We start from the raw sequence: 64,814 nt of genomic DNA, 5'->3' as shown, positions 1-64,814 counted from the left end.
ACATGACTTAGCGACTGAACAAGGAGAAGAAATGAACAAACTTCTAGGAAAAGATAGCCTTCCAAGACTGAGTCTAGAAGAAATAGACAAGTTGAACAGACCAATCACTAGAAGTGGAATTGAATTTGTAATAAAAACTCCCAGAAAACAGAAGTCCAGGTCTGGACAGCTTCACAGTGGATATTACCAGACATATAAAGAACAACTTTTATCTATCTTCTCAAACTATTCCAAAAAATCTGTAGAGGGAGAACACTCCCAGATTCATTCTGAGGCCACCATTACCCTGATACCATACAAAGACACTACAAAAAAGAAAACTACAGGCCAATAGCTCAGATGAATAAGGATGAACAAATCTTCAACAAAATATCAGTAAACCTAATTCAACAATAGGGTCATACACCATGATCAAGTTGGATTTATTCCAGTGTCACAAGGGATGATTCAACAAACTCAAATCCTATATATATATATGAAGCTCAAGCTTCTGTATATATATATATAGATGAAGCCCAAGCTGGAATGAAGATTGCCAGGAGAAATATAATAACCTCAGATATGCAGATGTCACCACCCTTATGGCAGAAAGCAAAAAAGAACTAAAGAGCCTCTTGATGAAAATGAAAGAGGAGAGTGAAAAAGTTGGCTTAACACTCAACATTCAAAAAACTAAGATAATGGCATCTGGTCCCATCACTTCATGGCAAATAGATGGGGAAACAATGAAAACAATGAGAAACTTTATTTTCTTGGGCTCCCAAATCACTGCAAATGGAGACTACAGCCATGAAATTAAAAGGCACTTGCTCCTTGGAAGAAAAGTTATGCCCAACCTAGATAGCATATTAAAAAGCAGAGACATTACTTTGCCAAAAAAGGTCCATCTAGTCAAAGCTATAGTTTTTCCAGTAGTCATGTATGGATGTGAGAGTTGGACTATAAAGAAAGCTGAGCACTGAAGAATTGATGCTTTTGAACTGTGGTATTTGAAAAGACTCTTGAGAGTCCCTTGGACTGCAAGGAGATTCACCCTGTCCATCCTAAAGGAAATTAGTCCTGAATCATTGGAGTGACTGACGCTGAAGCTGAAACTCCAATACTTTGGCCACCTGATGTGAAGAACTGACTCTTTGGAAAAGACCTTGATGCTGAGAAAGATTGAAGGCAGGAGGAGAAGGGGACGACAGAGGATAAGATGGTTGGATGGTATCACAGACTCAGTGGACATGAGTTTGAATAAGCTTCAGGAGATGGTGATGGACAGGGAGGCCTGGTGTGCTGGAGTCCATGGGATCACAAAGAGTTGGACATGACTGAGCGACTGAATTGAACTGTTACTACAATAAAAGAGGGAATTTGGTAGTACTTATATATTTCTTGATGAAAAAAAAAAACCCCAGTAAAATCACTGTAAATATGGCATAGTTTATAGCATTATCAGAATATAATTATATAATAATTATTTTATTTCATTTTCTGTACAAGAAAACTCCTTTAAGGACATTAAGTAGAAAAGAAAACCACCATCTGCAAAATAATAGCAATGAAACAACTGACAAAGGATTAATTTCCAAAAGATACAAGCAGCTCATTCAACTTAATACCAGAAAAATAAACAACTCAATCAAAAAGTGGGCAAAAGACCTCAACAAACATTTCTCCAAAGAAGACACACAGATGGCTAATAAATACATGAAAAGATGCTCAGCATCGTTCATTATTAGAGAAATGCAAATCAAAACTAGAGTGGGATCTCACACCAGTTAGAATGGCAATCATCAAAAACCTTTTAAATAATAGATGCAGGAGTAAATAGATGTGGAGTAAAGGAACCCTCTGCACTGTTGGTGGGAATGTAAATTGATACAGCCACTGTTGCAGACAGCATGGAGATTCCTTTAAAAAAGGTAATAAAACTATCAGGTGATCCAACAATTACGGTTTTCTCATATACCAACAGAAAAAACATACCTGAAAAAGTCACATATAACCCCAGTATTCATTGCAGCACTACTTAAAATAGCTAAGACATGGAAACAACCTAGATATCCATCTTTAGACAAATGGATAAAGAAGCTGTGATACATATATACAGTGGAATATCAGTTCAGTTCAATCGCTCAGTCGTGTCTGAATCTTTGTGACCCCATGAACCCCAGCACGCCAGGCCTCCCGGTCCATCACCAACTCCCGGAGTCCACCCAATCCCATGTCCATTGAGTTGGTGATGCCATCCAACCATCTCGTTCTCTGTCATCCCCTTCTCCTCCTGCCCTCAATCTTTCCCAGCATCAGGGTCTTTTCAAATGAGTCAGCTCTTAGCATCAGCTGACCAAAGTATTGATGTTCAGCTTCAACATCAGTCCTTCCAAGGAACATCCAGGACTGATCTCCTTTAGGATGGACTGGTTGGATCGCCTTGCAGTCCAAAGGACTCTCAAGAGTCTTCCCCAACACCACAGTTCAAATTCTTTGGTGCTAAGCTTTCTTTACAGTCCTACTCTCACATCTATACATGACTACTGGAAAAACCATAGCCTTGATTAGATGGACCATTGTTGACAAAGTAATGTCTCTGATTTTAATATGCTGTCTAGGTTGGTCATAGCTTTTCTTCTAAGGAGTAAACATCTTTTAATTTCATGGCTACAGTCACCATCTACAGTGATTTTGGAGGCCAAAAAAATAAAGTCAGCCACTGTTTCCACTGTTTTCCCATCTATTTGCCATGAAGTGACGGGACCATATGCCATGAGCTTAGTTTACTGAATGTTGAGCTTTAAGCCAACATTTTCACTCTCCTTTTCACTTTCATCAAGAGGCTCTTTAGTTCTTCTTCACTTTCTGCCAAAAGGATGGTGTCATCTGCATATCTGAGGTTATTGATATGTCTCCAGGCAATCTTGATTCCAGGTTGTGCTTCTTCCAGTCCAGCATTTCTCATGATGTACTCTGCATATAAGTTAAATAAGGAGGGTGACAATATACAGCCTTGACATACTCCTTTTCCTATTTGGAACCAGTCTGTTGTTCCATGCTCAGTTCTAACTGTTGCTTCCTGACCTGCATACAGGTTTCTCAAGAGGCAGGTCAGGTGGTCTGGTATTCCCATCTCTTAAAGAATTTTCCACAGTTTTAATGTGATCCACACAGTCAAAGGCTTTGGCATAGTCAATAAAGCAGAAATAGATGTTTTTTGGGAACTCTCTTGCCTTTTCTATGATCCAGCGGATGTTGGCAATTTGATCTCTGGTTCCTCTGCCCTTTCTAAACCCAGCTTGAACATCTGGAAGTTCACGGTTCATGTATTGCTGAAGCCTGGCTTGGAGAATTTTGATCATTACTTTACTAGTGTGTGAGATGAGTGCAATTGTGCGGTAGTTTGAGCATTCTTTGGCATTGCCTTTCTTTGGGATTGGAATGAAAACTGACCTTTTCCGGTCCTGTGGCCATTGCTGAGTTTTCCAAATTTGCTGGCATACTGAGTGCAGCACTTTCCCAGCATCATCTTTCAGGATTTGACATAGCTCAACTGGAATTCCATCACCTCCACTAGCTTTGTTCATAGTGATGCTTCCTAAGGCCCACTTTACTTCACATTCCAGGATGTCTGGTTCTAGGTAACTGATCACACCATCGTGGTTATCTGGGTTGTGAATATCTTTTTTGTACAGTTCTTCTGTGTATTCTTGTGTCCTCTTCTTAATATCTTCTGTTTCTGTTAGGTCAATACCATTTCTGTTCTTTATTGATCCCATCTTTGCATAAAATGTTCCCTTGGTATCTCTAATTTTCTTGAAGAGATCTCTAGTCTTTTCCATTCTATTGCTTTCCTTTATTTCTTTGCATTGATTGCTGAGGAAGGCTTTCTTATCTCTCCTTGCTATTCTTTGGAACTCTGCATTCAAATGGGTGTATCTTTCCTTTTCTCCTTTGCTTTTTTTTTTTGTTTGTTTGTTTTTTGCTTCTCTTCTTTTCACAACTGTTTGTAAGGCCTACTCAGACAGCCATTGCCGGGAGCCGGTGAGGCATTCCGCTCGTGACAAAGGTCATGAGGAAGGAGGCTCGGCATACGCAAAGGCGGGATCGAGCCTCAGGAGTCCGCCCGGATATTCTCGAGCATTTTCCCCCCCAAAAAACCAGAGTCTGCCTACTTTATTGCTTTGTGCTCTCACCTCTGACTTTACTGGGGGCTGTCCCCTACCACCATCTCGCTCTCTCTCTGTCAAAGAGTTAACTTACAGCTCCAATTAATAAAGTTCCTGGGCAATTAGGAGTGTTTAAATCCAAACCCCTCAGATGGCTCTCTAACTCGCCTGACAAGTTTACCCGGACTCCTGCAGCTATGCATACGATTGTTTACAGTCTCCTAGCCTCCAGAGGCATGGGAAGCTTAAGATATTCAAATAGCTTAGAGCCTCTCAGAGAGTTAGAAACTGTCAGAATAAACTAGTAAAGGATTTCATTGATGAGTCAATGCTTGTTGCCAAGTTTTCACATCCCCTGAATTGTATCCTTGAATGTGTATTAATTAATAGTTGGTATACAGAAAAAATAAGTAGTGGCCTTGGTGTTAGTAACTTTAGACCCTTAAGGTAATAAATTCTTTTCTTTGTTGTAAGCCCATTACACATCCGCCCTATAGGAATGCAATTGTATCTTTGGAAGATGGTGCCAAACCTTAAAATAATTACTCTTAGAGAAAATAAGTCTTTGTTGATAAGTCCTTGTCAAGAGTCATAAAATGTTAGTAGGCCTTCTGGCCAGAAGATGATGTAAATCACCTAAACCATTTGTATACGATAAATTTGCAGGAAAGAAACCCTGGTTTTTGATAAGAATCAAAGACTGCTGACTTTGCATCCCCTATTATCCTCTACGTGTAACTTAGGGTATATAAGCCCCTGTTGAAAATAAAGCTACGGGCCTTGCTCACCAACGCTTGGTCTCCCCATGTCATTCTTCCCTTTAACTTCCAGCTGAGTCTCCATCTGGAGTGCGGAACCCACCACACTTACTAATTATGCCTGGGCTTCTAAGACCCACTCGAGAAGGTGTCTAGGGTGAGGCACCTTCCGCTATTTGAGAGGGCGCCTGCGGCCTACGTAAGTGGTGCAAACTTCTTGTCTTGAAGTTTTATTGGTCTCCCGCGTAAACCAAGCTACTCAGCCTCTTTTCTCCACTGAATTTTCCTACTGAGCTATCCTCATTCTATTATTCTTTATATCTCTAATTAGCATATAAATAGTCGCCTAGGCCGTCTCTCCTTCGAATACCCTGGATCAGCTGGGGCGGGTCCCCAGCAAGCCATTTTGCTTTTTTGTATTTCTTTTTTTTGGGGGGGATGGTCTTCATCCCTGTCTCCTTTACAATGTCATGAACCTCCGTCCATAGTTCATCAGGCAGTCTGTCTATTAGATCTAGTCCCTTAAATCTATTTCTCACTTCCACTGTGTAAGGGATTTGATTTAGGTTATTCTTGAATGGTCTTGTGGTTTCCCCCACTTTCTTCAATTTAGTGTAAATTTGGCAATAGAGAGTTCATGATCTGAGCCACAGACAGTTCCTGGTCTTGTTGTTCCTGACTTTATAGAGCTTCTCCATCTTTGGCTGCAAAGAATACAATCAATCTGATTTCGGTGTTGGCCATCTGGTGATGTCCATGTGTAGAGTCTTCTCTTGTGTTGTTGGAAGAGGGTGTTTGGTATGACCAGTGCATTCTTTTGGCAAAACTCTATTAGCCTTTGCCCTGCTTCATTCTGTACCCCAAGGCCAAATTTGCCTGTTACTCCGGGTGTTTCTTGACTTCCTACTTTTGCATTCCAGTCCCCTATAATGAAAAGGACATCTTTTTGGGATATTAGTTCTAAAAGGTCTTGTAGGTTTTCATAGAACCTTTCAACTTCAGCTTCTTCAGCATTACTGGTCAGGGCATAGACTTGGATTATGCGATATTGAATGGTTTTCCTTGGAAATGAACAGAGTTCATTCTGTCATTTTTGAGATTGCATCCAAGTACTGCATTTCGGACTCTTTTGTTGACCATGATGGCTACTCCATTTCTTGTAAGGGATTCCTGCCCACAGTAGTGGATATAATGGTCATCTGAGTTAAATTCACCCATTCCAGTCCATTTTAGTTCATTGATTCCTAAAATGTTGACATTCACTCTTGTCATCTCGTTGGCACTTCCAATTTGCCTTGATTCATGGACCTAACATTCCAGATTCCTATGCAATATTGCTCTTTACAGCATCGGACTTTGCTTCTATCACCAGTCACAACCACAAATGGGTGTTGTTTTTGCTTTGGCTCCATCCCTTCATTCTTTCTGGAGTTATTTCTCCACTCATCTCCAGTAGCATATTGGGCACCTACCGACCTGGGGAGTTCATCTTTCAGTGTCCTATCTTTTTGCCTTTTCATACTGTTCATGGTACTCAGCAACAAAAGGAAATGCATTTGAGTCAGTGCTAATGAGGTGGATGAATTATTATACATGGCCTATTATACAGAGTGAAGTAAGTCAGAAAGAGGAAAACAAATAAAGGACAGAAATGGAATGGACTTAACAGAAGGAGAAGATATTAAGAAGAGGTGGCAAGAATACACAGAAGAACTGTACAAAAAAGATCTTCACAACCCAGATAACCATGATGGTGTGATCACCCTTCTCAGCCAGACATCCTGGAATGTGAAGTCAAATGGGCCTTAGAAAGCATCACTACAAACAAATGTAGTGGAGGTGATGGAATTCCAGTTGAGCTATGTCAAATCCTGAAAGATGATGCTGTGAAAGTGCTGCACTCAGTATGCCAGCAAATTTGGAAAACTCAGCAATGGCCACAGGACCGGAAAAGGTCAGTTTTCATTCCAATCCCAAAGAAAGGCAATGCCAAAGAATGCTCAAACTACTGCACAATTGTACTCATCTCACACGCTAGTAAAGTAATGCTCAAAATTCTCCAAGCCAGGCTTCAGTAGTACGTGAACCGTGAACTTCCAAATGTTCAAGCTGGGTTTAGAAAAGGCAGAGGAACCAGAGATCAAATTGCCAACATCCGCTGGATCATAGAAAAGGCAAGAGAGTTCCCGAAAAATATCTATTTCTGCTTTATTGACTATGCCAAAGCCTTTGACTGTGTGGATCACAATAAACTGTGGAAAATTCTTCAAGAAATGGGAATACCAGACCACCTGACCTGCCTCTTGAGAAACCTGTATGCAGGTCGGGAAGCAAGAGTTAGAACTGAGCATGGAACAACAGACTGGTTCCAAATAGGAAAAGGAGTATGTCAAGGCTGTATATTGTCACCCTCCTTATTTAACTTATATGCAGAGTACATTATGAGAAACGCTGGTTGGAAGAAGCACAAGATGGAATCAACATTGTTGGGAGAATATCAGTACCCTCAGATATGCAGATGACAGCACCCTTATGGCATAAAGTGAAAAGGAACTGAAAAGCCTCTTGATGAAAGTGGAAGAGGAGAGTGAAAAAGTTGGCTTAAAGCTCAACATTCAGAAAACTAAGCTCATGGCATATGGTCCCATCACTTCATGGGAAATAGATGGGAAAACCGTGGAAACAGTGTCAGACTTTATTTTTGGGGGGGCTCCAAAATCACTGCAGATGGTGATTGCAGCCATGAAATTAAAAGACACTTACTCCTTGGAAGGAAAGTTATGACCAACCTCGATAGCATATTGAAAATCAGAGACATTATTTTGTCAACAAAGGTCTGTCTAGTCATGCTATGGTTTTTCCAGTGGTCATGTATTAATGTGAGAGTTGGACTGTGAAGAAAGCTGAGCACTGAAGAATTGATGCTTTTTTGTTTGTTTGTTTTTAGAATTGATGCTTTTGAACTGTGGTGCTGGAGAAGACTCTTGAGAGTCCTTTGGACTGCAAGGAGATCCAACCAGTCCATCCTAAAGAAGATCAGTCCTGGGTGTTCACTGGAAGGTCTGATGCTGAAGCTGAAACTCCAATACTTTGGCCACCTCATGCGAAGAGTTGACTCATTGGAAAAGACCCTGATGCTGGGAAGGACTGGGGGCAGGAGGAGAAGGGGACGACAGGGGATGCGATGGCTGGATGTCATCACCGACTTGATGGACATGAGTCTGAGTGAACTCCGGGAGTTGGTGATGGACAGGGAGGCCTGGCGTGCTGCAGTCCATGGGGTCGCAAAGAGTCAGACACGACTGAGTGACCGAACTGAGAAAGACGGTACTGATGAACCAATTTTTAGGACAGACATAGAGAACAGACTTTTGGACACAGGGTGGGAAGGAGAGGGTAGGATGAGCAAAGAGTAGCATGGAAACATATACATTACCATATGTGAAACAGATAGCCAGTGGGATTTTCCTTATGTTTTAGGGAACTCAACCTGGGGCTCTGTGACAACAGAGGGGTGGGATGGATTGGGAATTTGGGGGAGGTTCAAGAGGGAGGCTGATTCATATATTCCTATGGCTGATTCATGTTGATGTTTGGCAGAAACCAACTGAATATTGTAAAGCAATTATCCTTCAATTAAAAAATAAATAAAAAAAGAAAACCACCATCTGGATTTTCCTATAGGGTTGTGGTGATCATTAGTTCAGAAAATGTAAAAAATAACTGGAAAGAATCCCTGTATGTTACATGTCATCAAATGAAATGTTTGAAAACAGTAACTCAATGCAAGGAAGATCTATTTCCTTAATTAAAAATAATTAATTTAATCAATGTAAAGTCATATATAAAATTTCTAAAAATCATTTATAATTCAAAAGACCTTGAAACATACTTATCGATGCTTTAAGTCTTATAAGAAATGAGGCCATTTCCTTAGGTTGTTATTCATAAACAATAGGCAAAATAAAAACAGAGAATTTTGTATATATATATATATATATAGGCCATTATTCATAGACAAGTAGGCAAAATAATAGCAGAGAATTTTATATTTATTTGTCAAGAGTATATAGCATTTATTACGTTCTACAAAAATTTTACATTTGATATTCAAATATTTTCTGATTTTAAGAAATTAATTTTTATAAATGAACACCTTCCAATGTTAAAGATAGCTCAGGACTTTTTGTATTTAAAGGGTGAGATACAGGCCTTCTGGATAAATGACTACATTTTGGTCTAATCTTCCCCATACAATTATACCTTTTAGACAAACTAACTTTTGTTGTACCCCAACTGACAATAAGACTTAAATCTGGAAGCAAAGTATTTGATCTCGTGTTGTCCTCTCTTACTTTATTACCAAGAATCTTCTTTGATTTGTGGTTAGTTCCTTTACAACTTTTGTTCATCTTCTGGCTTTGATTAGTGTGGTGTTTTTTATTTATACATGGGTTTTTCCTTTCAGTTACATGTATTATATTCTTGTGATCAATAGAAGGAAAAAGTGTTCGAGATGATGTTTTTCCAAAGGATCCAGTGGGTAAGTCTTGGAGATAGCTGGGAAAATGTTGGTTAATTTTACATTCATAGATTGATTTTCTTGAATTTGAATCATCTAGTTTGATAGAATATAGATTGTCTATTGTTATATTCTGATAAGTATCATTTGGACTCTGAGGAGTATTCAATTTTTCAGAATTACATTGAGGTAAGATAGGTAAAATTCCAGGTTTGTTTTGTTTTAAGACTAATCCAGTACCAGGAATAAAAAGTTCTGATTCTTCCTGTTTTGGCAGATGAGTGACGTCTGTGTTTGAAACAGAATGATGTACATGTCCATTCACCGCTCTATCATTCCAAATTAAAGGGTTATATATAACTTGTCCATCAATAGGGCACGAATTGCACTTGTAGAGTAACCAACTGTCAATACATTTCCTATGAAACTTAAAAAAAAGTTATGCTAATGAGAGATACAATATCTTATTTATAATGTATAGTATTCATATACATTTTCCCATATCATTACTGTGTTACTTTTAAAACTTTCATAAATTTGGAAGGTAATACAATTTATCATGTTTTATGGAAATATTTTGAAGAAGTTCTCTTAAAAATGTAGTTGATCATAGACTGATTGCTATTTTCCACATTAAAATGAAAAGCCCTCAATGGATACCATTTCACTCTTACTTTCTAATGAATATTATTAAATAATAAAAATGTCAAAGCCAACTTGTGTTGAAAACTTATATGATGATGGTAAGACATATCATAAATCATAAAAGTTTATTAAAACAACTTTATCTCAGAAATAACCTGGTTACCACCACATAGTGATTCAGCAACTTTGATTCCAGTGAGTCCATTGAAATAATAGTAAACTATGTCAAATTAAGCATTTCTGTTTCATCTGAAGAATCATAAGTTAGTATATTCTTTAAGCTTTTTCTTTTTATCATTAACCAAAGTAGACAAAAGTATTTAACTTAAAGTGTCATTTTATGTTTCCTCAGTAGTATATACAGAAATGAATACTAATTCATAGGAATCCATCCTTGGGAGGCAGACCACCTTCTCAATAGTCTCTGCTCTAGCTTTTTACACACACTGTTCAATCTGAACATCTCTGCTCATAATCCAACTAAAAAAGTATAAGGAGAGACTTAAATTGCCATTCCATTTGTGAAAACTGGCCCTACAGGGAAAGTCAGACTAAAATGCTGTGACTTCTACCTTGTGAGTGCACGGCAGCTGTCTCGTATGTTGGCCATGACGAAACGCCTTCAAACAAAGTCGACACTGGTATCCTGGAGCAAGCAGTTTACTGTTCTTTGTGATCAGAAAGAGGGGCAGTGACTTTACCACGTGTTTTGGTGTATAAATTTGGCTAAGTGAGAATAAGCAGAGAGAGATGAATGGTCATATGTGATTATAGATCAGGAAGCAATCAATAGTACAGGTAATAACCTCCATATAAATAATGCAACTGAACCCAATACTTTTTAGAACTGAAGATAATAAGTCTCATGCATTATAAAGCTTAAAAATCTATTGTCTTTGTTAGCCATCTGTATGTCTTCTTTGGAGAAATGTCTATTTAGTTCTTTGGCCCATTTTTTGATTGGGTCATTTATTTTTCTGGAATTGAGCTGTAGGAGTTGCTTGTGTATTTTTGAGATTAGTTGTTTATCAGTTGCTTCATTTGCTATTATTTTTTCCAATTCTGAAGGCTGTCTTTTCACCTTGCTTATAGTTTCCTTTGTTGTGCAGAAGCTTTTAAATTTAATTAGGTCCCATTTGTTTAGTTTTGCTTTTATTTCCAATATTCTGGGAGGTGGGTCCGAGAGGATCCTGCTGTGATGTATGTCGGAGAGTGTTTTGCCTATGTTCTCCTCTAGGAGTTTTATAGCAGCACTGTTTATAATAGTCAGGACATGGAAGCAACCTAGATGTCCATCAGCAGATGAATGGATAAGAAAGCTGTGGTACATATACACAATGGAGTATTACTCAGCCATTAAAAAGAATACATTTGAATCAGTTCTAATGAGGTGGATGAAACTGGAGCCTATTATACAGAGTGAAGTAAGCCAGAAAGAAAAACACCAATACAGTATACTAACGCATATATATGGAATTTAGAAAGATGGTAACAATAACCCTGTATACGAGACAGCAAAAGAGACACTGATGCATAGAACAGTCTTTTGGACTCTGTAGGAGAGGGCGAGGGTGGGATGATTTGGGAGAATGGTATTGAAATATGTATAATATCATATATGGAACGAGTCGCCAGTTCAGGTTCGATGCACAATACTGGATGCTTGGGGCTGGTGCACTGGGACGACCCAGAGGGATGGTATGGGGAGGGAGGAGGGAGGAGTGTTCAGGATGCGGAACACGTGTATGCCTGTGGCAGATTCATTTCGATATATGGCAAAACCAATACAATATTGTAAAGTTAAAAAAAAATCTATTGTCTTGATCTTGAACAAGATGGATCCAATTTCAACATCAACTTCATAAAGAACAAAATTTAGTCATTTCAAACAAAAATACTAAGTTGGAATTTTTTGAGTTGAGCTTTTTCACATCAATGAAACCAGAACAGAATTTTGATGCAAACTATATACTTTCATATATATGAGCTGCGCTAACACAAAGGCTGGTGTTTAGAAAAATACAACCCAATTCACTTTGTCATCTGGTAGGAAGTAAGGTGGATGGTAGGCCATATTAAATATTTCAGGCTACTATGATAAATTGGTAGGTCATAGTCTATGAAGAAACATTTCACATGGGGCATATGCTTACTACTTCAGTACTGTTAGACCATGTAAATGTACTGTAAAGATACCAACCCCATTTTTGTATCCAAAGTACCAACAAACATAATTTAGATTATGCAATGTAAATTTGATGCTGCAAGCAGCTGATAAAAGATAAATATTTAAAAACAAAAGCTTGGATTAAAGGTTAGATGCATTCTTGTTATTCAATGGTTATTCAGAATAAAGTTAAAATATATTCTTAGAAAACTTTATACTTTTCATTACTCTATAGATATACTTCTCATTAACTCTGCAGATAAACTACAAAAATTGCCTTTACCAAGGTCACTTAATTATCAACTAAAAAAAAAAACTATGTGTTTCTATTATTTCAGGTGGAACTAAAAAGCCTCTTGATGAAAGTGAAAGTGGAGAGTGAAAAAGTTGGCTTAAAGCTCAACATTCAGAAAACTAACATCATGGCATCCGGTCCCATCACTTCATGGGAAATAGATGGGGAAACAGTGGAAACAGTGTCAGACTTTATTTTTTGGGCTCCAAAATCACTGCAGATGGTGACTGTAGCCATGAAATTAAGACGCTTACTCCTTGGAAGGAAAGTTATGTCCAACCTAGATAGCATATTCAAAAGCAGAGATATTGCTTTGCCAACAAAGGTCCGTCTAGTCAAGGCTATGGTTTTTCCAGTGGTCATGTATGGATTTGAGAGTTCGACTGTGAAGAAAGGTGAGCGCCAAAGAATTGATGCTTTTGAACTGTGGTGTTGGAGAGGACTCTTGAGAGTCCGTTGGACTGCAAGGATATCCAACCAGTCCATTCTGAAGGAGATTAGCCCTGGGATTTCTTTGGAAGGAATGATGTTAAAGCTGAAACTCCAGTACTTTGGCCACCTCATGCGAAGAGTTGACTCATTGGAAAAGACTCTGATGCTGGGAGGGATTGGGTGCAGGAGGAGAAGGGGACGACAGAGGATGAGATGGCTGGATGGCATCAGTGACTCGATGGATGTGAGCCTGGGTGAACTCCGGGAGTTGGTGATGGACAGGGAGGCCTGGTGTGCTGCGATTCATGGGGTCGCAGAGAGTTGGACACGACTGAGTGACTGAACTGAACTGAACTGAAACAGTTTTTTATCTTGAAACTCTTTTATTTATTCCATTTTCTCTGCCTAGAACGTCCTTCTATCCCTAATGTTCTCTTGCCTACCTCCACAATATCTCTTAAACCATTAGTTATACAATTTATCATTCTAATAGGTTGAGGTGTGATACCCAGCCAGGGCCACGGAAAATGGAGATGGAGAGCCTTTGTATAGGCTCATTTCACACCCACAAAGCATTTTATAGTCCATAAGAGCTATGGTCTCTGAAGTGTGTGGAGCACCCACAGGGCATGGGCTAGGTATCTACTGTCTACTGGGTTGGACAGAAATCTATCAATCATCTATCTAGATATAGACATACTATATATATATATATACATACACACACATATATATATATGTAGGATAGAAATATATATACATAGGATAACATTTTAAATATATATATATATATTACATATATAATGAACAAGCACAATTTTTGTTTGGTTAATTCATTGAAATTGTCTTTTAAAAAATATTTCAATTTTATCCCATTCTTTTAAAATGAACTTTGTTAATGTTTTATAGTGTACCTAATATAGTAATTCAGAGAAGGCAATAGCACCCCACTCCAGTACTCTTGCTTGGAGAATCCCATGGACGGAGGAGCCTGTGAGGCTGCAATCCATGGGGTCGCTAAGAGTTGGACACGACTGAGCGACTTCACTTTCACTTTTCACTTTCATGCACTGGAGAAGGAAATGGCAGCCCACTCCAGTGTTCTTGCCTGGAGAATCCCAGGGACAGGAGAGCCTGGTGGGCTGCCGTCTATGGGGTCGCACAGAGTCGGACATGACTGAAGTGATTTAGCATAGCATAGCATAGCAATATAGTAATTATACATAGTAGGTTTAATTTTCTTTCATTAGTAAGTATGACAAAAACTGTCCTCTAGTAAAGAGGCTGAGTCAGGGTTTTGAAATACAACCAATCCCTTCAACACTCTTCAATGGGGGTGGAGTAGAGGGGCAATAAGAAAAGAAAGACTTGCCAAGGATGACTTTGCAACCCCATGGACTGTAGCCAGCCAGGCTCCTCTGTTCATTGGATTTCCCAGTAAGAATACTGGAGTGGGTTGCCATTTCCTTCTCCAGGGGATTTTTGCGACCCAGGGATTGAACCCACGTCTCCTGTATTGACAGGTGAGTGCTTTACCACTGAGCCACCTGGGAAGTTCCAGTGGCTGATTACTTCAAAGCAAATCTCATAGCTAACTGTATTTTTTCTTTATATTCACTCCTATCAGTTTTAATTTTATATTTATTTTGATGATCATTACTAAGGAAACTATTCTAACTACTATATCCCTAATATAATCTTTGGTAGAATTAATATTAATAATAGTAGACAGCATTATTTGAATATTTACTGTATTAATTTCACATGCACAAAATGTCTATAAGACTGGTTTTATAACTGTCCCCATTTTAAAGATAAAGAAAACTATTGCAGGGAGGAGTGAAATAACTAGCCCAAAAGTGGCATAGCCAACCTGTGGCTGTACCAGGACTGGATTTAAGCATTCTGACTCCAGAGCTTTGCTCTTCACTTGAATACTATATCATCTAGTACATAATAGTATTTGATCAATACATATTTATTGAATAAAGAAATGAATAAAAACTTATCCAAACTGAAAATTTAAATATTTTCCCAAATACAAATTTCACTGAGAATCTTACTCTTGCTTTTCTTGAAAATGTGGCATCTTTTCCTCTATCTCATCTTTAATATCGACATATTTTACAGTTTTATCCGACCTTTTCCCCAGCGATCTCCATTTTTGATTTCTCTTCTGTAATACGTAAAAGGTGAATGTTACTTGGTAATTTGTGGAAACTTTTACCTTGTGCATTAAAATCAGTAAGATGCATATCAGTAAAATAATAATGTAGATAAAGACTCATCATTTTAAAATATAGCTTTGTAACACATTAAAGAAATTGCAAATTATTAGTCATTCTTATCGGAGAAGGCAATGGCACACCACTCCAGTACTCTCGCCTGGAAAATCCCGTGGACGGGGGAGCCTGGTGGGCTACAGTCCATGGGGTCGCTAAGAGTCAGACACGACTGAGCGACTTCACTTTCACTTTTCACTTTCATGCATTGGAGAAGGAAATGGCAACCCACTCCAGTGTTCTTGCCTGGAGAATCCCAGGGACGGGGGAGCCTGGTGGGCTGCCGTCTATGGGGTTGCACAGAGTTGGACACGACTGAAGCGACTTAGCAGCAGCAGCAGCAGTCATTCTTATACACTGTTGCACAGCTACTCTAACATTACTTTTAAAGGTAAAATTTTAATCTATTAATCAATAATGGTAATTGTGGATGTTTTATCTTGTGTAGTAAGTTCAGAACCAGGAGACACTTATTTACTTGTTAAATTCAAGTGATGTAAGACATTTTAAAACCATAAATCATCGTTAGTAATAAGTCATTTGGTGTGTTGAGATCTTTTTTTTCAAAATGAATTTTCAAGCTTGATGGCCATTAATTTCTGTCCTTAAGATTTATATATGATATCATCACATATTTGTTATTGTGTTGAATTTTGTAAATTACTGATGTAAGAACCAATCGCCTAGAAAACCTTATGAAAAAGTTATCCAAAAAATCTTGGTCTTTGGTTTTTATTCAGACATAGTCAGCTCTATTCCAGAGTGTTATCTATTCTTAGATTTTACTTAGATTTACAATGGGACAAATACAAACACTATATGAAATTCAAGAAGGATACTGTACCTCACGAAACATAAATGAGTGAGAAAGATGGCAGCAGCTATCAAAACAATCCTGGCATAAGTGATATTCTATACATTTGGTACACCTAAAAATGCAAAACACCAAAACATACAGGAAAAAAAAATCCAGTTATTTTGATGGTTTTTGGTGAAAAACTCTGGTCAAGATTTCCTGGGAACTATGCAGATAATGACAAGGCCCATCTTAAGTCTCGCTATATTAGTTCCCTGTTGCTACTGTAACAAGTTACAAATTTAGCAGCTTAAACAACACTATATTATCTTACAGTTTTGTAGGTTGGAAGTTGGACATGGGTCTCAATGGGTTTCACATCAAGGGGTCCACAAAAGTTGCATTCCTTTTTGGAGGCTATAGGGGATTCTGCTTTTCTGTCCTCTCTTCTAGAGGCTTCCCACCTTCCTTAGCTTAGTTTGTGTCCCTTTCCTCCTCAAAGCAAGCAATGCAGTATCTCTCTGTGCCTTCCTTCATAGTCATGTATCCCTTTCGATTGTCTTCTTTGCCACCCTCTTCCACTTTTAAGAACCCTTGTGATTATACACTGAGTGCAGGATCATCTCCTTTTTTCAAGGTCAGATGATTAGCAGTCTGAATTTCACCAAACCTTAATTCTCCTACAACATGTAAACTAACATACAGGTTATGGGCATGAAGATGTGGATATATTGGGGAAGGTATTATTTTGCCTACCACCCCCCCCCCCACCATGATGTCTTCCTGGAATACCTTATCCTGAATCTACCTCTTTCTCTAAGTTCTTTAGGTCCAACAGCCTATTAGATATTCTATCATTTGATTACCCAGTGTTTCCCTACGATTTCCTGAATGTTAGAGTTATACTTAGTAGAAAGATTCTTGAAAACAGAATTGTATTATATTCCCTCTCTTCCCTCACAAAATGGAAAAACCTATATGTATAAAAAAAATTGCAAAACTATTGATATGATAAAAATTTTCATTTTCAGCCAAATTCAATCTAAACATATGTTACTTAAATAAAATTCTGGCACAAGCAGAGAGTTCTAATTTACTTGCCGCAATATTCACCACAAAATAACATTTCAAGCAATATAATAATGTTATTTTCTTACTCAAGTTGTCAAAGATTATTTCCAAGAGAAATTTGGGAAAATATATCCTTCAGATATCTTAGAAACAGCAAGTATTAATTTATTCATTAGTTTATATACACAAGAAAGATTCTTAATAACATCTGAGCAATGGTGTAATTTATTCAATACATAAGATTATGCTGAGCTAGGAAAAGTTAAGCATCTCTGTATTGATATATATATGATATTTTTGAAATTAAAAGATAATAAACTTTAATGAAGAAAGAACTGAAAAGCTTTATAGTTTATCTTGCCTCTTATTCAAACCATTACTAAACCACTGGAAATAGTTCTTTCAGGGTAATGCCTGAAATCTTAGTATTTGAGGGAGTGGAATAGTGCATTCTTTAATTTGTAAAAGAAAATTGATATGGATGTGAATAACTGTGAACCAAATTCATATAGAAGAAGTTATTCTGAGAGTGTGGAACAGCAGGCAAGGAGCTGAACAGTGGAAAATGCCTAGATTGAAGGGTAGTAGGAAGAATTACCCACGGGGACAGAAAGTGCAGTCAGAGGGACAGAGAACACTGTCATTAACAAAAACAAGATAATTTACCAAAGCCACTCACACGTTAACCATCTGAGGAACACATCACTATAAAGACTGAAAGTTTTACACTGTGACATTCGCCTGTCCTTATTCCCCACCTGAGCTATTTCTCCCAACGTACTTTTCCAGGCGTTATCTTAGTCCCTTATTCTTCTTACTCACCCCTCCTGAAAAAATTCAGATTGCCAAAACGATGACTGCTAGTGCCAAATATCAAGTCTTTCCTTTTTCTAGAATTTTCTTTAACCAACATTCCAGAAACTGTCTGAACACTTCCTGTTAAACCTTATAAAAAATTCTGCTCTTTTTCCTCAAGTGAAAAGGCTCCTTTGGAGCTTTCTCAGGCTAGCTGTTTTCCAATAAAGACTTTTTCGAACAGTGCTCTGGATGATTTGTTTTCATGTGACACATTGAGAAAACAAAGTATTAGAACAGTTCCAAGAGGGAGGTATCATTAACTGTTGGGGTGATAAAAACAGGTCTATAGTTTTATGAGAGGGTTTAACAAATATATTAATTGGACTCATCATAATGTAATTTCAGGAAGACTGACTGCATTTTAGAAAATTTTTAACAAAGGTTGAAACAAGATATTTTCTTCTTCACATACAGTTAACTTTTAAGATTTTAATTATGAAAGAACAATTTTATAAGCATAGAAATTAATTGATATTTTACTGTGGGACTTGTGGGAAAGTTTGAGGATTACTTAAAAATAATGAAAATTTCCTTCTCTCCTAAGTATCTTGTTGTGGTGGTTTGAGATGTAAAAGAAAACAAAACATGCATCATTGCAGTTTGGAGTTGGGGGGAAATTAACTTCAGTTGATCTAGTCAATATCCCTCTGGCTCAGTCCTAGAAGTTTTTGGCAACGACTTCATAGGTGGTTCAAAGAAAATTACAGGGGATGAGAGGTCTCTGTAGCAGGGCTCTGAGCTTGCAAACTGATTTAAGCCAAATTATAAATCCTGTGTTCAGAGCTTCCAAGAAAGAATGCTACTTCAAACTCACAGTCTATACCAGAATGCAAAGTTAATACTCTGTGTGAGGAAAGGAAACAAACAACTGAAATTTCTGAGGTACAGGGATACATCTATGAGGTACACAGATCACTAGTCTGAAAATCCTGAATGAGCAGCCTAATCCTATATAGGGCAAACACAAACACAAGACAAAACAAAACCCAACCCCTCAAACAAAGCAGAACAAAAAAAATAAAGGAAGAAAAGAAGTTTAAATGACTAGTACTCTAATGTTCAAAGTTTTCTAAATTAAAAAAAAAAAAAGACTATAAGCTTATAGTTTTACTAACTGATACTTACTTGTAACACTTCCCCTCAAGTGGAAATTGTTGACAGTTATTACAAGGAATTCCAAGATGCTTGTCTAATCGTTCTTTCTCAGCTGCAGTCACCAGTTTGTTAGAGTTTTTGAATTCCTCTAAAATAAGATTTAATGGTCCAAAGTCTTTCCTACACAGAGGACATTTCAACATGGAAGAGTTCAATGGCACATCCTGATAATTAGCTAAGATCTTCATACATTTTATATGAACACTATTGCCACAGCCAAACCTGTTAGAAATAAAATCCATGTTTACCATTTGTATGCAACAAGGTTTATTTACATAAATAAGTTTTCTGTGCTACCATTTTTATTTCCCATAAAAATGGATTCGGAACTGATCATTTATAGCCTGATTACAGACAAACGGGGCTTCCCTGCTGGCTCAGTGGTAAAGAACCCACCTGCAATTCCGGAGACATGGGACACGGGTTTGATCTCTGGGTAAGAAAGATCCCCTGGAGGGGGAAATAGCAACCCACTCCATCATTCTTGCCTGAAAAATCCCACGGACAGAGGAGTCTGGTGAGCTATAGTCCAGAGTCATGAGGAACTGGACGCAACTGAGGAATTGAGCACACACACACATAAATACTATCTTATCTATCTAGTCTAATTTATCATATTTAATTTAGTATATCAGAATTCCAGACAAAATGCTCCCCATTTCAATGAAATTGGCCGTAAAAGATTTTGCATCATTATGTTTTTCATTTTTAAATTGAGAATGAATACAGTCTTGGCAAAGAGGAAAATTATAATAATTATTATTATTTTTAAATAAAAATTGTTACTGAGAGCAGAGGTGTCATCTTTTTTTCTAGAAATTACACTAACACGAATGTGGTAGTACCCAGTTAATATCTGCTGAGAGAAATAATATTTGGGGAAATAGTTAATAATTTCAAAATATGCAAAGGAAGCAGCTATGTGAAAAAATACAATGTGGATGAAAATTTTAGTAAATAACCAAGGAAAAAAGAGAGTTAAAAAGTTAAATACCAAGTGGTTGCTCAAATTTTCCATGTCCAACTTTATAGTGCCTTTAAGAATAGTTGAATACAAAACTCTTAATAAGCATTTATGTATAAGTGGAATTTTGAATTATTTAGGTTTAAAGATAAAATTTAGAAAAGCTGAAGAGAATTTTATCATTTTAAAGTAAAATAATCATTACTTTCAGAAAACTCTTTGTAACCACTCTAAGCAATGGCATTTGTTCATGCTAAGCCATTTCAGTCATGTCCGACTCTTTGCAACCCCATGGACTGTAGCCCACCAGGCTCCTCTGTCCATGGGATTCTCCAGGCAAGAATACTGGAGTGGGCTGCCACGTGTTCCTCCAGGGGATCTTTGGGTCCCAGGGATCAAACCTGCGTCTCACATCTCCTGCATTAACAGGTGGCTTATAAGCCATGGCATTTGTTCATGTGTATAAAACAAAAACATGAAAATTATCTACTTTAATTACTTAAAGTGAAAAGGGAAATAAAGTAGAATTTATTTTTTAATTTTCATCCTTTAAATGTAGCCAGAAATATTTAGAGTAAGAACAGGACCTCTTTAAACAGATATGTTAGGAAATAAAAGGCCAATTAAATATGATTGCTTAAATATGTATTATTTTTCTGTCAACATGTTTCATAACAATATATTATAAACACATTAAATTAGAATTTTTTCATAAGTTTGTAGAATCTAAGGAAAACTCATATCACCTGCAAAAGGTGACAGGAAGCTTTTTCTCTAAAAGTACTTCTTGACAAATAGAGCAGATATCATCTGAACCAATCTCCTTCTGTTTAATGTAACCGTCTTCTTCAGTCTGTGCATTTTCATTGTTCATTTCTCGTTGGGGAGTTTGAACTCGATGTATTCCCTGAAGCAAACCGTTGATTTCTCTTTCCACAAGACCTAACTGCAAAGCAGCTAGTGATAAATTCCAAAGTATTAAAATTTGATGGCAAATTGGAGATACAGAAACAACTTAGGCTGAAAGTTAGCATGTTTTATTCCAAATATCAGAAAGACAGACTTGGTTGAATTATTACACTGACATTTACTATTTTTTGTATTCCTTTCAGAGCCAAAAGGTCAGAAAAGAGTTATTTATAAAAATAAGGGAAGTTATCTCTTATCTTCTTGTTACTGTAAAGAGTTGGTACAACCAGTACCTTATAAACGTTTCAGATTAATTATATGACAGTGTTCATCCTTGGATTGGTGCTGTAATCATCTCTTACATGTTTATCTCTTACTCAAAAATGAATACTTTATCAACATACAAGAGTATGAAAAGAAATGGGTGCAAATTCAGAAAGGGGAAGAGATACTTGAGTAGTTAGTGTAATTAACATTTGTTAGATGAGTAAATTAGTAAATAGATAATGAGAGAGCAAGACTCCACTATGCCTATTCTCCTTTCCCAGTTTTACACCCCTACAGGAGCATCTTGGTAGCCACACCCTTCACAGCTTTGGTCAGTATTCCTGGGGACAACCTATGAGGAATGTATTATCTACAGCCTGGGATGTGCAGTTTCTGAATTCTGAGTTTTCTGCATCCTGCTGTCCAACTTGGCGCTCTCGGTGCATGTAGTTTTAGCTCAAGGCATCCCAGATTCCTTTTTTCCTCTGGCCCATTCCCATGTTCTTTTCTCTTCCTCTCTCCTTACATGCCATCATTAAAATGCCAGCTGTTATTGGCCCCCCTGAGTTCTAGTCATTTTATACATTCTTTAATACATATAGATTAAAAATCACTTGCAAGATAATGAAAAGCTTCATTTTCCCCTAAAAAAATTACCACTTACACACTAAAAATACTGAAAACATCACGGTTACATTTGACTATAGAGATCTCTGTTCCTTGTCTAAGGTAGGGTGGCAGGTGGAATGTGGGAGGGTATTATATTTAATTAACCATTACTTTGGAGGATGAGGGCTATTTGTCACAGAGACAGAGCAACATCTGCTCCCTAAAAAATGAGGAGGAAAATGAAGAACAAAAGATTTCTCCACAGTAGCAGAAATATTGAATCATAAAATTTCGTAAGACAGAGAATAAAAGGGAGAAACAAACTCTTCTGAAATTAATTTGGAAAAATTGATGTAAGAGACTATGAAAGAATCCTCTTTAATAACAGAGAAGAGTAAGACAGTTAACGTTATCAGATATCACAATCTATTATAAAAACAAGAAAGTATATACAAAACTCACTAAAGAATAAAAATTATGAAGAAAGGTTGAAAAGAAGCACTATTTATTAGCTGTTACTGAGATAACTAGGTAAAAATATGGAGAAAATTAAACTAATTAAAAAAAAACCAATCTCCAATTTATACCAATACAGCTACATATGGATGCCATAAGGAAAAATAAAAATAAAATGAAAAAGCTAGCAGAAAAAAAATCTCTAAAATACTATGGAAGGACAACTTTCAAAGTATCAAAACAATACACACAAAAAATAAAAATAGTAAGATTTAGTAACACAAAAACCTACATATATGTGACAAAACTTAATAAAACCATATGAAAAAGAATTATGTCATTAGGAAAACATTTGCAAAGAAGGGTAAACCTTATATTTAGGAAGAACTTGTAGTTTTACTCCAATAAATAAACAGCCAAAGTACTATTTACACATGTAGTACAAATAAGTCAATAGAAGATATTCAATTTCATCAATATCAAAGAAAAATGGGTTAAAATCAAAATGAGTCACAGATATAGAATAAAACCTAAATAAAAGGTAATAAATAAATAAAGGGCTATGTTTCATTTGCCCTATATTATATCAGGGCATTTTAGATTCTAAAGGTATGTCAGATGTATGAAATAATGAAAACTATTTTCTTAATTTTCTGGGAATGAATAGATTACTATGAACTTTGTATCTTTTCCTACTTTGTGTGACTTAGTCTTTTTTCCTAGTATTATAGAAATATCTCAGTTTTTCAAAATTTTCCATGTATCTTTATTTACTTTGGAGACTTAAAATATGCTGTTAAATATATGTAGTATGTTAAATATGACTAAAGCATGAATCCAAAAAAGCAAAACTGGCAGAAAACTGATATATGCTGAAGTCATAAATCAGCAAAAGTACTGCTATAAAGCAATACTTACGGGTGACAGACATAAAATAGTAATACTTACAAAAGGAAAAACCCTCAAACTCACGGATATGGAGAACAGATTGATGGTTGCCTGAAGGTGTGTAGGTGTGTAGGAGGGTGGCTAGGAGGTAAGAGAAATGGCTGAAGGTGGTCAAAATGTGCAAACTTCCATTTGTAAAATAAATTAGTCATGGGAGCATAATGCACAGCATGGTGACTACAGTTAATAGTACAGTTAATAGTACTGTGTTGCATATTTGAAAGTTGCTAAGAGAAAAATCTTAAAAATATTCATTACAAGAAAAAAGTTATAATTGTGTGGTTTTGTAATCATTTTGCAATATACATATACAATGAATCATTATGCCGTACATCTGAAATTTATATAATGTTTTATGTCAATTATATCTAAATAAAAACAATAGTACTTTTACTCCAAGATCCAATTAATGATTTAGGCTAAAGAAATAACTGAGAGAAGAATAAGTTTCATATACAAGGAATATAACAGGAACAACTATACTCCAATAAAAATTAATTAAAAAATCAATAGAAATGAGTCATGATAAAAAAGAATATAACGGGTATTTAGAAATAAATGCCAAACAGGAGAACGTTAAATAAATTATGACTATAATACTCTGAGTATATCATAATTCATTTAACATTCACTGACAACTTGGAGAGACTACATAGCATTGAAAGTGTTTATAAAGTAACAGTGTGTGATAAAAGCAGAACACAGAATTCCCACATTTACATTTATTTTCTGTAAATACAAATTCAAAAAAAAATAGAAAATAAATATTTATTATATCTTTGTGGTTGGAATTAAAAATTTTTTCGTTAAGTGTGGTTTTTATTTTATCCATAAATATTTAACTGAAAAAAGGAATAGATGGGATTTACTAGACATTGCATTTAGGAAAAACTCATTAGGTAATAAAGCTAGGTTTTGCTGGGAAATATTTGTGGGGTGATGGGAAAAATATTCAGTGTTCAAAAACTGATATTTTTATGAAAAATTCCTATGTAACCATCTTTGTGCTCAGTTCACAAGTCGTGTCTGACTCTTTGTGCCCAACCAGGCTGCTCTGTCCATGGAATTTTTTAGTCAAAGATACTGGAATAGGTTGCCATTTCCTTCTTCAACCATCTTTGTAGGTCTTCAAAAATAAAAGTAAGTCTCAGGTTTCTGGAATGCAACACTAATAATTGTTTCCAGATTTGTTTTAGAAAAGAATCTATGAATCTATGAACATCTATGAATGATGTTCAAAATGTTTCTACTTCATTATTAATAACCTTCTTCTCTACATTTATATACTTTACATAATATTAATGAATAGCTGTTTATAGCTTTCTTTGGATTACTTTAATTTTCATGCATGTTTGTTCGAACTTTCATTTAAATGATAAATTTCAACATTATTGAGACATACTTTCTTTGAATATTTGTACACAAAGGATTCTCTCAATGTTGAGTAGCTAAAATATCTTTTAAATATTATATAAAATACTTTTAGTAGGAAACATAATTTTTTAAAATTCATATATAGGATCACATGTAAGCATTTACAAACTTTCCTACTACAGGGATACTTGTAAATAAAAAGAATGACATGATTTCTGCCTTCAAGAACACAAAGGATAATATGATACAAAATATTAAATTTATCCATATGAAATTACTATTTTCATAGATGAAAAAATATTGGCAATTCATCTGATTCAATTTATTAAAAAATAACCTAGCAGAGCTCTCAACTAAAATGCAGTACAATAAATATTTGTTGAATATAATTGGGTAGAGTTGTACTGTCCAATACAATAGCCATTGGTTACTGAGCACTTGAAGTATGGATAGTGTGACTGAAAAATTGACTTTTAAATGTTGTTTTATTTAAATTTAAATGGAAGACCAATAATCTATAGTTTTTGGAAATTTAGAAGTATAACAATTTATGTGTTATCTAAATCTATTTTTCAACTGAATATTTTATGATGTCTAAATGCAGATCAAGCATTTCTAATGAAAATACACTCAATTCAGTGTCTGAGTTGAGATGTACTGTAAGTGTAAAAGACACTATTTCATAATTTTTATATTGATTACATGCTGACATTTTTATGTATTGGGTTAAAATAAAATATATTATTAAGACTAATTTTCCTATTTCTTTTTACTTTTTATAATATGTTTACTAGAAAATTATACATGTGCTTCACATTATATTTCTAACGGGCAGTGTAGTATAGAAGCTTGTGACATGATATAAAAAATAGTGTAGAGGATGTGAACATTTAACTTCAAGCAGAACAGAGAAATAGAGAAGAAAACAATATGCATGAACTCATACAATCAATCATTGTGTAAGAAGGACTGGGAGAGGATGAAGTGAAGAGTAAGTGACATTTCAGAAAGAACCTTTTGTCTACAATGTGAAGGAGCCAGCAACAAAGTGCAGGTGCTGGAAACAAGGAGGCCACTGAGAATAGTACTAACGGCTGATGAAGTCTGGCCGAAAGTGAGAATGAGGAGAGGTGAGAGCACAGTTGAGAAGTAGGGACGATGTAACATAAACAGGATTTGTACCAGAGAAGAGGATGAGAAATGAAAAACCAAGGATGCCAAAGCTTCTAGCTTTGAGACTAAGAAAAGGGAAAGTCAGTATGTGAGTTGGAGAATAGGACAGGGGAACACATATGGGGGAACTGAGTACTCAAAATGCCCGTGGGACCACCAAAACTGCGCTCCTCAGAAGGCAGGTGGAAATACGGGTTTCCTGATGACATGCAGAAATCACATTTACAGAGGTAACAAGGGGAAACAGGAAATGTGAGACATTTCTAAGAAAATATGTGGTGGCGATGGTTTGGTTGCTAAGTTGTGTCCAACTCTTTTGTGGCTCCATGGACTGTAGTTCGCCAGGCTCCTCTATCCATGGGATTTCCAGGCAAGAATACTGGAGTGGGTTGCCATTTCCTTCTCCAGGAAATGCAATTTCCAGGCCCATGAATCAAATCTATGTCTCCTGCTTGGCAGGTGGTCTCCTAAATTGCTGGCAGTTTCTTTTACTGCTGAGCCACCAGGGAATGTGTATATGGAGAGAAGAATATAAAGGAAAAATGCCTGTGAAACACTAATATTAATTTATTGTCTATTAGAACTTATAAATGTCTACTGTTATTGTGCTTATAAAATAGTTTGAGGGGAATGAACTTGCCTAAATAGAATCTATACCCTGAATTGGAAAAAAACTAATTATTATTTTAATTTTAATGAATATTATAGACATTTATTAATAAATTTTTAAATGCCTGTGTATTTTTTGGATTAATCTAGTATAGGTTAGATAAATCTTTGCAGGAAACACTTTGATAATGACAGAATCTTTATTGTAAAATGTACAAATCTAATTAACCTGTAATAGAATTATTTTTCTTTCTTTTTTATTTTTGAGGATTCTAGAATTTATTTTTAAGTTGAAAATTATAAAAATTTTCATATGCCTGACTTTAAACTCAATTTACTAAGTTTACTGTCATTAGAATTATTTTACTCTAAAAAACATACATTTTTGCATAAAACTTGTCAGTAAATATTTTTTAAAAAATTATGTATCATGTCAACTGTGTATTTGTGGGATCTGAACAATTTGTTATTTTTCTCACAATTAAAATAAAATTAGATAAAGAAACTACTCTGAACTCTTGCTTAGAATACATAGGGAAAGTCTACTGAAAATCTGGCAATTATTTCATCTCATTTATTATTAAGTGCTTTTTAATTTGAAATGTCATATAAAGTTACATTTTTTTGTTATATATAAAAATGTTCCAATTGTCTTAAATGTAACAAAATGCATTACAGACAGCTATCAGATCACCTAGAAAAATAACTGCCTAAATTTAGAATATGTCTCAATAAAAAATTTTTTAATTTGTTAACTTTAAATTAGTAAGAACACACACACAAACAAAACTTACATTCATGATTCCTTGGGAGCCTGAATTTTTTCAACAAGACCCTAATATCCAAAAGTAGAAAACCAAAATTAAACATTTATTTTTGACATAACCTCAAAAGGTATTATTAATTTTAGAATAGGAATGGCATTACAGAATTTACATTGCTGAACACATTAGGTATAAATATAAAATTCTCATCATTTTCTGTTACAAGACATTAAATTTATGTTTTCAAATAAGTATGTGAAAAACACATGATCCATGGAAACAAAAGGCATTTGCAATAAAGAGATTTGTCAGAGAGAGTCCATATATTTCTTTATGACATAGAGTAGTTCACAAAGAAAGGTTAGTGAGGGAATCTAAGTATTAACAGCACTCCTTTTAAACTGCCCCGGAAGCTTCCTTGGAGTAGGAAATGGCAACCCACTCCAGTATTCTTGACTGGAGAATCTCATGGACAGAGGAGCCTGGTGGGCTACAGTGCATGGGGTCACAAATCGGATACAACTGAGCAACTAACACAGAAGCTTCCTACTCCTGGAAATGGAGGAATTTTCTAGATAATTCCTGTTTTCCTATACATATCACTTTTAACGTATGACAGAAAAATACTTTCAAATATTATCAACTAAAATGGAATATGACTCTTAAAAAAGTGGGAAGCATATTTTAAATTCTTACTTAAATATATTAAATATACATTAGTATATTAAATACTTGGATTATATTTCCACGAAATTTATGGTTAATATACTGCAGAAAATGTTACATTACATAAAAATCAGAACTGAACACCCTTGCCCTAAGGAAACTGGCATAAAATAAAAATGGAAAAAATCTATTTTATGTAAAATAATAAAACCAAATTGCAAGCTTTGAAAGGTCCATAGGTGGAGGGAGTTTTTTTTGTTTTTCATTTCTGGGATCCCCTACAAACAGGTTCTGACTCTAGAGGAAAAATTCTAGATTTGACATAAGTAATCTAGAGTCCTACTTCAGTTTTGAAAATTCATAGTCAAATGGTTACTGAAAAGGATGTAATAAAATTTTTAACAATCATAATGAACTAAGTAATTATCATCACTGACGTGAATCAAGGAGATTTATTGTTAGATTTCACCTTTGTACATAATAAAAATCTAAACATTGATTTTTTTTCTTATTAAAAACAATAACATTACAAACATGTAGAGGTGGTAGTATGTTTCTCAATTTAAATCTTACTTAATTTTTGGGTTGAAATAAAATGCCCCGAACTATATTGACTATATTGACAAGCTATGATCATTTTACCTTTATATTTTCTCAACACCAAACTTCTTTAATCTCACGGAACTCAAACCATGAAAAAGCCAAAATATGTAATAAAACAAGATGTTTCTTTGTGGAAGAGCTTCATTACAATATCACTTACCAGCATATGTGCTTACAAAGTTCCCCTCCTTTCAGAAATGTGGAACAATTACAAACATGAGGATTTCCCAGAGAAACCTTCAAAAGAAAAATGCATACTTAAAAAGAAAAACCCTCAAGTCAAATTTTAGATTATAGAGTAAAATTAAGTTAATAACTGGATTAACAGAGATTTCAGCTCATAGTTCAGCTGACTCCAAAAGGCTAAATACAGCCTATTTGGGACATCGTAATTCTTGACACCAGTCTAATTTTCCACTTCCATGTTCTTTGCCTTGCTCAACAAATTGTATTGTCAGCTAAGATTGTTTTTAAGAGTCCTATGTTTAGGCAAGTGAAAAGAAATCTAATTTCAAAAGCTTGAAAGAAAAATCTATAAAATTTTAACTGAAAGGAAATTCTACTTTGCAGTGTAGCTAAAGGCTTTTAGTAATGGAGTACTTTCCGGGTTTTTGTTTTGTGCATATATTTAAATTAGTAACTGTATTTAATTTTACTAAGTCTATACTGGCTTAAACTATTTATTAAATGCTCTAAGTGTTGTAAAGTGGGAAAAGGACGTCTGAGATAAGCATAGGTTATCTTACGCATGACATTAACTTAATTAAATTTATCATTAAAATAAATTTACATTAATTTAAAATAAAATAAATTAAATAAACTTAATTTAATAACATTAAATTAAAAGATTCCAGGTCAACTTCTGAGAGGTAGAGAGGTGGCTGATTTTTGACTGATGAGAGCAGGATATGTGAAAATTAAATATCTGTTCAGCAAAATTAAAAAGAATTTTTATTCATCAAGACCTTTCCAAGGAATCGCCATTTAAGCCACACTTTAAAAGTGTCTCGTTATAGCTTCCGAGAGACAAAAAAGTAAAGAAAATCCAATTTTATTTATCCAGCAAATATATACGGCTTGTAAACAGATTGGACGATTTTCATTTCATCTGCGTTACAGGGCTAGTGACTGCTAATGGATCCGAGAATTTACGTAAAAGCAAACCATATACTCAAATAAAACCTGCTGTGTTTTCAAGCCCGAAGATCAAGGGGCATCATCTTAGAAGAGCTGGATACGATTTGGAGCCTTAACCTTCAATAACGGAACTTCTCTAACAAATGCTATTTTGCTCGGCAATGCGCACGTCTTTAAAGTCTGGAACACTCGCGGGTGAGGTTCGGCAGCGAGTAGCTACATACAAGGTGGGTCTGGGGGGACTGGGCGGGTCCGCCTGGCTGGAAGCCAAGGCGAGTTGGGGGCGGTAGTTACTCTGAAATCCCTGTTTTCCGGTTCCTCCTCTCTCAGCAGAAAGGCGGTGGGGCCCATCTCTCGGAGGAGGTAGATGCTGCTACTCAGCGCTTGGTCTTGTTGCCAGCTGAGGCGGTCTATCAAGTGTTTTCGCCTCTCAGAGGCTTTACAGCCCCCGCGAAGCATCTTGCCCGGGTTAGGGCGAAGGCCGCAGTTCAGCCAGGTTGTCGGAGTCGCCAGCCGGTCTCCATGACAACCGCGTGCCTGTCGGTTGCATGGTGACGGTATTCGGGCTCCCCGGTATCCCAGCGTGCCTTGCGCTGACGTGTCGCTTTGCGAGATCACACCCGCCTCCACTCCATCCAGAAGCAACAATCTTGACCGCGGAATGTTTCTAATCCCCAACGCTGGCGGTCGAAGACATCACTGTCTAATCTCTCGCGTTCCTTCTGCTGGTTCCTCACAGGCGGGGCTCGTGAATTCTTTGTTAGGACAGCCGCACAACCCGGTTACAGTTAGGTCTCTGGATGCTAAAATTATCTCTTTCTTTTTTTTCTAATTTTATTTTATTTTTAAACTTTACATAATTGTATTAGTTTTGCCAAATATCAAAATGAATCCGCCACAGTTATACATGTGTTCCCCATCCTGAACCCTCCTCCCTCCTCCCTCCCCATACCATCCCTCTGGGTCGTCCCAGTGCACTAGCCCCAAGCATCCTGTATCGTGCATCGAACCTGGACTGGCAACTCGTTTCTTACATGATATTTTACATGTTTCACTGTTTTTATCCGAAAGACGTTCCACAAACATTTCCCAATTGCTCACTAGGTGCATAATCAGAATTAATCACTGGGGGAAGATCAATGATGTGGAACACAGCATTCTAACCTGGAAGCTAGACTCTTTAAGTAGGGATGTATGTGATGGTGTTGTGCTCAGCATGTTTATATTGCATGTTTGGGTAGGGATGGGTGTTGGGCGGCAGGGGTGGGTGCAGAATCCATTGCCTCTATGCCCTCTAAACTTACAAATACCTATTTAAGGAATAAGGTATGTAATGTTCACCGGATAGTTCAAATTGTCTATGAGCTTTGTTACTACGTTCAGTAGGACAGCAATAAAGTATGAGTCAAGTGAAGAAGCCATATTACTGGAATCTGTCTTTAAAAGTGAAATCAGGAAATGACCAGTTGTGGCCCAGTAACATAAAAATGAGGGATATTTGTCCTATTTTATCATGGAAGGAACTCACAACTCGGTATGTCAAGAGCAGGAGGAGAAAATGGTCAAAGGCCCTGATATGAAAGAAGATGATAGAAATAGCAGCTTTCACCTGTGAGACAACTGAATAAACAGCATCGAATCCTAGGTCTAAGATTTTAACTTAATTTTATCTCTACTCTCCTATTCTGACTAACAACAACTAGCATACATGTACCATACTCCCAACTTTACCATCAATTTAATGGTGCTAGATGTTAAAATAAATATTACATTAATACATTAAGAAAAAATCTCATATCCAAACCAAAAGAAATTATAAATTGAATTTTTAATTTATTTATTAATACTTAAAAGGACTCAAAATAAAAGACAATCTGCACTTTATGATGAGTAAGGTTTCAGAGTGAAGGCACTTTATTCAATCACCATTTCTCTCCTCTCTCCATGTACATAGATGTCTCCATATAGATTACATATATGTTTTGTATATAGCTATTTAAGAATTACTCTGAAGAAACTTAAAAAAAAACAATAGCAAACAATTGTTAAAATTATTTTGTAAATAAGTAAAATTGTTTTATTATCATAATTAGGTAATAATACTTGTTACATGTGTAAGTGATACACACCATTCTCAAAAGTTTGTGTCCTTAAGACACAACTGTCATGTCAACTGAATATAGGTTCATAAATTCTATTGGGGGAGATGATGACAGTAACAGTATTCACACTTATTGAAATTAAAAAGGGAAAGAACAGATTGCTAAACAGAACTTTAGTCTAGCTGTAAGACATTTGTTTTTGTATCTGTCAGTTAAGATGTCAAAAACGTTTTTATAGCCAGGTTACTATCCCATATGTTTGCTTAATCTCTTAAGAGTATTTTACAGGGGTAATATTTTGCAAATATTAAATAAGGGAATTGTTCCCCTCCAAATTATATTTTGAAGCATATTGCCCAGGAAAGAGGGAAGTGGTTAGTGCTAGAAAGTCACTGATAAGTCATTTGAATTGCATGAACTAAGTTTTAGGCTCTTTAGCAATACAATTTGATTATAAAAGATAGGAATTAAAAAATTATTATAACTTCAGATTAAGATATAAAAAACTGGGCCTAGAGTATTATGCTTGGAAACTGTATGAAAGAGAATGCCCTGAGTGGGTAGGAAGAAGAATAACAGAAGTCAGTGGAAAGTCAGCTCCCAGTCTCAACACGGTGGATGTGTCCTTTGGGGTAAGAATGTGGAGTGGGTGGAGGGATGGATTGAAACAATGAGCTGGGTTTATGGACTAAGAACACCTGGTTGTGTGTGTGTGTGTGTGTGTGTGTGTGTGTGTGTGTAGTATGCTTGTTTCTGGAATAATGTTAGGGAGGTACAAGCTAGTAGGAATCTTAGGCTTCTGGCTTAGGGCCCTAACACATGATAAGCAATATGCAGAGGTGCTGGTGGAAGACAGGTAAATGAACTGGATGTAATGCCCTGATTCTCAAGGGGGTAAAGATATACAATGAACATAGGAATCTGTTTACTTCTAGAGAAAGGGCACAAAATAAAGACAATATTAATGAATGCAGGAATCAATGACCTCAAGAATGGAAGGAAACAGAACCAAGAACTCTTGTGGGAAGCACAACATGATACTTTCTATTAAAATAAATCAATAGGTCTAGCACACATCAGTGGTTCCCAACAGGTTATCAACAGTGGCCACACTGCAGAAATGACCAGCAAGAGTCCAGGAGACACTGTATGGATTCAAGGTCTCTATCTTTTGTCATCAGACACAAGGTCATATAAGCTTCACTTTCCTCAAACACTCATAATTTGTGGAGAGAAATAGGAGATGGGTAGAAAACTGAATTGCTAAGCATTTTACCCTTAATAGTGACCGAGGTACTTTAACATTCCTCTTAGGCTGACTAAACATAAGTCAGATTTCTTCCAGACTTTAGGTCCCTGACCTCCCTTTTCTTAGAGCATTTGCTTTAGAAAATGTTCAGTTCAGTTCAGTTGCTCAGTCATGTCCAACTCTTTGTGACCCCATGAATCGCAGCATGCCAGGCCTCCCTGTCCATCACCAACTCCCGGAGTTCACTCAAACCACGTCCATTGAGTTGGTGATGCCATCCAGCCATCTCATCCTCTGTCGTCCCCTTCTCCTCCTGCCCCCAATCCCTCCCAGCATCATAATCTTTTCCAGTGAGTCAACTCTTCGCATGAGGAGGCCAAAGTACTGGAGCTTCAGCTTTAGCATCATTCCTTCCAAAGAACACCCAGGGCTGATCTCCTTCAGAATGGATTGGTTGGATCTCCTTGTAGTCCAAGAGTCTCAAGAGTCTTCTCCAACACCACAGTTCAAAAGCATCAATTCTTCGGCGCTCAGCTTTCTTCACAGTCCAACTCTCACATCCATACATGACCACTGGAAAAACCATAGCCTTGACTAGACGAACCTTTGTTGACAAAGTAATGTCTCTGCTTTTCAATATGCTATCTAGGTTGGTCATAACTCTTCTTCCAAGGAGTAAGCGTCTTTTAATTTCATGGCTGCATTCACCATCTGCAGTGATTCTGGAGCCCCCAAAATAAAGTCAGCCACTGTTTCCACTGTTTCCCCATCTATTTCCCATGAAGTGATGGGACCAGATGCCATGATCTTCATCTTCTGAATGTTGAGCTTTAAGCCAACTTTTTCACTCTCCTCTTTTACTTTCATCAAGAGGCTTTTGAGTTCCACTTCACTTTCTGCCATAAGGGTGGTGTCATCTGCATATCTGAGGTTACTGATATTTCTCCTGGCAATCTTGATTCCAGCTTGTGCTTCTTCCAGCCCAGCGTTTCTCATGATGTACTCTGCATATAAGTTAAATAAGCAGGGTGACAATATACAGCCTTGACGTACTCCTTTTTCTATTTGGAACCAGCCTGTTGTTCCATGTCCAGTTCTAACTGTTGCTTCCTGACCTGCATAAAGGTTTCTCAAGAGAAAACGTTCAGTTGTAAATTTTTCACTGCCTTTTGAGATACAGATTTTCTGACAGTTTTACATCCTAGTAATATCTTTTTCAAGAACCTGCTAGCCATCCCTTTGAAATAGAATCAAGAAAGATATTGCTCCTATCTCCCAGTTTTTGAGGCAATGTGGAGCTGAACTTTGATAATAATGCCGCTGCTGCTGCTGCTAAGTCGCTTCAGTCGTGTCTGACTCTGTGCGACCCCATAGATGGCAGCCCAAATGGCACCCCACTCCAGTACTTTTGCCTAGAAAATCCCATGGACGGAGGAGCCTGGTAGGCTGCAGTTCATGGGGTCGCTAAAGTTGGACACGACTGAGCGACTTCACTTTCACTTTTCACTTTCATGCATTGGAGAAGGAAATGGCAACCCACTCCAGTGTTCTTGCCTGGAGAATCCCAGGGAGGGGAAGCCTGGTTGGCTGCCGTCTATGGGGTCGCACAGAGTCGGACACGACTGAAGCGACACAGCAGCAGGCTCCTCTGTCCCTGGGATTCTCCAGGCAGGAATACTGGAGTGGGTTGCCATTTCCTTCTCCAATGCATGCATGCATGCTAAATCACTTTAGTCATTTCCGACTCTGTGGGACCCCATAGACAGCAGGCCACCAGGCTCCTCTGTCCACAGGATTCTCTAGGCAAGAATACTGGAGTGGGTTGCCATTTAATTCTCCATGATAATAAATGGCCTAATCATAAATGGCCTAATCACATTAACCAATCTTATTGGAAGTACCTCTGGTACTTTCCTTCTGTCTCACTAAAGTCCCACCTTTGTTGCAGTATAGCTGTGGTCAGATTCTCTTCCTTGTCTGTTTTGAATAGACTTTGTCTGTTTACTCTGCCAGTGAAATTTTTTTTTTTTTTGGTGATATATACCATTAATCTAAAAACCTTTATTAAAAGAGACTAAATGAGTTTACTAAGTCCCGCTCCCTTCTCCAACCCCAACCCAGTGACTAGGGGAATAGTGGCTAGCAAAGATGATTGGATCATTTATAGAGAAATCATACCTTGATATTTTGCACATCTAACTCTAATATAAATAAGTTTGCAACCAACTGTGAGTGGGATTGATACTTTTAGTTTAAGATAATGTCAAATCCTTTTAAGTCTGAAAAGATTATAAAATTAATAAAAAAATTAAAAAGGTTTCCATTTCTGACATTAAAACAAACCAGAGAGGGATGACCAGATATGGAACAACAGGCTGGTTCAAAATTGGGAAAGGAGTACATCAAGGATGTATATTGTCACCCTACTTATTTAACTTATATGCAGAGTACATCATGCAAAATGCTGGCCTGGATGAAGCAGAAGCTGGAATCAAGACTGCCGGAAGAAATACCAACAACCTCAAATATACAGATGATTCCACTCTAATAGCAGAAAGCAAAAAGGAGCTAAAAAACCTCTTGATGAAGGTGAAAGAGGAGAGTGAAAAAGCTGGCTTAAAACTCAACATTTAAAATCTAAGATCATGGATCAGGTCCCATTACTTCATGGCAAATAGATGCGGAAACAATGCAAACAGATAAACTTTATTTTCTTGGGCTCCAGAATCACTGTGGATGGTGACTGTGGCCATGAAATTAAAAGATGCTTGCTCCTTGAAAGAAAAGCTATGATCAACCTAGACTGCATATTAAAAAACAAAGATATCACTTTGCTGACAAAGGTCCATATAGTCAAAGCGATGGTTTTTCCAGTAGTCATGTATGGATGTGAGAGTTGGACCATAAAGAAGGCTGGGTGCTGAAGAATTGATGATTTCAAACTCTGGTGCTGAAGAAGACTCTTGAGAGTCCCTTGGGCAGAAAAGAGATCAGTCAATCTTAAAGGAAATCAACTCTGAATAGTCACTGTTAGAACTGATACTGAAGCTGAAGCTCCAATGCTTTGGTCACCTGATGTGAAGAGAGACGCATTGGAAAAGACCCTGATGCTGGAAAAGATAGAGGGCAGGAAGAGAAGGTGATGACAGAGGATGAGATGGTTGGATGGCATCACTGACTCAGTGGACATGAGTTCAACTCAACGGACACTGGGAGGTGAAGGACAGGGAAGCCTGGGTTGCTATAGTCCATGGAGTCACAAAGAGTCAGACACGGCTTAACGTCTCAACAACAACAAGAGAGGGATGAGATAGGCAGAATTCTAAGAATGACCCAATGACCTTTGCCCTTGCACAATTCCCTCTTTTGTGAATATGTCATATTATATGGCAAAAGAGATTTTGCATATGTAATTAAGGTTACTAATCAGTTGATTAAGTTAATAAAAGGAGATAATCTGGGTTATTCTAATGTAATCACACAAGTCCTTTAAAAGCAGAGTTTTCTTTGGCTAGTGGCAGAAGGCAATGGCACCCCACTCCAGTACTCTTGCCTGGAAAATCCCATGGACAGAGGAGCCTGGTAGGCTGCAGTCCATGGGGTCGCTGAGGGTCGGACACGACTGAGCGACTTCACTTTCACTTTTCACGCATTGGAGAAAGAAATGGCAACCCACTCCAGTGTTCTTGCCTGGAGAATCCCAGGGACGGGGGAGCCTGGTGGGCTGCTGTCTATGGGGTCACACAGAGTCGGACATGACTGAAGCGACTTAGCAGCAGCAGCAGCAGCAGGAGAGGCTAGAATTGAAAGATGATTCTGTTGCTGGTCTTGGAGATGAAGGGGCCCATGTGATAAGGCTAGGGTGGAGACAACTCTAGAAAAAAACAGCAGCCTCTGACTGATAGCCAGAAAAGAAATGGGGGCCTCAGATCTATAGCAACAAGAAACTGGATTTTGCCAACAACCTTAATGAGGTTGAAATCAGATTCTTCCCCAGAGCTTCCAGATAAGACCACAGCCTAGCTGATACCTTGATTTTGGCGTTGTAATATCCTGAGCAGAGAACCTAGTCAGGCCTGCCTTGACTTATGATTTACAGACCTGTAAACTAACAAATGGGTGTTGGTTTAAGCCACTGAGTTTGTGGTAATTTTTTTACATAGCAATAGAAAATGAATTGGCAAATTTCAAAAAACTACTAGGACATTTATGGATGAAAAGTGCTGACTGAGGAAAGGGAGGTTAAGTGAAGGTATGAACATAGAACAGTTTACTCCTTGTTATCTGCCACCATTGGGTTGGACAACAGAATCACTGATTCTAAGCATAAATAATTTTATCATAGCATATAAGTTAGCTTACAGAATATTTAGAAAGGCTACAGAATCAAAGTTTGATCCCACACTAAAGTGAGACACTCAGGAAAGCTGTTCACTCCATGAGATTTTGCCAGTGGAAATCCCTCCCAGTCACTCTAGAAGCTAGGGATTAGATATTAGTACTCTCATTATTATTGCTACAGAAAGACTGAAGGACTTTTAAACTGTGATTGCTAGTTGGGTTGTGTGGTCTCAAAAACTTCACATCTGCCTTTCAAGTCTTGGCAGAAGCTAGTCATGTTAGAGGCGAAAAGGAAAAAAAAAAAAATCTCAGAAATACAAAAAGGGGATATTACCAAACTGGACAGCTACCAAAATGGGTAAGAGGGAAGAGATTAAAATGGTTTAGTCAGTAAAAAGGAGCAATCAGAGAATAAAAAGAGCTTTTGTTTTAAAAATGATTGTCAAATTTAAAAATTCAATAGAATTTTTGAAAGATGAAGTCAATTATCCAGAATATAAAGAAAAAAGGAAGCAACTGATAAATATTAAAAAGAAAGAAGTTTAGGATGGATAAATTCAGACTACTAAGATTTCCAAAGAGAAGAATGAAAGTGAGGAAATTATCAAAGATATAATAAATATAATAAAAGATATTTCCTAAAACAAAAGGGGACCAATTTACCTTCTAGTGGAAAGAGCTTATCAAGTGCTGAGTCAGATGAGTGAATGACCTAGATATGTGGTTAATAAATTTCAGAACATTGGATAGAATGAGAAAAATCTGTTTACATAATGGGAAAAATAGGCTCAAAGAGGCAAACATTAGATAAGCATAAAATTTTTCATTTACATCAGGTAATGCTAAAAGACAGAAGTTCTGAAGGAAATGTCACCAACACTAGCAATTTTATATCAAGCTACATTATCAAAGTAATGTAAAGACACAAAGGATTTAGAAAGCTTATCTCTCATGCACAATTAATGAATAAGGCACTAGAAGATATATACCAGAGAAAGCAGGATTGCTTAAAATTTGTATTTATGTATTATTATTGCTTAATTTTATGCTTAAATGGTTTTATTAATCAACACCTGTCCTTTTATATCCCAGGTTATTGTGTGATTCACCAGTTACTTGGGACAACAAACTCTCTTGCTTGAATTAGCTTGAGTGAGTCTCTGCTTTTTTGTTACAAATGAAGGAACTTTTTTAATAGCTAAAATGAGGCTCTTTAATAGCTTTGTGTTTGTGGGGATGTAGAAGAAAGAATGGATATCAGGCATAGAATCAAAATGCCTTAGATAACAGAGATAAATGGATGCTAGGAAGAGGGAAGAGTCAAAGATGAGTCTCAAACCCTTGTGACAGGTAACACAGAACAAAGAATAGATTTGGGCAGAAAGATCTTGAGTCCCAAATTGAACATGTCAATTACAGGTTAAGAGGACAGTGCTTGTGAGACGTTTGATGAATACACATATTAAAAAGTTGGATACATTAGTTTGGACTCATCTTAATGCAGTATTCTCTCACCCCACAGAAATAAGACTTAAATGTCATGAAAATTTTTGATATTGAATTATTTATAACAGGATTTTGACAATAATTTGATTGGCAAATTGACTTAATAAGAGTACATCAAACTAATACAGCAACATACCATTATTACTTAAGCTTTCATTGTTTTAAAACAATTATATTATTTTAATACTCTTGAGAAACCTGTATGCAGGTCAGGAAGCAACAGTTAGAACTGGACATGGAACAACAGACTGGCTCCAAATAGGAAAAGGAGTACGTCAAGGCTGTATATTGTCACCCTGCTTATTTAATTTATAGGCAGAGTACATAATGAGAAACGCTGGGCTGGAGGAAGCACAGGCTGGAATCAAGATTGCCAGGAGAAATATCAATAACCTCAGATATGCAGATGACACCACCCTTATGGCAGAAAGTGAAGAAGAACTAGAAAGCCTCTTGGTGAAAGTGAAAGAGGAGAGTCAAAAAGTTGGCTTAAAGGTCAACATTCAGAAAACGAAGATCATGGCATCCGGTCCCATCACTTCATGGGAAATAGATGGGGAAACAGTGGAAACAGTGGCTGACTTTATTTTTCTGGGCTCCAAAATCACTGCAGATGGTGATTGCAGCCATGAAAGTAAAAGACGCTTACTCCTTGGAAGGAAAGTTATGACCAACCTAGATAGCATATTGAAAAGCAGAGACATTACTTTGTCAACAAAGGTCCATGTTGTCAAGGCTATGGTTTTTCCAGTGGTCATGTATGGATGTGAGAGTTGGACTATAAAGAAAGCTGAGTGCTGAAGAATTGATGCTTTTAAGCTGTGTTGGAGAAGACTCTTGAGAGTCCCTTGGACTGCAAGGAGATCCAACCAGTCCATCCTAAAGGAAATCAGTCCTGAATATTCATTGGAAGGACTGATGCTGAAGCTGAAACTCCAATACTTTGGCCACCTGATGCGAAGAGCTGACTCATTTGAAAAAACCCTGATGCTGGGAAAGATTGAGGGCAGGAGGAGAAGGGGATGACAGAGGATGAGATGGTTGGATGGCATCATCGAATCAATGGACATGGGTTTGGGTGGACTTCCGGAATTGGTGGTGGACAGGGAGGCCTGCGTGCTGCAGTTCATGGGGTTGCAAAGAGTTGGACATGACTGAGTGACTGAACTGAACTGAACTGAATACTATTTGGCTTTCTACTTTGAGCACAGAATTGTAATTCATAAAACTTGAATATTTTATTCATTTGATAGTATATATTTCTTACTATAAGTCAATAAATCATAATCCTTTTTTTTTTTTTCATAGATACTCCCTTTATTAAACGTCTGGTGGTTTGTACCATCCAGAAAATACAATCTTAACAATTCTGTGGAAAATTCACCTTTTTTTATTTTTAATTACAGTAGATTTACAATATTATATTAGTTTCAGGTGTACAGCACAGTGATTCAGTATTTTACAGATTATACTCTACCAAATATTATTATACAATGATGACTATAATTCTTTATCTGATACAATATAAATTTGTTGCTGTTTTATAAATAAGAGTTTTTAATTTCTTAATCCCATACACATAATTTGTCCCATCACACTTCTGTCTCTCCTCTGATAACTATTAGTTTGTTTTCTGTATCTGTGTAGTTGCTAAGTCATGTCCAGCTCTTTGAGACCCCATGGACTGTAGCCTGCCAGGCTCCCCTGTCCATGGGATTCTCCAGGCAAGAATATTGGAGTGGGTTGCCATTTCCTCCTCCAAAATCATAATCCTTTTAAATAGAGAAGTCCTTTGTGAATTTTTTGGGTTAGTATTAGCTAGTTGCCAAAGGACTGAGCAATTTCTGAGTCACCAAAAAATTAAGTTTCTGGAGGCACAAACTTGAGGAACCAGTCAGGAGCTTATGATGTCTCCAAGGTGATTTATTAATAGGTATGGATGTGGACAGCTGGACTCTGTAGATACCATCTTTAGTTTGGCTTCACTGAAATATTTATAAACTGATATCTGAGTATATTTTGGCTTTCCTTCTCAATGCCCCAAGTGGTTAAAAAAAACGATTAGCTGAAGAGAATATAAGGTTGCTGCTTTGTAAATGAAACATATGACTCTAAGCTACCTTCCAAAACTCCAGTGAAGTTATAGCATAGGAATGTTTTAAAAGGAATGAACCCACAAGTACTAAAGGATGACAGTGGACACAAAACCAACATAATTTTGGAAAATGGTAGGTGTCATAACAAACTGGTGATAGATGTATATTGAACCTCTGTTGCAATAGGTGAGAACCAGTCTAGTTTACCTTTAATTCCAAAAGAGCCTAAGGATAAATGAGATCAAGTCCCTCTGGCAGTTGAAGGAACAGTGAAATGATGTTCTAAAATACAGGACATTGATTAAAAGCTGCTTAGGAAGAAGTGATACCCCTAGGTCCCCTTCCTCATACTGAACAAATAGACTACTTCCTCCACTCAGGATAATCGGCAGAGATGTATTTTCTGCAGGAGGTAAAAACAGAAAGGCTCTGCATTGGGAGAACCTGAGAATAATCAAATTGGTAGTATCGCAATGAAAACAGAGGTATTAAGTAAACATATATGTATTAGAGGCTGAATTTCAGCCCCTTACTCTAACCACAATTCAATCACTAATGTTAGACATTTACATTCCAAGTAGAAGGAAGGAGAGTCTTAAAAATCTTCCCCCAAATGAACCACCTACACATAGACAATAGGGCCTCCCCATTGACGATGACAGCCTGGACAGATCACTTGAAGTACTCACTACAGTCAGCAAATTCCACCTACATACTCAGCATTTCAAGAGTCTTCTCCAGCACCACAGTTCAAAAGCATCAGTTCTTCAGTGTTCAGCCTTCTTTATGGTCCAACTCTCATATCCATACATGACTACTGGAAAAGCCATAACTTTGACTATATGGACCTTTGTCAGCAAAGTGATGGTTCTGCTTTTTGATATACTGTCTAGGTTTCAGTTGGTTTCCTTTAGGATTGACTGGTTTGATCTATTTGCCTTCCATGGGACTCTCTAGAGTCTTCTCCAGCATCACAGTTCGAAAGCATCAATTCTTTCATGCTCAACCTTCTTTATGGTGCAACTCTCACATCTGTACACAACTACTGGAAAAACCATTGCTTTGACAAAGTGATGTCTCTGCTTTTTAACATGCTGTTTAGGTTTTTCATAGCTTTACTTCCAAGAGCAAGAATCTTTTAATTTCATGGCTGTAGTCACCATCCTCAGTGATTTTGGAGCCCAAGAAAATAAAATCTGTCACTGTTTCCATTTTTTCCCCATCTACTTGCCATAAAGTGATGGGACTGGGTGCCATGATTTTCATTTTTTGAATGCTGAGTTTTAAGCCAGCTTTTTCACTCTCCTCGCTCATCTTCATCAACAGGCTCTTTAGTTCCTCTTTGTTTTCTGCCATAGGGTGGTGTCATCTGCACATCTGAAGTTGTCGATATTTCTCCCTGCAATCTTGATTCCTGCTTGTGCTTGATCCAGCCCAGCATTTTGCATGATGTACTCTGCATATAAATTAAATAAACAGGTTGACAATACACAAAGGAGTGATGTACTCTTTTCCCAATTTTGAACCATTCCTTGGATCCATGTCTGCTTTCTAACTGTTGCCTCTTGACCTGCATACAGGTTTTGCAGGAGGCAGGTAAGGTGGTCGGGTATCCTATCTCTCTAAGGATTTTCCACAGTTTGATCTGATTCATATAGTCAAAGGCTTTAGCATAGTCAATGAAGCAGAAGTAGATGTTTTCTGGAAGTCTTTTACCTTTTCTATAACATGATGGATGTTGGCAATTTGATCTCTGGTTCCTCTGTCTTTTCTAAATTCCGCTTGTACTGAGAACTTGTACTGGAAGTTCTCAGTTCACATACTGTTGAAGCCTAGCTTGAACGATTTTGAGCATTGCCTCGCTAGCATGTAAAATTAGTGCAATTGTGTGGTAGTTTGCACATTCTTTGGCATTGCCTTTCTTTGGGATTGGAGTGAAAACTGACCTTTTCCAGTCCTGTGGCCACTGCCGAGTTTTCCATATTTGCTGACATATTGAGTGCAGCTAGATTATAGTATCATCTTTTAGGATATAAAATAGCTTGGCTGGAACTATATCACCTCCATTTGCTCTGTTTGAAGTTATGCTTCCTAAGGCCCACTTGACTTCACATTCCAGGATGTCTGAGTGATCACACCATCATGATTATCTGGGTCATGAAGATCGTTTTTGTGTATTCTTGCCTCCTTTTCTTCATATGTTCTACTTCTGTTAGGTCCATACGGTTTCTGTCCTTTATTGTGCCTATATTTGCATGAAATGTTCCCTTGGTATCTCTAATTTTCTTGGAGTCTTTCCCATTCTACTGTTTTCCTCTATTTCTCTGCATTGATCACTTAGGAATGCTTTCTTAACTGTCCTTTTTAGTCTTTGGAACTCTGCATTCAGATGGGTTTCTTTCCTTTTCTCCTTTGATTTTTGCTTCTCTTCTCTTCTCAGCTATTTGTAAGGCCTCCTCAGACAACCATTTTGCCTTTTTGCATTTCTTTTTCTTGGGGGTGGTTTTGATCACCACCTCCTGTACAATGTTATGAACCTCTGTCCGTAGTTCTTCAGGGATTCTATCTGCCAGATCTAACTCCTTGAATCTGTTTGTCACTTCCACTGTATAATCATAAGGGATTTGACTTAGGTCATACCTGAATGGCCTAGTGGTTTTCCCTACTTTCTTCAATTTAAGTCTGAATTTTGCAATAAGTAGTTCATGATCTAAGCTACAGTCACCTTCCGGTCTTGTTTTTGCTGACTGTATAGAGCTTCTCTGTCTTTGGCTGCAAAGAATATGATCAATTTGATTTCAGTATTGACCATCTGGTGAAGTCCATGTGTAGAGTCTTCTCTTGTGTTGTTGGAAGAGGGTGTTTGCTATGACCAGTGCATTCTCTTGGCAAAAATATGTTAGCCTTTGCCCTGCTTCATTTTGTACTCCAAGACCAAACTTGCCCGTTACTCCAGATATCTCTTGACTTTCTACTTTTGCATTTCATTCCCCTATGATGAAAAGGAGATCTTTTTTGGTATTAGTTCTGGAGTGTCTTGTGGGTCTTCATAGAACCGTTCAGCTCTTTGGCATTTGTGGTTGGGGCAGAGACTTGGATTACTATGATATTGAATGGTTTGCATTGGAAATGAACCAAGATCATTCTGTTGTTTTTGAGATTACACCCAAGCACTGCATTTCAGACTCTTGTTGATTATGAGGGCTACTCCATTTCTTCTAAGGATTTGGTGAGGTATTATTATCTGAGATCCAATGGCATCTGCTTTTAATTCCTGTCAAGTAATTTCTTACTGAATTGGCTCCAAAGGCCATATTGTCTTTTGGTATATATTTATTTGTGTATTGGATGTGTGTGTGTGTGTGTGTGTGTGTGTCTGCGCTATTTACTCCATAAAGTGTGAAAAACTAAAAAACAGGTTTCTTGGCAGCCCTGGACTTCTGTTTTTATTCCACTAGGTGTCACTTTAGCACCATGAATCTGAATGTTTCTGGGTGAACATATTGAATCTCTGCTTGTTCATAAACACATTTTTTTAAAATCCTTACAAGAATCATGATATGCAATGTATATTTAATAAAGTAGTCAGTTTTTATGTACAATAATTATTGTCTACCCAAATGTCTATTTGTTTCATCAATTCGAATTAATGTCAGCTGTTGGGGTGGTAGTCTACATCAAGGGAACGAAAAAATAAAGCAATCACACATAGGAATGACAGTAATGAGTACATTTCCTCATCAGTATTTTGGGTTTTCAGTTAGTAATTTGTTCCTTTAACAGCTTCGCTATTTGGCCAATAGTGAAGATCCGAAGTATAGCATTTCCCCCTTCTGTTATTTAATTTATAAATATGATTTAAAGAATGAGCAATAACTGAATAACTTAGTGTCATGCTGACTGATTTACTTTCTTGTTAAGAGGACAAGTTGGTTAATTCATCACTTAGATATTTTCAGCTTATTTTTTTCCCCATAACTACTCAATGTAGCATCTTTGATTTTGGCTTTATGTCAACCTGACATTAATCCATCTGAATGCCAGCTTCATCTTACACTAAATAGCGAAGACATGCCTTAGGTCATATCTTCAAAGGACAGAAAGAGTTTTATATTTGTAAAAATTATTTCATATTGAGTTCTGTTTTCCTTAGCATGCAAGAACTTTGTCATTTTGCTTAATACAGCTGTTGCTACATTTTTAAGGAAAAAAGTGACATGCTGAATTATTTTTCAAATTCAGTACATAAAAAAGCATTAAAGTGCACCGTTTTGGGCACTGTATTTAATGTGGTCAATACTGTAATGAGTTTTCAGCAACAGAGGGCAGGGAGTTCCTGTGGCAATGTATTCTGATTTTAATAAATATCATAAATCTTATTAATTAATTTTGGATTATAATCTTGTCATTTTTCTTTGAAAATTTTCCTTAGAATTCACAGGAATTTCCACTTCTTCATGCTAGTCTTTCATAGTAAAAGGCGTATTTTCAGTGTTAATCTACTTACAATATTAATCAAATTACATAATAAAAGGCAGTATCAAACAATATAAACTATAGAAATCTTAGGATATTAAATTATTCTATACTGCAGGGAAGGAATAAAGAGAAATTGATACCTCTAAAGGTAAAACAACCTTTTAGAAACTTAAGTTGAATAAAATTTAATTTATTTTATTTTATTGTAGAGATACAAGTCTAAAATGGAGCGTATATATACACACATATATATGGATATGTGTATATAGACACACATAGACACGTCTAGAAGTACAAGGAACATGTCTATCTTTTCCTTCTGTTAATTATGATTAGAACAGTACCTGCAACATAATAGGTGTGTAATAAATACTTGTTAAAGGATAAATTAATAGACATGAATAGAGACAATACATGTGTAAGAAATTTGATAAATAAAGCGTGGTCACATATGGAAGCAGAAGATTGAGAATTTGAGAAAGACCAATGGGGATTTTCTAATTTAGAAGCCTTTACAGTGGCATTCATTAAAATTTGAGACTCTGGAAAGAGAATCTTTCTTTGGCAGGAAAGATTTTGGGTTGGTTTTGCCATTTTGACGCAATGATACTGTTTATAGTATGACTGAGGAATATGTGAAAAGTGAGAAAGTGTAGATACTGAATATGTACTGTAGACCACATTCTGATGTAATATGGATAGTCCAAGAAAGGGAGAAGGAGAACATGGCATTCAATGTTGTTAAAGCCAGCTGACCTAAGAGTGGGATTTAATGGGACAGTGACCAGCAATCTTTGAATTGAGATATGTGTACTTCTTGAACTCTGCAAAGACTTTACAAAGTACATGGGCTTAGAATAATTTTAAGAGATTTAATGTCCTTATCCTCAACTCACATATCCACTCTTTCTTAATATTAATAACCCTGAGAACTTGAATTAAGACATCATGCTTTGCGTTCGTTTTTCACCTCCTTTTGCAACCATACTTCTTTCACTTTAGAAAACAAAATCATATCTTAGATCCAATCTGGTGTTAATCATCCCAGGGTGTGAAAATCACTGCAACATCAAATAAAAGGAAAATTTGTACTGATGGTAAGAAAATGAATGTCACTAAGGACTCAGAAACAAAGCTTTTTGAACATTAAGGCATTTCTAATTTTCACTTTCAAAACAATTGAAGGAGCTAATAGATCACTGAAATATACTTTTTGATGATAAACCACTGTGATATTTGGCAAATAATTTGAAAGCAGTTCAACAGTTGAGTAAGATTGCTAATACCAAAATTTTCATTCCCATCTGTCCCATTCCATGTTCTTATGTACTTACGTAAACAATTTTGCTGTTTATAAAAACAACAAAATAGGCATTAAGTCCACATTTAACACTACCTTCTACATAAGTGATATTTATTCATTGTATAAAAACTAATTAAAAAACAACAAAATGATGAAAAAGAACTTTATAAAAAGAACTTTGTGACCCAATGGACTGTAGCCTGCCAGGTTCCTCTGTACATGGAATTCTCCAGGCAGGAATACTGAAGTGGGTTTCCATTTCTTTCTCCAGGGGATCTTCCCGACCCAAGGATCAAACCTGGGTCTCCTGCACTGCAGGCAGATTCTTTACTATCTGAGCCACCAGGGAAGCCCCAATTAAAAAACAACAAAATAATGAAAAAGAACTCCAGAACATACAGAGGAAAATGCTGGGAAAGAGAAGAGCACTGGCAGTGAGGGTTGAAGAAGCACTGAGTGGTGCAGGAATGAGATCATATGAAAGGAAAAGTTAGTAAAGGGCTTGAATTTTCTGCTGGACTTATTAATAGCCATAGAGTGAGATGAGGGCCTCCAGGTTTGAAGGTTCTATCTAAGTAGATGTAGATGATGGAAGTTTTAGGTGATGTCAGCTGTCCAGTGAGATCAACTATCTGTGGCTTTAGCTTTTCTTCAGGATTCATGACCTTTAGAAAGGTATTCAAGACAAAAATAACTGTGATTGGATGGATCCTGAAGAGAACACTCCCATCCGGTGGTATGAGGAGATTCAATAGCTCCAAGAAAAATCACCTCTTAAGGAATAAGACCTTGACCGTTTTCTTCAATACAGTATTCTCAATACTTAGACCCGTGCTTGGCCTAGAGTGCTGAAGTATTTTCTGCTGAGTGAGTTGGCAGTGACTGAAGGTACGCAAGACATAGGGTTGTAAAGAGTTGGACATGACTGAAGCGACTAAGCACGCATGCACACGTAAGCAAGACTCCTGAGTCTTAACTTAGTGGAACTAATTTGAATTGCCAATCTGCAATAATACCTATTTGAATTTATGTATTATTTGTTCACTCCAAGTAGAATGGAACAAAAATAGTTTCCAGTTATATACTTATGCTTATATAATCCATTTTGAAAGTCCTCTTGTAAATAAATCTTATATCTCTTTCATTACTTGAAATAAAGGATGGTGATGTCACAAAATAGCGGAAAAAAGTATAATTCAAATGATAATGTCATTAATACATTGTAATATATCCTAATTGAAGCATTTGTTTATGGAATCATGTATTAAGGCGTATTTAAGTGTTCAGATTGTGGCAGATAAGTAGTAGCTTAAAACTGCTAATCAGATTTGGTGTCATGGAGTTAAAAATGTCATGGATTTAGCTTTTAATAAGCCAGAATGATCATGTAAAATAAGAATCTCCAGACGATATTCTTGGGAACATGGTGATGACTTTGAAGTTAAGAACTATTTTTAGATTAAAAGTCCTGAAATTTCTGTCAATTTAAATGACTGTAATTAGCAGCTATTTTAGTCAAGAGTTATTTAATGGCAAATTATAGAAGTCCAACTTTAATTAGTTTTAACAAAAGTGGGAAATTATTGGCTCAGAAAAGTCATAAGCCTGGGATGCATGTAGCTTTAGCACAACAAAAACTTAAATAATATCATCAAGGCCTCCCTCTTTCTTCTCTCCACTTTGTTTTCTTTTGTGCTGCATTTATTTCTGGGCAGATTTTCTCCACTTAGTGAGAGAACCTCAAGAATCCAAGCTTGCTTGGTATTCAGTGCCTTTAAGTTCTGAAGGAGATGAATCTTTTTGCTGAAACTGGGAAATATGGCATTTAGCTGGGTAATGATATGTTCAGGGGGACTCTACTACTAAATGAAATAAGGCCAGAGTGTATCATGGGAAAAGTAGCTGACTTTGTAACACTTCTTTTAAGTTTTATGTGTACAAAATTAAATAGAGTAAATTAAAAAAAAAAAACTACTTTTACTATGGAAAACATTGCTAAAATGTGCCTTTATTTACATGGGAAAAGAGAAAAGGGGATTTATGCTTCTATATTAAAAGTTGCAGTGTAGGAATTCAGTATATTTTAAAGTCCTTCACAAATAGTGGTCCTCCTGAGGGGAGTTTTAATTTCTGATATTACTATGTATATTTTAGACATAATAATTGCACATATTTTTCATTAAAATGGATACTGATAATCTCAAAAGGATTATAAATATTTTGTTCTTGAACTAATTTTTACATCATTAGCCGGTGTATCTACATTTTTAGAAAGCATGGAGTTTACTCTCTTGCTTCTGTAAAGAATCAAATTGTTGTAATACTTACTGTAAAGGAGTAGATTACAATTCAAATCAAATGAAATTGCAAGATTTTATCTCTTTCTCATGCTAAAAACTTACTGAACTGGAAAAAGTAAGATGCCTCGCTTGGATTTCATCCAGGAAGACATCTGTTTGCCTGGAACTAATAATAGTACAAACCTAATGATATGCCAAACAAGTTATTTTAATAGAAATGCTTTGCTTTGAGAGGTTAACTCTGGTTACTCAGCAGAACTGCTGTTTACGAGGGTATTATGCTTGAATCTTCAACTAACAAGCTTGAGAAATTTAGGGGAAGCTACTGCACATTTTAAAGCTAATTCAGCAGAGTACTTTTGATTCCTAAGTGACCCCTCAAGTTAACCACATTAAGATAATTAGTGTAAGGTCGTAGCAAATCACCATTCATGTTTTAGAGCAGATAGGAGAGGCCAGCCATTGTTTCAAATGACACAAATATTCATTCAAATGCCTATCAACTGTTTCACAAAATTTACTCAAAATAAAAATTTAACTTAGTTCATTTTGCTTACACAGTTTTTCATTCTTAATTTTCCTCTAAATTATCAAAACATTTGGATAAAGTGAAGAATATTCAAATATTTGATTGGCCTATGTGATTTTTAAATAGCTGGATTTTTTAAATCATAGAAATAATTGAATTTCTCAGATTTTATTCAAACTTGGTATTGTGTGTACTTAGTATGTTAGTAACTTCATAAACAATACTGCCATATGAACCAAATCAAGAGGAATCATGCTGCAGAGAAAGTCATTCATAAGTCTTTTAGGCCTGTTGCCTAGTTTTAGTGACTGTCCTGCTCAATTATGATTGTTCCTACACTGTTTTTATTTAAACATTAGGCCAAAGGTTAATATTCAATAGAAATACATCTAGAATTGTATCCAGTATAACTTGGTTGTTAATTTAGAGGCATCATATGAACCAAATGTGAGAAGCTAAACTGTCTCTTTTAACAAGATTAAGTACTGGGGCTTAACTATTGTAAGAAAATATTTGACTGTTTTATATTTTACTTCCTTCACCTTGATATTAACAGTATAATTGAAGAAGAAAGAGGCTGAAAAAAAGGTTTTCTATGTCAGAAATTTCTTTGCAAAGAAATTTTGTAAGATCATTTTCTAAAATTTTTTAACACTGAACTATGCTATTATGTATATCTGATTGCATGTTTATATTAATTACCTATCCTCTAAAGGCACACAAGTTTCTGTGTACAAAGAGAGCAGTCAGAGGAGTATATTCTGGCTAAGTTTGGTTCCACATGTTGTTGCTGACCTTGGGAAAGAGATTTTGGCCAAAACAACTGCTAAAGATTATTGCAGGAGGTTTGTGACATAGCTGATTTTTTTTTTTTCCTTTAGTCTCTGTTGAAATGATTTTTCAGGTGTACACTAGTTTTGGGGTAGGGTCTTTAAAATATTGATTTAATTCTAGATCTCCACGTGAGATTTCAAAATATGCTAATGGTCTCAGGGAGAAATAGTAATAGCAGGAGCTGTAATATACTCTGTTAATTACCTTTGTAGGAGAAACCTCTAACTTTGGTTTTTCAAGTATAATTTACATAGAGTAAAAGTAACTGTGTTTAGGCATATAGTTTTATGAAAATTGACAAATTTAAATAGTAATTTATCATGGCAATCAAGATAGAAAAGATTTCCATTGTCTGAAAAACCTCTGTGCTTCTTTGTAGTAAATTCCCTTTCCCACTTCTGGAACCACTGATCTGATTTCTATCAAACACAGTTTTGCTTTTTTTGGAATGTCATAAATTGAATCACACAGTATGTAGTCTTTGATTCTGGCTTCTTTCACTTAGCATAATGCTTTTCAGATTCATCCATGTTATTGCATGGGTCAGTAGTTTATTCCTTTTTTTCCCCCCTGAGACTCACCTTCTTTAAATACTAATGGAATCTCAAATTTACCTGTGCAGACACAAAATTGGTTTGATCAATCATGGCAATCATATTTACCTTAGCCAAGTAGTTCCCTTCCCACAATTCTTTGCACCCAGGAATGGGCATATGAAATTGTTTAGACAAATGAGAAGAAAGGAAACATCTGTTAGAGAACATTTAGGAAAGATTTTTCCCTCTCTTAAAAAGGAGGGAGGAATACAAATTTATCATATTCCAGTCTCACTGGTTGCTCCCTTCCAGAATCCTGCTTTAGAAAAATGATGTCTGGAACTATGGCAACTATCTTGTAAGCACGAAGGAAAGGCCAAAAGAACTGCAGAGACAAAACTCCAGACTTCGTCATCATTAGTTTGTCAACAAACCTTAAAATTGCCCACCTTCAAATTTCTTATTATGTGAGATAATAATATGTTTGTTATTTAAGCCATTAGGACTGGAAAAGGTCAGTTTGCATTCCAATCTCAAAGAAGGGTAATGCCAAAGAATGTTCAAAGTACTATACAGTTGCCCTCATTTCACATGCTAGTAAGGTAATGCTCAAAATCCTTCAAACTAGGCTTCAATAGTATGTGAACCAAGAATTTCCAGATGTACAAGCTGGATTTAGAAAACAGAGGAACCAGAAATTAAATTACCAACATCTGTTGGATCATAGAAGAGCAACAGAATTACAGAAAAAATATCTACTTCTGCTTCATTGGCTATGCTAAAGCCTTTGCCCATGTGGATTACAACAAACTTTGGAAAATTCTTAAAGGAATGAGAATACCTGACCACATTACCTGCCTCCTGAGAAACCTGTATGTAGGTCAAGAAGCAACAATTAGAACTGGATATGGAACAACAAACCAGTTCAAAATTGGGAAAGGAGTACATCAAGGCTGTATATTGTCACCCTACTTATTTAACTTACATACAGAGTATATCATGCAAAATGCTGGGCTGGATGAATGAATCACAAGCTGGAATCAAGACTGCTGGGAAAAATACCAACAACCTCAGATATGCAGATGACACCACTCTAATGGCAGAAAGTTAAGAAAACTAAAGAGCTCTTGAAGGTAAAAGAGGACAGTGAAAAAGCTGGTTTAAAACTCAACATTTAAAAAACTAAGATCATGGTATCTCGTCCCATCACTTCATGGCAAATAGATGGGGAGAAAATGGAAATAGTGGTAGATTTTATTTTCCTGGGGTCCAAAATTACTATAGACAGTGATTGAAGCTATGAAATTAAAGGACACTTGCTTCTTGGAAAAACCATGACAAACTTAGATAGCATATAAAAAGCAGAGACATTGCTTTGCTGACAAAGGTGCCTATAGTCAAAGCTATGTTTTTTCCAGTAGTCATATATGGATGTGAGAGTTGGACCAAAAAGAAGGCTGAGCACCAAAGATTTGATATTTTAGGACTGTGGTGTTGGAGAAGACTCTTGAATGTCCCTTGGACTGCAAGGAGATCCAACCAGTCCATCCTAAAGGAAATCAGTCCTGAATATTCACTGGAAGGACTGATGCTGAAGCTGAAGCTCCTATATTTCAGCCACTTAATGGGAACATCCAACTCATTGGAAAAGACCCTGATGCTGAGAAAGACTGAAGACAGGAGGAGAAGGGGACGACAGAGGATGAGATGGTTGGATGAAACTCACTGACTCAATGGCCATGAGTTTGAGCAAACTCTGGGAGATGGTGAAGGACAGAGAAGCCTAGTGTGCTGCAGTCCTTGGGGTTGCAAAAAGTCAGATATGACTTAGCAACTCAACAATAACGACAACAATTATGTTATTTGCAGTCAATGACATTCCTTGCCGAGAAAGTATCATCTAGTTTAGAAACCAGCTTAGGGTGAATTTGAGGCTGACAGTTTCAGAATTCTGATTACTATAGTTTGAAAATGTCCAGTACTATTTTCTACAGTAACTTCATGCTATACATAAAATGGTCTGGCACCCAAAGATTTTCCTGGAGAATTCCAACCTCTCAGTTCACTTAAACAATTACAATTCTACACCATTATGATTTGTCATGAGATCTTACTAGGCTCACTCCAGTATTTTCTGGAATGGTTGCAGAATTGTGAAAACTATATTGTTTACTGATTCCAATATTGCAACTCTCTTCTAAAGTCAAATTTAAGCATGATTTTCAGATTATTCTCTAGAAAGAGAAGAGAATCAGAAAATGTGAGTCTTGACAGGAATGCACTGGCCATGCTATCCATCGTTATAGTCTCATAATTGTTAATATAAAGTTGCTTAACTGGTACATTTTGTTGTCTTAAATTAGGCTGCTGCTGCTGCTAAGTTGCTTCAGTCATGTCCGACTCTGTGCGACCCCATAGACGGCAGCCCACCAGGCTCCCCTGTCCCTGGGATTCTCCAGGCAAGAACACTGGAATGGGTTGCCACTTCCTTCTCCAATGCATGGAAGTGAAAAGTGAAAGTGAAGTCACTCAGTCATCTCCGACTCTTAGTGACCCCATGGACTGCAGCCCACCAGGCTCCTCTGTCCATGGGATTTTCCAGGCAAGAGTACTGGAGTGGGGTGCCATCGCCTTCTCCGTAAATTAGGCATATATAATCTTAAAAAATGTGTGTGTGCTCAGTCACTGGGTCATGTCTGACTCTTTGTGACCCCATGGCCTGTAGCCAGTCCATGGGATTTCCCAGGCAAGAATACTGTAGTGGGTTGCCATTTCCTTCTCCAGGGAATCTTTCTGACCCAGGGATATGCATTGGCAGGTGTATTCTTAACCACTGAGTCACCAGGGAAGCCCAACATAAAAGAATAGAACATATCATTTGCTTCAGAAAATTGAAGGAATATAAGTTAATGTCTTTAAGGCAAAATAGAAAATGAATAAAAAGTATTTTTGTAGGTAGACCCACATTTTTGTCTGGGGACTGTCATATATATACTATTATTACTTACTATTAAATATTTCACTCAAAGTTATTCCAAACCTAGATCCTTGCAATTTTGCAGATACTGAACTGGAAATCCTGTGCTTAAAGAATTGTTCTCTCTGCCATTAATGTAGGGTGCACTCACTGGGAATAGCTTTAGCAAGCTTAGCACTGTAGAAATATTGGACTAAGATAATATAAAACTAAGAAATGTTTTTTGTTAATAAAACATCCTAATAATTTAGAAGGAACATAATTTTAGATTTGTCTATTTTCTGTCAAACTGTTTTATAAAGAGGGTTAATGTGTTTGACTGAAGGAATTGCACATATTTAATGATGAACCAAAAATATACTTGAAAGATACTAGAAATGAATTATCCTTTTGTATATGAGACATTCCATGAATTATTTCTTGAAATAATGCTAAGAATAATGAAATAAGCTGTGTTTGTGATTGAATAGTAAACTCCATATTTCTTTCTCAATATTTCATAACATAATTCTGCAAGTGTTAATAGACAAGAATAATTCTTTGAATTTATTAGCCATTCAACAGTCTAAGGGATGACCACTTTCCTTTTTTCCAGTACATATAAAACACTCATTCTTGAGAATGCTTACCCAAATCTTTGTTAATTTAATATAAAAAGGTTACTAGATGACTGGAGAATTGTAGTAAATTTATGCTACCTAGATTGCCTAAAACAACTTTGAATTTGTCTTTAACTATCTTAGAATTAGAACTCAGAATGGAAGAGGTTTTAGTGATTATATAGTTAGGTTAAGTGCCCTGATTTACCAACTGACTTGCATACAATTTTAAGTTGTAGGAAAAGGGCTAAAGTTACAGAGAACGTGCCAGGAATGACCTGTTGTCCATCTCATGATTGCAAGAGTGCTTTGCCTGTGAGCTGCCATCTGCCATAGCTGCATGGAGATAGTTTGAAAAAGTGATCTATATAAATTACTATATATGGGAATTCCCTTGTGATCCAGTGGTTAAGCCTTGGTGCTTTTACTGCCATGGTACAGGTTCAGTCCCTGGTCTGGAAATTAGGATTCTGCAAGCAATGTGATGCTGCCAAAAAAAAAAAAAAAATCACATTATATAGTTGAGAAACTAAGTGATTAGAGAGGTGAAATTACTTACTCAGTATAAAATATCTATTTAGAGGTATGGAGTAGAGAAAAAAAACCCCTCAAGTTGAAGATTAGTTGAATGTATATGCATGGGTTTATTTCTGGGCTCTCTGTTCTTTTCTGTTGATCTATATGTCTGTCTTTATACCAGTACCATGCTATTTTGATTACTGTAGCTTTGTAATATGTTTTGAAATCTTGAAGTTGGAAGCATCCAGATTTGTTCCTTCTCAAGATTATTTTGGTTATTTGGGGTCCTTTGTGGTTCCATATGAATTTAGGGATTGTTTTCTCTATTTCTGTAAAAATACCATTTGGATTTTGATAGGTATTGGATTGATTTTATAGATAATTTTGGGTACTATGGAAATTTTAGCAAAGTATGTCATCTGATCCATGAACATGGAATCTTTTTCTATTTATTTGTGTCTAATTTCTTTCAGCAGTGTGGTATAGTTTTCAGTATACAAGTTTTTTAATCTCCTTAGTTAAGTTTATTCCTAAATATTTTATTCTTTTTTGATACTATTAGAAAAAGCATTGCTTTCTTAATTGCCTTTAAGACTTCTTGCTGTTAGTATATAGAAACACAACTGATTTTTGTGTGTTGATTTTTCTATCCTACAACTTTGTTGACTTTGTTTATTAGGACTAACAATTTTCTTGTGTATGTGAAGATAGAAATTGGGGAGAGGGCAAGGAGATTTGAATATTCAACCATCAATACTCTGCCTAACAGAATATCCTAAGAGCCTAAATAAACATAGTTGGGAATAAAACAACTGCAACTTCAATACAAGTAAAATTATATAATTGTATTTTATAAACAAGTATATAAAAATTTGCCTTAGTTCTTAACTTTTAAACACAATGGATTTCAGACTCAATTTCTAATAGTCATAGTGACTTGATTCTTTTGGTAAAGAGGATTTGCCATAATGATTGCAAGAGAATAATTTATTGCCTGTTATGCTTTTCTTGTTACTTTTTTCAGTTTATCCTGGTATAATTTCATTGTCTGGAAGGACTGAAGTTTGTAGGAGTAATTTTCTAGTGCCCAAACAAAAAAGATTAGCAGCGACAGTTTTCTAAAATATGTGTTTCCTAACAGAGGCAACCTTCATAGCCCATTTCCTTTAATGATATCTGGGGAGGATCTGATAAGCTTTATTCTACTTTGCACAGGTTAAAGGGCATTGTCTTCCCTTTCACTCCAGCAGCCAACAACAAAGCCAGGCATATGCTATCACCATCACACAGGAAGCGTTGTGCTTGCTTGTGTTAAACGGAGCACAAATACAGGAAAAGGGTCAGGGAGGTTAAAAGCTGGTGAAGCTGTGTAAGAGGATATTATGCCAATAATATTACAGATAGAGCTGGAGATATATGATTAGCCTTCAGCATAAAATGCTTAGAAACCCTTAAACATTAAAAACTCTATAAAAAGTAGCCATTTTATTTTCTCCACTTTGAACTAGTAACTCATACTTTTTAAAAATAGGAAAATAATAGTTAAATTGAAGAGTTATGTCAGGAAATAACACAATTCTCAAGCATACAATTAAGCATTTCTTAATAATTTAAAAATTGTTCCCATTTGCATTGTATGTTAAAAAATTCCAATTATATGCTCTTACTTCAAAAGAAAAGGGGATTTCCATTTTGTGGTTAAACTTTTGTCATAAATAAAGAATTTGTGCCTTTTGGAAACTAAAAAACTCATTTCATTCGGGAATTTTATTTTGTATATTTTAATTGGGGGGTATACATCTGTTTTTAAAGTTACTTGAATCATGATGGGTGTATTCTAAAGATCTCTACCAATGTGGTAAAACCTATTGTATGAGCCACACTGGATTTGTTAAAAAAAATTCTTAGAAGTTTTCCACAATGACTTCCACATCTTTTTTCTTTTACCAAAAAGGTTAAAAACACAATGAATGATCAGACTTTCCTGATGGTCCAGTGGTAAAGAATCTGCCTGCCAATGCAGGGGACAGGGGTTCCATCCCTGGTCTGGGAAAATTCCGCATGTCATGGAGCAACTAAGTCCCTGCACTGTAGCTACTGAGCCTGTGCTCTCAAGCCTGTGCTCTGCAACAAGAGAAGCCACCTCAATAAGAAGCCAGCGCACTGCAACAAAGAGTAGCCCCTGCTCACCACAGCTAGAGATAGCCTGCACACAGCAATGAAGACCCAAAGAAGCCCAAAATAAGAATAAGTAAGTATTTTAAAAAATGGATTATAAAAACTTCTAGAGAGAACAAAAATAATAGTACATAATCTTCAACTCTGACACAGAAATTGTGAACATTTTGATTCATTTTCTCTCCAGGTATATTTTTCAATATATTTTCAAGACTGTGGTCAAATGTGTATACAAGCCTATGGCCAAATGTGTATACATGCATATATACACAATGTATCCCCAGTGGCTCAGTGGTAAAGAATCCACCTGTAATGCAGGAGACGCAGGAGATGTGGATTCAATCCCTGGGTGGAGAAGATCCTCTGAAGAGGGAGGGCATCCCACTCCAATATTCTTGCCTGCTGCTGATGCTGCTAAGTCGCTTCAGTCGTGTCCGACCCTGTGCGATCCCATAGACGGCAGCCCACCAGGCTCCCCTGTCCATAGGATTCTCCAGGCAAGAACACTGGAGTGGGTTGCCATGTCCTTCTCCAATGCATGAAAGTGAAAAGTGAAAGTGAAGTCGCTCAGTCATGTCCGACCCTCAGCGACCCCATGGACTGCAGCCTTCCAGGCTCCTCCATCATGGGATTTTCCAGGCAAGAGCACTGGAGTGGGGTGCCATTGCCTTCTCCAATATTCTTGCCTAGAGAATCCCATGGACAGAAGAGCCTGGTGGGCCGCAGCCCATGGGGTTGCAAAGAGTTGGATGTGACTGAAGCCACTCAGCACAAGCATATAATTTTGAATATAACTTTTTCTTAAAAATTAATACATAGAATATACATTTTCATGGTTTTTGTATAGTTTATAATCTTCATTTTCAGTGGCTGTATAAAGTTTCATTGATTGAACAAGTCACAATTTATTTATTAGTGAACAATTGTATAGAATGCTGAATATCTTTCTTTATTGGACGCCTTCAAATCTCCTGTTACCTTAGAGATACTATCTCCCTATATCTTGTATTTTCTTATAGCCATGATCAGAAAGGCCCATGTCATGTGGATCAACTAATGGACTTAGTGCCTCTATTGTAATGCACATGTCCTTAGCATAAAGTAATTAAATGTTAAAACAATAAGTTAACTGTTCCCAGGGGAAAGTTAATTGTGCTAAATAGGAAGTGTTGAGGTTCTATACAGTTTGAATTCAGGCAGACAGAGGTTGTAGACTGCTGAAGAGGCTTAAAATATCTATCATCCAGGCATCAGTTAGAAGAGAATTATGCTGGTTCTCTGCCAAAGTTACAGAGAGAACTCACATGTAACATAATAACAGGGTTAATAAGTAAAAATAGTACTGGAAAGTCAGTGTCTTAAAGTGCATTTTTGTTTTATAAACCACACTATGGCCATATATGACATCTTTTGTGTGACAGCTATGAGGTGTGGCTTGTGGGATCTTAGTTCCCTGACCAAGAATTGAACTCGGGCCCTCAGCAGTGAAAGCGCTGAGGCGTAACCCCTGGACCACTAGGGAATGCCCACATGTGATATCTAGGTACCTATTTGTGTTGGAAAAACTATGCTGGTTGTGAATTTTTTCTCTTAGGACCCTAGGACAATTCTGACAGTCATACACTGTCTTTTCTATTGCTTATGAAGAAATAAATACAAAAGTCTTAAAGCACACCATACTTTATCAAACTGCTTGCCATCATCCCCAGGAGCTTTACCGTAAGCCCTTTGATATATTTTTTTCTTCTGAACTTCGTATTTTGTATTGGGGTATAGCCGATTAACAGTGTTGTGATAGTTTCTGGTGAACAGCGAAGGGACATACAAATACATGTATCCGTTCTCCCCCCAACCCCGCTCCCATCCAGGCAGCCACATAACACTGAGCAGAGTTGTAAGCCCTCTGATACTAAAGAAGGGAAATCTTTTTATTGTTTTACACCTTCTTTCTTTTTTTGGGGGGTTTCTTTCTCTCCTTCATACCTACTTTCTTTGTTTAGAGGAGAGGACTTGACAACCAGATTTAAAAAAATCAAATATACTGAAGCTATTAAGTATCTTCTGTGTGTGTGCTTAGTCGCTCAGTTGTGTCCAATTCTTTGCAATCCCATGGACTATAGCCCTCCAGGCTCCTCTGTCCATGGGGATTCTCCAGGCAAGAATATTGGAACGGGTTGCCATGCCCTTCTCCAGGGGATCTTCCCAACTCAGGGATCAAACCCAGGTCTCCCACGTATCTTTTGAAATAGAGAATATAACAGAATAAAGGGTTATTTTTATCTTCACAGGAATAATAATGCTGTTAAGAATTCTATTTCTACCTCTAACTTACTGTTGATTTTATCAGGTTTTTTTTTTTTTTTTTCTCGCGGCCCTGAAAAGGGCCTTTAGTTTTTCTAAAGGTTTCAAGCTAGATGCTTTGCTCAACCACCAAAACCGTAAAGGGTACGGCCCTGACGTTTGAGCGCGTAGACCACATCCATGGCGGTAACAGTCTTGCGCTTAGCGTGCTCCGTATAGGTGACCGCGTCCCGGATCACATTTTCCAGAAACACTTTCAGCACCCCACGAGTCTCTTCGTAGATAAGACCAGAGATACGTTTGACGCCTCCACGACGAGCCAGACGCCGGATAGCTGGCTTAGTAATACCCTGAATGTTGTCCCGCAAGACTTTGCGATGGCGCTTAGCACCTCCCTTGCCAAGGCCTTTGCCACCCTTCCCACGACCAGACATGGTTGTTGTCGCAATCTATCAGGTTTTACCATTGAAGAATTCCATTTTTTTAATTTATGGCAATGTTTAACTAGTTTACCACTGAATAAGTATATTTAATGTTTCTTTAAAAACACATTATAATGGGAAGTCTACTACTACAACTTGATTATAAAACAAACTCTGCCCTATTTTTATTTAGGACAATCACACATGGAAATATAAAAAGGCAGACAGAATATTATTTAGTTAGTTTAGTTTTGTACTGTGCTGATGTTGGACACAAGAACAAAGAGAAGGATCTTTCTCTGCTGTAGCCCAGATGTTACAAGGCTGTTGAACTTGGGTCTAACTGACCCAAGAGAATCAGTTGGCTGCTATAGCAGCCTTGCTTCTGGCTTTGTAGAGATCAAGGAAAGCCCTTTCAGCATGTCTGAGAGCCAGATCCAGGGTGTCTCAGGCAAGCTGGGGAGCACTTTGGCAAAAATCTCCTGAATTGTGCAATCTCTGACTGTTTTTTCCCAACGTTTTCCTCTCAAAATCACATGCTTAAATTGGGCCATGCAGCTGTGTGTGGGTGGAGTGCTTATCCTCAGAGCTCTTAGGTCTGTTGGTGCCGAGTCAGTGGTACACTATTTCTTACTCCACCTTCATCCTGAGAAACTTCAAAAATAATCCCTCGAGGTAAATTGGTTAACGTGATCTGTTCACCCTGCATGTTCCTCCTCGCCTCTTCTGGGTAGTACACATAAGCAGTTTGTAGTCATCAGACAGTTTCACAATGTTTCCTTTGCTTTTAGAAATCTAGTGACAAATGTTATATATCAGTAGTTTTATATTAGAGAAGAATCTCAAACTTAGTTATCAGTTTAAAGAAGTCTACATTGCTACAATATTAATTTTTAAATTTAAAGTTTTACAGATGCTACATTATAACACTGACTACTTTGGCCACCTCATGCGAAGAGTTGACTCATTGGAAAAGACTCTGATCCTGGGAGGGATTGGGGGCAGGAGGAGAAGGGGATGACAGAGGATGACATGGCTGGAAGGCATCACCGACTCGATGGATGTGAGTCTGAGTGAACTCCGGGAGTTGGTGATGGACAGGGAGGCCTGGCGTGCTGCGATTCATGGGGTCGCAAAGAGTTGGACACGACTGAGCGACTGAACTGAACTGACTGATTGTAATTTAAAAAACCCTCATATTTTTATTTAAAACACATTTTGAGACACTCTTAATTATACTTTCCACTGACTTTTTCTTGAATTATGGAGCAGATGTTTCTACATACGTAAAGAAGGACTTGGTCCTTAGGACAAAGTTAATCTTTCAAGTTCAAATAGTAATTTGTTACAGAGTAGTTACCATGGTCCCTCGGAATGTGTCCTCTTGGATGCAAAGACATTATATTTTATTATTGCTAAGTCTACTAGCTGCTCTGCCTCCACCACCACCTCCTCCTCTTTCTCATCCTCCTTGTCCTCCTCATCCTCTGGCCCTCTTCCCAGTTAAGAAGAGACTTGATAATTAGATGAAAAATTTTATGTGCAATGATGCTATTGAATTTCCAAGGTCTTTTTCCAGGAAGAATAGAGTATAGCTCTAAGAATAATGCAAGAACTTACAGTAATATCAATGCTATTTATGAAAATACTATAGTGGGTATGATTTAACCTAATAGAATTCTCATTTTACAAATACAAGTCAAACTTTAGGAGAGTGACTTCACCAAGATGATGACATGGGTTATTTCTGACTTTACTCCCCTCACAAGAGGAACAACTAACAATTATTCAAGAGCAAGGCACCACCAAGAGAATCCTAGAACATAGTGGTGAGGCTGAAGCAACCCCCAGACCACAGAGATGAAGACAGAGCACGTTAGAAGGTAAGAGAAACACGTACAAGTTGACCACATTCTCCAGGCCAGCTCAGTACCGGGAGGGGTCTCCTTGAGCCTCTGTTCCTCCAGTGGTGAAAGAGAACCCAGTGGAACAACTAGTCACCTCTTCCCAGCATCATGGGTCTTTTTGTTTTTGGGGGAGCACCTACTCTGATCTCACCCCTTAGGAATTGTAGTGGAATCTACAGGGGCTCAACCACTGGTAATGTGACTGTGATGGAGAAGGAGGGAGGGGCTTGCTATTACCAGCACAGGAATCTTGGTAGAAACTGAGTTCATACCTGCAGTGCCCAAGTAGTAATCCCAACCAGTGGCCTGATTTGAGCCTGATTTGCTCAAGCCCAGGCAAAGAGCTGAGTCTCACCTTCTCTGGAGTCTCCTGGCCCCATATAAGAATGCTGTTGAGAACCCCTGGAATCTGTGTAGCCCAGCAATCAGAAGCAATCATACTGAAGTAGAACCTCCATGACTGGAAGGAGGAAGACTATTGGGAAAGAAGCAGATAAGAATCTGTATATAGAATTCTATATGTTGAGATAACCTCATGCAGATGACACCACCTTTATGGCAGAAAGTGAAGAGGAACTTAAAAGCCTCTTGATGAAAGTGAAAGAGGAGAGTGAAAAAGTTGGCTTAAAGCTCAACATTCAGAAAATGAAGATCATGGCATCTGTTCCCATCACTTCATGGGAAATAGATGGGGAAACAGTGGAAACAGTGTCAGACTTTATTTTTGGGGGCTCCAAAATCACTGCAGATGGTGATTGCAGCCATGAAATTAAAAGATGCTTACTCCTTGGAAGGAAAGTTATGACCAACCTAGATAACTATATTAAAAAGCAGAGACATTACTTTGTCAGCAAAGGTCCGTCTAGTCAAGGCTATGGTTTTTTCAGTGGTCATGTATGGATGTAAGAGTTGGACTGTGAAGAAAGCTGAGCGCCAAATAATTGATGCTTTTGAACTGTGGTGTTGGAGAAGACTCCTGAGAGTCCCTTGGACTGCAAGGAGATCCAACCAGTCCATTCTAAAGGAGATCAGTCCTGAGTGTTCATTGGAAGGACTGATGCTAAAGCTGAAACTCCAATACTTCGGCCACCTCATGGGAAGAGTTGACTCACTGGAAAAACTCTGATGCTGGGAGAGATTAGGGGCAGGAGGAGAAGGAGACGACAGAAGATGAGATGGCTGGATGGCATCATCGACTTGATGGACATGAGTTTGAGTAAAGTCCGGGAGTTGGTGATGGACAGGGAGACCTGGCGTGCTATGATTAATGGGCTTGCAAAGAGTCGGAAACAACTGAGTGACTGAACTGAACTGAACTGATGCTGAGAAATCTAGCATATAGGATTTCTCAGCAGAAACCCTATGGGCTAGGAGAGTAGAATGGCATACTCAGAGTGTTAAAAGAAAAATTGCCAGCCAAGAATATCAATCTGGCAAAATTTTTTCTCCAAATATCAAGGAGAAATAAGAATTTTTCCAGATCAGAAGCAAAGAAAAACTGAAGGAGTTCATTCCCCCAGATCTGCCTTGCAAGAACTGTTGAAAGGAGTTCTTCAAGCTGAAATGAAAATATTCTAACCAGTGTCATGAAAACATGTGAAAGTATACAACATGCTCATAAAGGTAAATATATAGTCAGACTTAGGAAACTCTAATTCTGTAATAGGATGGTGTGTTTAACCATAGTTCAAATATGTATAGTCTGTGTCACTACACTGTAAAAAGTACAGATTCTGATTCAGTAGATTTGGGGTGTGGCTGAGAGTTTGCATTTTTAATGAGCTCCCAAATGATGCTGCTGCTGTTTCCATACCATATTTTGAGTGGCAAAGCTCTGAGTCTTAATTTTGTCATATTCACATCATTTGAGTACACAGTAGATTCACATGGCTGGTATCATATTGGATAGTGCAGACAGAATATTTCCATCACTGAAGAAAGTTCTATTGGATATCAGTAATCAAGATTCTTGAATACATTGGTAACCATTAATCTTGCCATACCCATTAATTATCTCCCCACAATGACCTGTCTTTGTTTCCACCCTCAGGCTGAAGGTCTTCCTTGCATAAAGCATTGCTGAAATCTCATTCTATGTATTACTTACATTTGATTTTATCATGCTTTCATTCTGACTTGCATTAGATTTGGAATAAATTTAAAAGAATAGAAAGTTCAAACTGGAGGTAGATGTTAGCTCAGTTTAGGGAGGAGCTTCCTAACAACTTAGACCTGTCTAAAAATCTCATTTTCTAATAGACTCCTTCACCATCCAGAACATTCATGTTTCAGGGCTCCTGTGGCTGTCTGTACTCAGGATTATGCACAGGTTCTAGGAAGTTCCAGTGTGGCTTCAACCACTACGAGGCATGACTTGAGGTAAATAAGAACCTCTCTAGGAATAAATTTTCTCCTCTAAAATGAGAAGGTTGAACAAGATTGTTATTTCTTCTGATTCTTACATTTCATATTCTTCTGCTTATTTCAGAATAAAGATGGCATGAAGCCGGAAAGAGCTTTAGCGTTTTAGCACTGGATAAAGAGTGGGTCTGACTATGTGTCCAAAGTTACTAGGGAAGTTTTTGGCCTTTTACAAAGAGTTTGACAATTCCTGATATAAACTGTACAAGTGAAAGTCATTCAGTCATATCCAACTCTTTGCAACCCCAAAGACTATAGCCCAACAGGTTCCTCTGTCCATGGAATTTTCCAGGCAGCAAAGGCTGGCACTAACATAAAGCTACTTTGAACAATTACATATGAACAAATTGTAAAACTGAGAAGAAATGGATGAATTCCCAGATGCATACAAGATACCAAAGACTGGAAAAGGAAGAAATAGAATATCTGAACAGATAAATAATGAGTAAAGTTAAATTAAGTTTAGATTAAAAGAATAATGAAACACCTCCCAACACAGAAAACCCGGGGACCAAATGGTTTCACAGGTGAATTCTTACCAAACATTTAAGGAATAATCAATACCAATTCTTCTCAAACTCTTCCAAAAAAACTGAAGAGAACA

General features: G+C 37.0%; 2 protein-coding genes across 2 annotated transcripts; both read right to left on the bottom strand.

The window, feature by feature from the left end:
• Window positions 1-8,951: 8,951 nt before the first annotated feature.
• Window positions 8,952-30,399, bottom strand: ZSWIM2 (zinc finger SWIM-type containing 2). The gene is made up of 9 exons (XM_061433362.1): window positions 29,906-30,399; window positions 28,635-28,711; window positions 27,236-27,276; window positions 20,843-21,053; window positions 19,103-19,354; window positions 16,097-16,181; window positions 15,034-15,146; window positions 10,649-10,802; window positions 8,952-9,858 (listed from the first exon to the last, which is right to left on the bottom strand). Exons 1-9 carry the CDS (start codon window positions 30,068-30,070, stop codon window positions 9,052-9,054), a joined length of 1,905 nt encoding a protein of 634 aa, XP_061289346.1. The 5' UTR covers window positions 30,071-30,399; the 3' UTR covers window positions 8,952-9,051.
• Window positions 30,400-59,533: 29,134 nt separating this feature from the next.
• LOC133235375 (histone H4) lies at window positions 59,534-59,894 on the bottom strand. The gene has a single exon (XM_061396844.1). It carries the CDS (start codon window positions 59,892-59,894, stop codon window positions 59,583-59,585), a length of 312 nt encoding a protein of 103 aa, XP_061252828.1. The 3' UTR covers window positions 59,534-59,582.
• Between the last annotated feature and the right edge of the window lie 4,920 nt (window positions 59,895-64,814).

The sequence above is a fragment of the Bos javanicus genome, chromosome 2 (assembly GCF_032452875.1).
Source record: "Bos javanicus breed banteng chromosome 2, ARS-OSU_banteng_1.0, whole genome shotgun sequence".
NCBI lineage: Eukaryota > Metazoa > Chordata > Mammalia > Artiodactyla > Bovidae > Bos > Bos javanicus.
This window is presented reverse-complemented; position numbering and strand designations above follow the sequence as displayed.

Coding starts and splice junctions, on each gene's coding strand:
- ZSWIM2 (XM_061433362.1), bottom strand. CDS start 30,070: ATGCTTCGCGGGGGCTGTAAAGCCTCTGAGAGGCGAAAACACTTGATA. Junction 28,712..29,905: donor CGGAAAACAGGGATTTCAGA/GTAACTACCGCC, acceptor TTTCTTTTGAAG/GTTTCTCTGGGAAATCCTCA. Junction 21,054..27,235: donor GCTCCCAAGGAATCATGAAT/GTAAGTTTTGTT, acceptor ATTTATCACTAG/CTGCTTTGCAGTTAGGTCTT.
- LOC133235375 (XM_061396844.1), bottom strand. CDS start 59,894: ATGTCTGGTCGTGGGAAGGGTGGCAAAGGCCTTGGCAAGGGAGGTGCT.